This window comes from Archocentrus centrarchus, unplaced genomic scaffold, assembly GCF_007364275.1.
Source record: "Archocentrus centrarchus isolate MPI-CPG fArcCen1 unplaced genomic scaffold, fArcCen1 scaffold_32_ctg1, whole genome shotgun sequence".
Classification (NCBI taxonomy): Eukaryota; Metazoa; Chordata; class Actinopteri; order Cichliformes; family Cichlidae; genus Archocentrus; species Archocentrus centrarchus.
In genome coordinates, this window is record NW_022060260.1 from 2691431 (window position 1) to 2752378 (window position 60948).

Genomic DNA, 60948 nt, shown 5'->3' on the forward strand with positions numbered 1-60948 from the left:
ATAATAGTTTTGGATTTTACATTATAGTTTAGTTTTAGTTAGTTTTTACTTTTTTTTCTTTAATTCAGTTAGTTTTAATTAGTTTTCAGAGTGGATTTTCTCGTTTTTATTAGTTTTTATTTTTGGTTTCATGCTTAGTTTTAGTTAGTTTCAGTTAGTTTCAGTATTAGTTTTAGTATTTTCATACCTAATCAGGTGCAAGATTCAAGGCGCAAAAGTGACTGTTGTGTAATGAAAACTTGACAAAAGATACAGTTTAAAGAAATATATTCAACAACCAACTGTTCACAAGACATGCTAAATGTGTGTAATATTAAGGACACACATGAACATCAACAGGGAGAAACAAAGAAAAACATGAACTCCCAAACTCAATAAACTCTACAATAAACTCCACAATAAAGTTCAGCATCAGTGCAGCAGATTAACAACAGCAACATGTGGTGTTTGACAAAAACAAACTCTTTGAAGGAGCCAAAGCTCAAATCCAGCTGCATCCTGATGTTCTCACCACCTGAAGCTGCTTCTGTTTTGGAGCTAGCTTGGTTAGATGCTCGCTAATTAAACCTGCAGGGTCTTTGCAGCCTCTGTACACAACCTACAGAAGTTGCCGACCTCATGTCTGCATTTATGCTTGTGTAGCTGGATTGTGTGTGTTAATTACCTTGTGGTCATGTGCAGGTGTTTGTACTCAAAGAACCTCCATACGGGACTCTGCCGCTTTCTCGGCAGACCGCAGCCATTACTTTGCGGACCAGCGCGGTGAGCGCACGCACATGCGCACTCACACAGTTGTCCTGGGGCGCTCCCAGCTTAAACTCGGAGAGCGGAAAAAATGATTTCATATCAATCCACAAGGCTTAAAAAAAAAACAAAACAAGTAAATGAAAGTCAGCTTATCGATAATTTCAGTTAGTTTTAGTTAGTTTTGTAAACTCACAATTCAGTTTTAATTAGTTATCGTTTTTTCCTTTTAATTATAGTTTTTATTTATTTCAGTTAACGACAATGTTTTTTCAATTTCAGTTTTCGTTATTTCGTTCGTTTTCGTTAACTATAATAACCCTGCTCCCAACTTAAGCCTGTTGCCACCAGTCCTTTGTGCCCTCCAGCTGCCTCACCTCCTCCTGCCCGTTTTCTCGATGGCCAGCGGATCTACACCGTCCGTCGCATTATGGACGCCCGCCGTCGGGGGCGGGGTTATCAGTTCTTGGTGGACTGGGAGGGCTACGGTCCCGAAGAGCGATCCTGGGTGTCCCGAGCTAACATTCTGGATGCGGCCATGGTGCGGGAGTTCCGGCGGCGCCATCCCGAGAAGTTTCGGTCGCCAGGAGGCTCCCGTTGAGGAGGGGGTACTGTCATAACCTAGGGGGAGGGTCTGCGTGTGTGTGTGTCTGTATACATGTGTGTTTGTCCTGCGGGCCACAGCGGAGGTTCCGGTGTCTCCGCCTCCCTAGGGCGGAGATCACCACACCTGCTACGGATCAAGCCATCAGGCAGGGTCTTTTTAAGCTGCCAGCAGACCATCACTCTTCGCTGGATCATTGACTACTTCTCAGTTAGTACCGGCTCTCTTGTGTGACTCTCGCTTTCGTGGATTTATATTACTTACCTGCTCTTCGTGTTCGCTCCTTTTTCAGATCCCCGTGTCAGTTCCTGCTCGTCCTTTCGGAACCCCGGCTTTTCGTCAACCCGCCGTTCCACGCCGTACCACAGCTGGCTCCTCACCACCTGGGAATTCCTTCAGCCTCTCGACCCGCTTCAGCCGCCTCCCCCCTCGCCTCCCTGGACCCCCTTGTCTTTGCACCTTTATCGATCACTGTAAATAAACTTGCACCTTGCTTTCATCAGCCACCGCCTGTGTGTCCTCTTCCTCCTCGAGTCCTGACAGTCTGTTTGTTCTGGCTTTGATGCACCTGTAGCGCCTGCCAGAGGGCAGCAGGTCAAACAGGTCAAAGCCAGGGTGTGAGCTGTCCTTGATGATGTTCCTGGCTCTGCTGATGCAGCGGGAGGTGTAGATGTCCATCAGGGAGGGGAGAGGGCAGCCAACGATTCTTTGTGCTGTCTTGACTACCCTCTGAAGCCTGACCCTGTCTGCCTCAGTGCACCTGCCGTACCATACTGTCACCATCCACCTGTAATCAAACTTTAAGCCTTAATATAATTTAAACAGGTGAGTTATTAAAAAAAAAATCATCACCCATACAGTTATGATGCAACAGTTTTTTTGTATCATGTAAGCATGTTTATTTCTCCTGTAAAGTTGGACATTGTAACATGGATTTCTATGGGGACTGACTCACTGCGGGAGTCCTGAGTACTCCAAAGCAGTGCAGTACATAATGAAAATACTTTTTAACACAGCGTGCAACCCTCAGTAGGAAGATTTCACAAGTATTGCCCCTTGATCTTTAACTCTAAAAATATTTCTTTCCATGACCTTGAAATACTACTGGGAGCTAAAGCAGCTAGAAGCTCCACATTCCACGCTGGAAGGAAAGGAATGATGAGCTCCTTTCACCGTCAATATCCAGAAAGCCGTTTCACAACCTCACTGTGTGCAACCACAGCTTGTTTTAAAACATGCTGCATTCACTCTGCTCAGAAATGATATGACACACAAGGTGTTCAGCTCTCATTTAGACCAATCACAGCCTCTCAAAGAAATGGAAATATTTTCCTCCTATTTTCTTCTTCATTCATGGATGTGACATCAACACACCAGGAGGCTGTACCTTTACTGATGCAGAAAAAAAACACAGTTCAATAACCTGAGGGAGCAGAATGCAGCATGTCTCAGTGAGAGCAACCCCACAGGTGACTGCTATTTTCTCCAGGGTGATCAGGTAGGAGATGAGTGTCTGGCTGTGCAAACATGCACTGCTGCTCTCGCTCTCTCGCACATACACAGCTGTATGTGCATACACATAAAAATATATGGTGAAAAGAACAAAGAAACAATGTGTTTCAGTTCTCTGGTCTGGATGACATCCTCAGGCAGCAGCAGCCCATTAATAGAATAAGGTAACCTTTTGGACTGAATAAGCTGCCGAGTGGTGTGAAAAGATGAAATGAAATGTGTTGAGTGCAGAGTTAGAGTGAGGCGCAGACCTCCTTGCATTTATCTATCAGTGTGCTGGAGCGTGACCGCCCGCAGTAACCCCTTATCTCCCCTCCTGTCTAACAGCTAACTGCTGGAAAGTGCAGAAAGCACTTTGACACACACTCACACACTGAAGCTGTCGCTGGGGAAAAATGCAGTATTTGATCTGTTATAATGGCAATGGTGGAATTCAAAAATCAGGTATTTTGATCATGTTTGTTTAACTAAAATGCTGCATACTTGTTCAACCAGGTGCACCAGCAATCCTCTGTTTGTCCACACCTGCTGGCAAAGTGCGGAGTATGACTGCGTGTGGACATACTGTACCTGTCTGAGCACTGACATAAACATGCAGCTGCAGCATCTCTGCCACTGCCGTGTTGCACTGAGGATCTGCTTTTTGTGCTGCTTGTTGACATTTAAACTAAACTAACTAATATTCCACAGCTGAGAAGATCTTTTAAGACATTTACTGTTACAAATATTTCAAATCTGATAAATGACAATCAGTAATCCGTCTCCTGACGGTCTTGCAGCTCAGGCGCCCCCCCAAGGTTGCAAGTTCTTTCACGACAACCTCTTTACTTGCTCTCCATGATGAAATGACAAAAATACAGACATTCTGGAACAATCATAGGGGGGAGGAGACATCGTATAAGTAAAATTATCTGTATAATGTCCCATACTAGCCACAGAACGACTTCATGAAGTTGCCCCGGGGATCCTCTGAAGCTCTGACACAAGGAGAGGAATTGCTGGTTCATTGGAAAAACAATAATGTGGTCCCAGCAGTAACCAACATGGAGGAGAAATGCAGTGAGATCACCCCCAAACCATGCTTTTGCATACAGAGATCTCTGGACCAGCTTTGGATGGAGATCCCTCTTCTACTGTTGAAGATCAGACAAAGCACCTCAACATGATGCTTCAATCATGGCGACGATGATTCAAATGGACCAAAGAAGCATCTACATGTCTAACCCCTCCACTTCCTTCTTTACAGTAAACCAGCTTGTTAGTTGTGGGTCATTTACACTGATATCAGAAATAGGTTTGTATTAGTCATATAGCCTGCACGCCTCACTCCTATGAGCCCACCACCTGCAGGAGGAATCCTGTTGTTTTAGGAATCATGTGACAGTCACAGGTAGAAATCTTGGCAGTCTCATCTCCAACTAACCAAACTGGCTATAAGGACATGATAGCAGGCTTTAAACACTCTTATCAGAGAAACTCCTGGTTTTACATCATCTTATTGATCTCATGTTCCTTTGCTTACATTAACTCCTTGTCTACATTTGTTGTGTTTTCTTGCCTGTTATCTCATAAAGTCAGTGTTATACTCAATTTTCTGACCTTTGTGTTTTTGTTGCTTGTGTGCCTTGTAATTCAAGTTTGAAAAGTGCTCTATAAAGATATTATAATGATGGTGTTATTAAACTGCTAAACCTCTGTTTGTTCTCATGAGAAAATACACAGGAGCTAATGTTAGCAAACTACAGTCAGGTCAGTAGCTTTATGATTCCTCTCTACATGTTGCCCTTTGAGCTTTTACCAGCATAGTTGCCACTTTTGGCTCTTGTGGCCAGCAGTAATGGCCTGGGCTCCCTTTAATCTCCAAAGTAAGGAGTAACCATAATGCACACAGCTGCCAGCTGTGTTTTGTTCACTGAAAACCTTTTAGGAGCAAAGCATGTGTCCTTCAGTGGCCACTTTGGTTGTAGCCGAGCTGTTTTGCTGTTTGTTTCAGTTTTCTACAGGCATGCAAGTTTGGATCTCCTTTAGATGTGGTAATCACTGCACTGTTTGGGACTGTGTCATCCACTGTGTGGGAAACCCAAGAGATCCCACAGAGAAGCTGTAATGTAGTCGGTTAACCAGACTGTTAGTAGCAGTTACAGCAGCAGCTTCGAGGCCTCAGAGAGAGGCGTGTTTCTGATCCCAATGGATGACAAAGGTGCAGCTACAAGCAACATTCTTGGTTATTTTAGCACCCAACAAAGTTCAAATGGTGCAATGATTTGGGACAACCCCACACACAAGGTTTGTCTCAATGCATGAAAAAGTTGCTGAGATAACCTCACTTACATTGACATAACTAAAGAATATTTCAGGGTCACCTGATCCAGCCCTAACTATAAGCTCAATCCAAGCTGGGAGCTGGTTCCACAGAAGAGGGGCCTGAAAGCTGAAGGCTCTGCCTCCCATTCTACTCTTAAGTATCCTAGGAACCACAAGTAAGCCAGCAGTCTGAGAGTGAAGTGCTCTGTTGGGGTGATATGGGACTATGAGGTCTTTGAGATAAGATGGTGCCTGATTATTCAGACCTTGTAGGTGAGGAGAAGGATTTTAAATTCTATTCTGGATTTAACAGGAAGCCACTAGTTTCAGGATTCACTGAATGCAACATGCTGCTCTTTTGTTGAAATTTGGGGTAAAACAGGTAACAAAGCAGGGTGTGGTTTTTGTGTCATATCTTGTTCTCATCTTTTGTTTGTGGCGTCTAGTTTTAAAAAAGTAAGATGTTGCTTCAGAGCAGAACTTCACTAACCAATGGGTGACATCACAGTGGCTACAGCCATTGCAGTCTGTTTTTGTTTTGGATGCCTTTAGAGAAAAGAATTTGAGGAGCAGGAATCTGATGCACTGTGTCAGCAGCATGTTAATATTAGTGCCATCTTTAATACATATCTCTAGTTTGCAGGATTATGTTAGATGCACATCACTGTGGTTCATGAGTGGTTTTCCAGAGCTTCCATGGCTCTACTTCACAGATGTTATGCACAGCAGCAGGTCCAAACCTGCTGATGTGAAACGTAACCAGCCACCTTGAAATGGCTTCAAATTTGGTGGTCCTAAACGTGGGTGGAGCAGCTGCCCTTCAGCTTTGGCCTGGTGGGCCCTGTTTTTCACAGTCTACAGACTGAGCTGTGACAAGATCACACACTGCTTCCGGCAAATACAGCAGCAGGTAACTGGCATCGCACACATGCTGGTTATTATCACACAATACACCTATTGGGAGTTTCTCGTCAACTTCTGAATTCAGTCCTGATTTGGAGCTCTGGTTTTCCGGCGGCAGGTGTAAACTGGAGTCTCAGACTGCGTTATGTATTCATTACTGCAGCTGATGCTTGGAGTGGTTGCTCTGTCACACATACAGCAGAAGAAGAAACACTCCTGTATCTATTCACAGCACAGCCAAACAAACTGTTGGCCGCGAGTCTCGTCTGTGGAATAAATCCAGAAAGACAGCGAGAAACAAACTGCTTGTTTGTCACTCAATCAGGAAGGATGAGAAACACTGGCTGTAATTCCTGAACAGCTAATGCAATACTTTGTTAAATCTCTCCAATTAAAGCAGAAAGTTTGCAGTTCAGTTACATCTTGATTGTTTGATTTAAAAATTTTAAAATTACAAAAAAAAGGTGAGTTTTCAAAAACTCATGAACCTAACTGTATTTGGCTTCCTCTCTGAAAGTGAATTTTCTCTCCAGCGCGACGTTGTTATATTTTACCTGCTTGTTAATTTCCTCAGTAATCTGAGTACTAAATATGGCTCAGGGTCTTTTTAAATATTGTATACTAATGTACTATTTAAGTCCATATCTACTGCCACACACTTCAATGTCTACACAGAGGACAGTGCTGTCATTAATAAATCAGCCATGACTTAAGAGCTGCACTCATAAACATCCCTGCTGGGTATCATCATCAAACCTGTGGATGGATTAATAACGTGTCTGGCCCGCTGCCTCTGAAATCAGGAAAGACTGACTGTCATTCACCCAACAGCATCATCCCTCCACCATCTGTTCACGTAGGCTGCTTCTAGCAGGACTGCTGGCAGCCCATTCATATGCATGTCTCCAGTAGATAATGAGCACACAGCTCAAGGAGGCACTCTCTTCATATGAAATGGTTTGTTAGAAAGAGTTTCTGTTAATGTACTGTGGCTCTAATGAAGGAAAAAACCCTCTCAAAGATCACCATCATCAAAAACAGGCACAGCATTTTATGGTTAGTATGCACAGAATATAATATTAAACTAAAGATTAGATGACCAACTAATTTGAAAACACAGCTGCCACCAACCTAACTAAAGGAGAATTTACTTTAGTTATTACTGCAGTCTTCATCATCATCATCATCATCGTCATCGTCATCATCATCATCATCATCATCATCATCATCATCATCATCATCAGGTCCAAGAGTAGAAAAAACAGTGATAAACTGAGTGTTTAGAGCAGTCTGCACTCACATGGATTACTGCACATACACTGACCTCATTATTTAACTCTGGCCATGTTCAATATGAACATCCACCACTGGAACAGGAGCGATGACAGGAAATAAGGGAAACCAGAATTTTCACCCAGGTATAAACTTTCCCACATAATACAACTCTGCTACTCTTAACAAATGCACACACAGAAACACACACACACACATACAGACACACACACACACCGAGGCCCCAGACTGTATGCAAAAGATGAACACAACTACTGTAACATCATCCACTGGCTTTAGTCTGGGCTTTGGAAGCCTCGGTGTTTTTGAATGCAGCTATGTTGGGTTTTTCTCCAGGATCCAGGAGTGACCATATTTGGACATTAGGGCGGAGCACTAAGTTATCAGCTAATGCTAGCTAATGCTAATTTGGTTATCCAGCTGCATCCACAGACTGTATGGGAGCATCACACAGACACAGATACCTGCTATTTACTGCTCAGCAACATCCAAATAAAACCCTAAAATCTCACTCACCAAAAGTGGAGCTCAGACTTTGAGTTCAGACTGGACCTTCGAGGTTAGGTGTTTGAGGCAAGAGAACCTGGGGCAGGCCCAAGACGTGCTGGTGAGATTATATCTCTGGGCAGGTCTGGGAACGTCTCGGTGGCCCACCAGAAGAGTTGGAGGAGGTGGCTGGGGCGATGGAGGTCTGGGCATCTCCTTGATTAGACTGCTGCCCCCCATCCCAGACCCTGATAAAGGGCAAAAAAATGGATGGCTGTACTGATGGATGCTCCAAAAGGAGAAGACTACAGTTAGCTGAACTGAAGCCCAGCAGACAGCTAGCAGCAGTCACCATCCACCTGTCAGTCCAAGCACGTGTTTATTTCTGATGTAAAGTTTTAACATAGAAGTCTATGGGGACTGACTCAGTGCTGGAGCCTCTGCTGGACTGCAGAAGAACTGCAGGTTTTAGGGCTTTCATTGAAGCCTGACCCCAAGGAGCATGAACTTGCTTATATTTTGTATGCACCTATTTAACCCGGACGTCTCGTGTTCTCAGCACCATCAGATTTTTCCTCAACAGGGCTGAAGCTGAAGATTGATGGTGTCTCTGCTGAGCTCACAATGAGACCTTTGAGAGGAGATCTGCTGGGTCAGGGCACAGAGGAGGTAGGGGCAGAGAGTCCTCCACCTCTGGTGACTCTCTGTCCCCACCTCCCCACCTCATGACCCCCTGCTCCTCTGAATTGCCACTGCTTTGTGCTTGACTGCACACTGACTGAACGGCACAGCGGTGGCTGTGAGAAGGGGCTTTTCAGGACAGGGTGTGTTATTGTGTTTTCTTTGTGTTCCTGCACTGACATCTCTATGAAAATCCTCAATTCATAATCAATAGTGACGCCTGAGATAAATCTGAATGAAGGAACGAAGTGTGAGTGTGCGGCTGGGATGTGTTGCGTTGTTGAATGAGTGGAGGATCTGGGAGTTTGGCTGCAGTAATGAGTGTGACGGAGGCTGTGTTTTTTTTAAGCGATGGAATTAATTGCTGGCAGAGCGTCAGAACATCAGCTCAGAACGAGTTTCCTTAAAGTGTTTGCTTTCTCTCAGGGCTTCACTTCTTTCTTGGAAGAAATTCTCCTTTTGTCAGCTCAAATACACTTCCACATTTCCTTTCTCTTTTACTTTTTCCTTCTTTCTTCATTTTTCCTTCTGACTTTCTTTTTTTTTGTTAGTGTTTTCTTCTTTGTGCCAATCTTTCCTTCATCTTCCCTCTCTTCTTTGTTCACCTTGTTTCTTTTCTTTCTTTCTTTTGATCCTTCACTATTTCCATCATCCATCCTTCCTTTCCTCTCCCTCCATTTATCTTTCCTTCATCCTTCCCCCTTTCGTGTTTCCTTTATTTTATTCATGCTTGTTTCTTTCCTTGTTCCTTTATTTCATACATCTTTCCATCTTTTTTCCTTATTCTTTCCCTTCTTTCCTTCATCCTTATTACTTCCTTGCTTTCTTTCAGTCTTCCTGGTTGGCTGTGGCTCAGGAGGTCATCAACTAATTGGAGGGTTGGTGGTTCGATTCCTGGCTGCTCTAGTCAGCACTGAGTGTGTGAATGAGACATGTTGTATAAAGCACTTTGAGTGCTCATGTAGAGTAGAGTCCATTTACCATTTCCTTCATCCTTCCTTTTCCTTCTTCTGTTCCTTAATTCTTCTTCCTTTCCTCCATCCCTGTCTTCCTTCCTTCTTCCACTATCCTTCCTTTTTCTTCATTCATCCTTTCCCTCACTCATACTCTCCATAAATTCCTTCCTCGTTCCTTTCCTTTACTCTTTGTTCTTTATATCATCCTTATATTTTCCTCCCTTCCCATCTTCCTTCATTGCCATCTTTACTTCTTGCTTCCTTTTCTCCCACCTGAGCACACCTTTCCTCAGTTAGAAATCAAACAACAAATCGGTGAATCCTGCAGCCCATCATGGAGTTACTGTAGTTGTGAGGTTGCGTTACTGTGATGAGACAGATGAGAAAGATGGGGATGAAGTAACAGTGAGGATCACCTTCCTCACTTTACAGTATCAGGAAATGTAAACCTAATCTGCCAGCTGTGTGCACACATTTATCTATGTGTGTGTGTGTGGGGGGGGGGGGGGGGGGGGGGGGGGGGCATATCCCGGGGGCTACAGCACTCAATGTAATTCGATGAAATGACCGGTGATAAGTCCGACGCGCTGCCTCGTCTCTCCTCTCGTAGCTGAAATTCAGGTCAGTTTCCTAACAGAGAGCCTGGCAGTGGGCTGACTGAGTCACCGCTGACAAACAGAAAGCCGTTTCATTCACATCCACAAATGGAAACATGAGATGCGTATGAAAGCGACAGCACGCAGAATGTGTTTAAGCTGCAATATCTGAAAGGAGAAATGAATGTCTTATCGGGATGAAACAGCAGAGTCCTGTCTCCACCAGCTGAGACAGTCAGGAGATCCCTCACAGAGAGAGGATACAGCGTTACGGAAACATCACACAATTTCTGTCGTTCACTCCAAAGTGTTCGTCTCACAAACTCTTTTATGATAAGTGATGAAGTGACAGATAAACCAAGAGGTGCTCTGTTCAAATTTCCCTCCTTCAGTAGATTTCACTGCTTCAAACATTTTCTCCTCCTCTCGCCTCTCCTGTCTCTGAAAGACAGCCTTCGCTCACCTGGAGCAGGTGATTCCTTTCTTTGGCTTTTTGTCGCTTTCTGTCCTTCATTTCTCCCTTCATACTTCCTTTCTCTATCGTGTATTCCTTCCTTCTTCCTTTCTTTCTCAACCCTTCCTTATTTGGGACAATCATTTCCAAAATGAGCACCATGTTGTTTTCAGTAACACCTAAAAAGGTGACTGAGACCATCAGGAAAGTGTTCACTGAGGTGTCGCCCCCTGTTGGCCGTTAAAAAGGATGCAGGTTAAACTTCTGCACTGGCTTCACTTTTCAAAACTGGAAGGAATGCCCATCTTTTATGTACAGTCTGTTGATTCGTAGGGATGTTCCTGGTGACCGTTTGTTGTGTGAAAGTGTCCCATAAGGCAGTGTGGGTGAGGTACATTCTAGCTGAGGGCTGAGACTGAATTATCAAACAAATCGATATGTCAGGTGACATTATGTTTTGCAGATATCAGCACAGATGTGTCTTTTATAATATCATCATGGTGTGATCATGTTGGTTTTTTGGGGTCTCGGGCACTCACACTGAACTGTTCCCAAACACATAGAATATCCGGTCCAAAGGCAGAAAAATTAAAGGGATTATTAATAGAAACTTACTGAAAATGATGGTATACCACCAGTAATCAGTTTCAGGGGATTCCCTGCTGGATTTGCGACTACATAACCATTTCCAGCTGAGCAACTAACAAACATGAAGGGGCCCCAAAGCCCAGGTGGCCCTGCAACTACCACAACACAAATATAAGAGACACCAACACGCTGCTGGATTTTACATTTCAGGAATTTACCATCCGCATCGGGAACGTTCAGAGTAGAGCTGCTGTACTTCCACACTGACGGGGCCAGGTGAGGTGGTTCAGTATCTGACTAGGATGCCTCCTGGGTGAGGCGTTTCAGTTCCAACTTTGAAGGAAACCCCAGCGCAGACCCAGAACCTGATGGAGAGATTATGCTTCTTGGCTGCTTCGAGGACGCCTCTGTGTTCCACCAGAAGAGCTGGAGAGGACGGTCTGGTCATTGCCACTAGAAACGAATACCAGCTCCACACTCTGCTTCACTCCCTGATGAGCCTTGTATGCTGAAAGACTTCAAGCTTTTAGGTTAAATATATAATAATAAGGTTAGGAATTAACCTAAAAATAATAAATAAAGGCATTTAAACTGTTGGTAAAAAAAAAAAAAGGAAGTGATTCAGAGTCTGCGTGCATCCAAAGAGCAGCTTAAGGTCAGTGTAAATCCAGGAAACCTCCTACTAATATGTTTACTCTTCCATAGCTGTCAGCTTTCAGATGTGTTGTATGATTAGTTGGCGTCTTTTGTGGGTCAGTATGCAGCACATTGCTGTCCCAAGTAACTGACAGATGCAAGAATGGATCCAACATAAATGGTTTTTGATGCATGTCATGAAAAATGTTTAGCTTTTTATTGCCAAGACTGTAGCACATTTTCAGTAACCAAACATGAAATATTCTGACAGCGTCGAGTTAAGGTTGGACGTGCTTATACCTCACTGGGTTAACATTTAAACAGCAGCCCTGAAGGACTCATTAATCTCTTCAAGAGTCTCACTCATGGCGGGCTGTTAATAACTAAACTGTTCTCAGCCACACAAACAGTGAAACCACATCACACATCCACACCAATCAGTGCTACACACAACACGACTCAAATAACGATCACAGGATCTGAAGTTAAACACTAACAGATCCACGAGTCTTTGTGTTTTCCACTGGAGTTTGTTAGAAAAATCAAGTCAATTTTAAATAAGTATGTACAAATGTAGTCCTCAGTGTGTTAACATAGGAACCCCCCAGCAGCCTAGGCCTATAGCAGCATAACTAAGGGGTGTTTCAGGGTCACCTGATCCAGCCCTAACTATAAGCTTGATCATAAAGGAAAGTTTTAGCCTAATCTTAAAAATAGAGAGGGTGGGCGCCTGGGTGGCATAGTGGTGAAGCCGGCGACCACATACACATGCCACGTTGCGGTGCCGGCAGCATGGGTTTGCATCCCGGCCCGTCGCCAATTTGCCCGCGTGTCTTCCCCAGTGTCTATCCCCCATTTCCTGTCTCTCTCTACTGTCACAAAAAGCCACCAAAAATGCAAAAAAAAAAAAAAAAAAAAAAACAGAGAGGGTGTCTGTCTCCTGAATCCAAGCTGGGAGCTGGTTCCACAGAAGAGGGGCCTGAAAGCTGAAGGCTCTGCCTCCCATTCTACTCTTAAGTATCCTAGGAACCACAAGTAAGCCAGCAGTCTGAGAGTGAAGTGCTCTGTTGGGGTGATATGGTACTATGAGGTCTTTGAGATAAGATGGGGCCTGATTATTCAAGACCTTGTAGGTGAGGAGAAGGATTTTAAATTCTATTCTAGATTTAACAGGGAGCCAATGAAGAGAAGCCAATATGGGAGAAATCTGCTCTCTCTTTCTAGTCCCTGTCAGTACTCTAGCTGCAGCATTTTGGATCAGCTGAAGGCTTTTCAGGGAGCTTTTAGGACAGCCTGATAATAATGAATTACAATAGTCCAGCCTGTTGTTTCAAACAGGAAGTTTCTAATTTTGATGATATTCCTGTAATAGAACGAGCAGCTGAGGCAAGCACCACCTCAGAAACCGACTACTAAAACTGTGTCGCTCTTACTCTTCATCAGGTGACTGAAGCTGCCTGACCTACTGTTGTTATTTGGAGACACGCTGCCACAATAAGAGCCTCACCTCAGCCTTCACAAATAGAATTGTATTTACCAGAATAACACAAACAGGAAACATCCATTTACATGGCAGCTACCTCCAGCTAATCCATGACTCCTTCCTTTTTTATGCTCCATCTGGATATGATTTGGGTGTCGAGAGGAGGGAGACATGCTGCCCTTAGCATGCTGAGCCAAGAAATACTTTTCCTATTCGCTTTACTTCCTTGGGCAAATATTGAGAGCCTTTAAGTTTGGGGGGCAGTAAAGGAGGGACATAACACTAGAAAGTGTTAAAAAGCTGGATTTTATACATTCAGAATGTTAAAATGGAGAAGCTGAAATGAATAAAATATCTGAGCATTAGACATTGAACTGCTCTTAAAATACAGGATAAGCAATGCCTGTAAGCTTTTCTAGGAGAAAGGTGAGAAAAGCAAAGGACAAGAATGGAAAAAATAAGAGGAAAAGCAGAAATTTGGAAGCAAAGAGAAGCATGTGGTTGTGATTTGCATGGAGAGGTATCTCCTCTGCTTCCCTCCCACGGTATTGAGCTTTTTCTCTGACAGACCAAAAGAGCTGCAGGAGGTGAGTGCTGCCAGGAAAAATAAAAGTACAGGCGGGAGGAGGACGAGGAGGAGGAGGAGGAGAGGGTTAGGGTTGGGGGTGATCGTGGTGGTGGTGGGTTACTGTGAACAAAGGAAGTCAGTCAGGCCAGATGCAGAGGGCTAGAGTAACATATAGGGTGAACAGGCCTTAAAATAAACACAGGATCCAGAGATGGATGTCTGGCTGGCGCGCTCTCTGGGACCCACATCTGGAGGTCTAACTAGTTTCTATCATTAGACATCATTACTGCTGCTCCTCCTTTAGCTCTGCACGCCGAAGCCTCCACGGTCGGGGACAGCAACATCAAATTGAGTCTCCGTCTGTGTTTCAGGCTGTTCCTTTCTGATGATATTTTTTGCTTGTTAGTGACATGTTTTAGCCCTGCTCATTAGCCACAGACAAGCCCCGGCATTTGGGAGTGAATCCAGAGACTGTCGGACCAGTTTCCTACCCAGGCCAATTTGTATTCTGTTTACCTCCACTGCTTTTGCATCCAGATACAAGCGTTATTCATGTCATCATTAGCCAGAGACTCACAACAGGAGACTTTGGCTTTTTTTTAATGATCTTTAAAAGTGATATGAGGTAACTGCTGTGTTATTGAAGCCCTAAATTATGCCTAAAATATCCAGAGTAATGTAACTTATGCACAGTAATGTGCTAAAGGTTTGAGGCTGACTCAAACTGCACTTCATTTCTGCTGCTCGCTGCTTCATGCATCCTTTGTGTAACGTGTAATATTCCCTGGATGGAGCGTGCTGCAAATCCTGGAAGGATCTGTCAGCAGTCAACATACTGCAGACAGATCCTCTTAGCTAGTGCTGTAGTGCTGTTGCCCAAGCAGTGCTGGAAACCCAATTTACTGGATATGTGCAAAAAAAACCTTTCTTCTTTTTGCACGTACAATAAAACTGCATTGAAAACAATTTACAACAGATTTAAGATTTATATTAAATCTTATTTTTGGTTTTAATAGTCATGAAATACCTGGCTACAACCACTGGTTTTAGACTCACAAACACGGTCAAGAGGTCCAGTTCAAGGACTCCAGTTAGCTGAGGTGAAGCCAAGCAACAGCTAGCAGCTACAGCCGCCTGTGTCTCCATCCACCTGTCAGTCAAAGAGGCCACGCCCCTAATAATGCAGACTTTAAGCCTTAATCCAATTTAAACAGGTGGGTCATAAAAACATCCTCCCCCGCACAGCTGTTATAAATGAGGAAATGATCCACAGAGACCAAAGCAGTTTCTCTATCAGGCTGTAAACATGTTTATTTCTGCTGGAAAGCTTTAATATGGGAGTCTATGGGGACTGACTCACTGTGGCGCCTCCGCTGGACTGCAGAGGAACTGCAGCTGGAGGTTGGCATTTCAGCGCAGTTAAAAATTAAAAGTGTGCAGGAACTGAACCACAGCAAATGATAAGAAAATGCAGAACAATGACATGTTGGTCCAAAAAGACAAAACCAAAGCAAAGAAATCCAAAACACAGTGAACCAACAGGAAGAACCAGGACAACTTAGGAACAACAGGAAGCTGAAACATAATGAACCGACATGGACTGAGAGAGAAAACACAGACTAATCACACACCTGAGAGAGGAGATAATTATGCCCTGGTGCACTCAGTCAAGACAAAAAAAAGGGTTGGAGAAAAAAGGGAGAAGTCAAAATACAGAAAACATGGTGAAGAAATCTTCAAAATAAAGCAGGAAGTAAACTGAAAGAGGGACCAAGGATGAACTTACACAGACAACAGGAAGAAGGAGACAAAGAGGAAGGAATCACATGACAAAGAAAACACAGGAACAAACAGGAACTGAAGATTAAAACCAAAATCCACAAAAATATGGTGTATAACAGAAAGCAGAGATAATTACAAAGACCCTGACAGTGATAATTTTGCTCTCAGCAGGAAAAAGTCGTACATGTACGGTATGATGTCCCCAGGACACGAATATTATCCACGTTTCTCGACTTCCTCCTTCCCTTCATCTGTCTCTCCACTCAGCCGTTAAATAGTGAAAGGATGTATTTAACAGACAAGGTTCTTACAGGCACACAATAATAAAAGAAACAGGCTTTCTCTCCTGCTGACATGTGTGGCAGCTTCAAGCATTCACAGCTCATAATACAGCGGACATATTTCAACTGCAGGGGAAAATCTGAGCGTCACAGCCCACAGCTCTTCTGCTCAGGATGACATTTTTCAAGAGTGTCAGCACGATGAGTTCTAACAGCTAAACTGCAAACTGCCCTCTGGGTGTTAGGTAATCCACTTGCACTGGTGCTCTGTTATGGTTTTCCTTATTTCCTCCTTCCGCCTGGAATTTTATATTGAACATGGCCAAACTTTAACATAAGGAGGTCATTGGATGTACAGGTAATCCCTGTGAGCCAAATGCTACACCAGTTTATTTCTATTTTTGGATCTGTACGATGCCAAAGAGAGGGGATACCCCTAATATGGTCATCGCAGATGCCCCACCCACCTCCTGATCAAACTTTCTGTTTAAGAGAGGCAGCCAATCAGAAGAAAGTTGGTTTATAGGAAGGGTGGTATTAGAAGATTATTTTGAACTGTGAATCGTGCAAAGCTACTCTGAGTGTTAAAGAATTCCTAAAACTGGAGCTGGAAATGAGGACCTCCACTTTAAACATCCACGCACATGTATCTGTGTCTGCATGCAGCCGCATGCTTGTTGATGACGGCAATGTTAAATCCTGAAGCTCCTGAAGGGCACGTGGCCTTGTTTTTATGTGTAACTTTGATTATACGAGTGGATTTATCCTGTTAGTTTCACGCAGGCAATGAAAAACCAAGCTGAGACAACACGAACAAAAAGCTGCTCCTGTTTGTTAATCTCTCCCAAGCTGGCCTGCTGGGTGAATATGAATAATGGAAATGAAGAATAGCTGTGCAGTGTTTACTGTCCTTTTTAATTACTGAACGAGTATGAAGAAAAATGAGAAAGAGGACGTGTTGTATGGTGTTTCGAGGAAAGCTTGTATAAATTGATGTCAAAGGTGATGACACAAAAACATGAGTGATGAGCAAAAGTCTCCATCAGTCTACTAAAGCTGAATTCTTGCTCTGTTTTAGTTTGCCAGAGGTGCTATGAAAGATTTTCTAAACAAGGCAGCTAGCCAAAGCAGCCGCCATCTGCGCTCACTCATTTGTTTACCAGTGCGTGGCTGAAGGCTGCAACTGATTACTTCATTACAAATCCTGCAATTATTTCAGTATCTATGAGATGAACAGTTACAGGCTTCTGCAGTCCCTCCCGTGCTTCAGGTCCTCCTCTCATCCTCCCTGCCTCTCAGCTTCCAGCAGCCTTGTCTCACCTGTCAAGCCAAGTGTCTCAGTCTGACTCTCCGCTCTACTACTCCCACCTGCCTCTTTCATTCACCCACCCAGCCGTGCTTCCATCACCTTTCAGCCTGCTCAGCCTTCTCCGTTATTCCTACAATGAAATCTTGTTCAGCTTGTAAGCTTTGGGATTTTATTTTTACATAGGTGTAACTCATTATTTGAAATTTTGGCCATGAACATCTGATGCCTAAAAATTTTACACAGGGGGTGTAAAATGTTACAATATTACAAAGACTGTATATAAACAATGGACTCAGCAATCGTGACCTCACTGATTGGTTTCTGGACTCTGCATTTTGAAACCTCAGTGTTTTTGACTGCCACCATGATGGCAAGCTTCATCCATAAACAATCACATCTACTAATTAGTGCCGAGTAATGGACTAATTCCAGATGTTCACTCACCAAACAGGCTCACATACATCCTGGATGGTCCCCATAACAGTAGGCTATATTATTTGTCAGATAAAGCTGATAATAACTAACAAATATAACTTGCAGTCATCAGGGCATATACCTACAAAACCAGAATCTAGCAAAGCACAAAGGACTCAGGAGGATGGGACAGGATGGAGGCAAACACAAGGAAAACAGATGAACTACAGGAGGGACAATGCGACACAAAGGGCTGATAATGAACAGGCATTCACAAAAGATGGGAAAAAAGATGCAGGTGGAATCAGAGGTGTGATAACAAAGACAGGAAATAAAGACATAAGGACAACCCTAGAAAAATAAATACAAAAATAAAACAGGGAGTGGAAACAAAGAAGACAAGGAACTAAGGCAGAGAGGGTAGTTTCAGTTTATGTTTCACTAATGTGACACATAAACACATAAACCTCGCAGGCCAAACATTGGGCATTTTGGCACATGCGCCTTTGGGGATTGACTCACTTTTAGAGCCAGCCTCTAGTGGCCCTGCAGAGAAACTGCAGTTTCCTTCACTTTAAAATTAAACTAAGCTGTAAACATACCACAATTCTAGCCTTCCAGCTTTTCAGTTTTGTCAGTGTGCTCCTTTACCTTTCAGTGATTGTGATAATTTAGAGGCTTGAGCTGCTGGTTGGACAAAGCAGCATTGTGATGGTGTCACTTTGAGCTGTGAGAATATTTTCTGAATCTTAAGCATTCCTGTTAGATTGGCTGGAGCTGAAAGATTCACGCTTTCAGTTAAACTGCAGCTGAGAGGTTTTTCAGTTGTATTTAGGCTACCTGTCAGCAGCTTGAAAAGCAGCTTGAAGAAACATTTAAAAAGAAACTTATCCCACAACTGAGACATTTAGCATCTGAACAGCTTTGTCCAGCGAGCATCATCATGCGTCACTGAGGAACATGAAATGATTAGTTTTCACAGACTAAGAAAGCAGCTAAAATTTGACTAAACCTGAAAGACTAAATCAACATGATGTGCTGAAATGAACCGTGTGGTGAATGTAGGGATAACAACAGGAGGGAAGAAGGTCAGAATACAGATTTCTGTCTTCTTGAGAAGGTTTTGGCACGGCTGTGCATCCTGTTCTGCTGTCAGACATTGTGAAGCATTTATGGAGTGTGAAATATCCAGCTGAATATTTTGCTGTTGTTTATGTGGTGGTTTAAGTGGTGGTAATATTTTGAAGTGCAGGTATACAGATTCATGTAAAACTGACAGTGTTTATAGTCAGGGCATTTGGGGAAAGGTTCTGGATGCCACTGCCCAAAGCAGTCGTTACTTGTGTGTGTCTAAGGCTGTATTTTCTCAGGGCAAATCACATTTCCCTGTTTTTGACTTTTAAATAAAAGGAAAAGAGAAATGCACGTATGACCTGTAACTAATACATGTGTGCGTTTCGAAACGTGGCGGGTGAAGTCCAGCCAGCGACTTCCAGCACATAAACAGACTACGGAAAAATTAAACCAGAGTTTACTGATCATAAATGAAGCTTTGCATGGCTGAAGGCAGAAAGTATGAGTCATGCACATTAGCCGATAGTCAGTTGACAGGAACAAAGACCAGCCAGGTTGGCCACATCCAGCCGGGTGGTCCATTCAAGCTTTCAGCTCTTTATCCATCCCCCATTGGTTTGTACCTGCCACATGTGGCTGCCAGCTCTGCTCGCTGCCTTTGTCACTTAAGATTTTGCCTAAAAGCAGGATTGTTCCTAATAAATTTACCATGTGTGTATTAAGACATAATTAAGTTGTCATCAAGATTAAATGACTCATAGTGTCCAAATTTCACAATACCTGACAATGTTATTCAAGCAACAAATAGGTTGTTAGGTGCTGCAGTTGGACCGCTGTGGTTCAGTCATTTCACTCTTTCAGAAAAAGCGGTGCACCTCTTTATTTGCCACCACAATAGTTAAGATTTAATCAGGGTGGAAAACCCCAGGGCTGAAGAAATGAAGCCAGCATGGCAGTGCCAAAAGCTGCAGTTCCTCTGCAGTCCAGCAGAGGCTCCACCGTGAACTCCCATGTGAAAACTTTCCAGCAGAAATAAACAGGTTTACAGCCTGATACATGCTTTGGTCTCTGTAGCTTCATAACAGCTGTATGGGGGATGGTTTGACCAAAAACAGTACCTCATACATGGAGATCAGATATATAGTTTCAACTTTAAATAAACATAACAGCTGCACTCAAGATGGTAATGGGCATAAACATAGATGACATCAAGGGCCCTTTTATCATTTACCTGCTGGTTCTTCCCTCCATCATCAATACTCCAAGCAGCCTTAATCACCGACTGATCTCATTAACTGTCAGAGACGATCTCACAGGTTTCCTGTGCTGTCCCAAGGGTTTTAATAGTTCCTACGAAAAAAGCTCAGGGAAGGTGAAGTGAAGTGAAACAGTTAACTAGATGGACTTTCGCTGAAACCTCCAGTTAGTTTTCAGTCTCAAGTGTTTATGTTTTCATTTACATCCAAGTGTATGTTTAGGGGTCATTCACAATTAGCAACATTTTCCAAAGCGTACAAAGAGTACTCTTTTTCAGACCCCCCCATCCCCCCTCCCCAAAAGTATACAAAGAAAATGTTGATCTTTTTTCATGACATTTAATTTCACCTGGTTCTTTGGTCTTTTAATGTAATAGGAAGCATTAAAAACATCCTGGTGTTGAAAAATGCTGGAAATCTTGGTATCAAATATACTCTTTCCTTTCTTTTAAAACATTGTATTGTTCCACTAATAATCAGATATACCTATATGTTAAAATTTATAGGGTGCAACAAACTGATTTGAATGTGAATGTGTACTGCACTGCATATACACAAAATGTACATGCTGCCACACCGTACACAGTGGCAGTGAAGCAATTTGTCATCTGAATAGCTGGTCTTGTGCCAAAAAGTCTGCCAAAAAATGATTTTCAGGATTTGCCAAAAAAATTATTGCTGATATTTATATTGTTGTAAATGACTTGTTAACCTATAATCTGTCAAGCATATTTCAAACATTATGTCTCATGAATGATATCAATTCATTTTGAGTCATAAAGAACATTCCTGTCACGTGGTAGAAGCTATCAGTTTTTGGTAACACCTGCCTGTTTTAGAGAATTCAATGAGGCCTTTGAATTGATCCACCAGACCAGGCCATATCGCTGCAGACCACGCAGTAGTGCAGTGGTGTACAAATGAACGAGAGTGGATGCCTCAGGCTCAAATTACATAGTTCTGACCAACATTTTCTAACTAAGCGTATGTTGGGTGTTAATCCTCTCCCCCAGGCATACAGTTTGTATGCTTTGGAAAATGTCTATAATTGTGAATGATCCCTTGGACCAGTTTCCCATTCCTGGAAAAACGCAAAGTTCCCGGATGGAGCACCCTCGAGCACCCCACCCAGCGACTCCAAGAAAGGTGGGTACTTGCATAAGCGCAAGCAACAGTCAGGACCTGTTCCCCAGCCCAAAGGTGCAGGGAAGCCACCCTCTCGTCAACCGGTGAAAACTCCAACATACAGGCAGCAAGCCAAGGGGATACAGGACTACCCATCCCAGCTCGCCACCTCTCACCGAGGGCAACTCCAGACTGGAACAGAGTTTCCAGATCCCAGGACACACATTGAGGAGAGCCCGACTATATCTAGCTGGTATCTCTCAACCTCACGCACTAGCTCAGGCTCCTTCCCCACCAGAGAGGTGACATTCCATGTCCCAGTAGCCAGCTTCGATAGCCGGGGATCAGTCTGCTAGGGCCTCTGCCTTGCACACGTTGCACGACGCCTCCTGCAGGTAGTTGAGCCTACAGGAGTGCAGGCCCATGTCTCCTCTTCGGGCTGCACCTGATCGGGCACCATGCCATGAGCTAATGCCCGGCCACCATATGCTCTCCCTCGAGTTCCCTCCCAGGCTTGGCTCCCGGGTGGGACCCCGGTAACCCTATTCCACGCAGGGTGAACAGTTCCCTTGGTGACTGTTCCATAGGGGTCATAGGAATCACTCTTGTCTGGCCCCTCACACAGGACCAATTTGCCATGGGAGACCCCACCAGGGGGACAAGCCCCCGAACAACATAGGAGGATCACTGGGACACACTAACCCCTCCACCACAATAAGGTGGCGCTTCACGGACGAGCACAGTGATGTTGAGTAATGTGTACTGTCCCTGAAAAAAAAAAGAAAAAGCCTTTTGGACATGCTGGAGAAGTCGTATCTTTTGCTCCTTTGTATCCTCTAGACGAGCTGGAGGAGGTGTCGATGTCATAGATCTGTGTGTTGTAGTTGTGGTTTCCTCTCTTTTTCCTTCTCTCTTGTTATAGGAGGCTGGTGGGCTGGTTTCTCCTCCTCTGTAGGGTGAAGATGGAGGCTGATTCGCTAAAGCCCTGCACACCTGTGGTGCATTTCTCACTTATTACTCCTCCATTTAAGGACCAGCTCTAGCCTCCTGTCTTCACCAGAGTGTCTGCTAACGTTTGTGGTAAAACAACCTCCAGCCTTCTTGAGCTACTGACACTAATGTGAAGGGCACCCAGGTACACAGGGCAGGTGTGACTCCAGAGCAGTGGTAGACGTGTGTAAAATGTCATGTAGGTGGGGGTCACTTGGTTTCGATCTCAAGCAGTTCCTGTTTTAATTTCAGAACATAGACAATGTTCGGATCTCTGGAAACTTGATTTTATCCACCTGCCAGTGTTGTGCCAAAAAGTGATTTCAGAAAAACAAAATGACCTGTTTTGCAAGTATCTTTATGACTGTATGACTGTATGTACTGTATCTACATTATAATCAATCCAGTCCTTTTTTGGCCACTTCAACTATCTTTATAGAGCTGTGATGTTATATTTGTTGCAACTTCAGGGTAAAAACTCCCATTTGAGTTTTTACCCTGATAAATAAAAAAAATATAAAAGTCACTTTGTCAAAATGTGATTGCAGCTTCTACCTGTGACAGGAGAGTTCTTTCCCACTCAAAACGGACTAGCTTATATATAGTGCTTTTCTACTCAGTCAGAGCACTCAAAGCGCTTACACAACACGTTTTACATTTACCCATGCACTCACATTCATACAAGCACTTCCATGTTTCTACTAAGCTAAGGGCTTTTAATTAACTAACATTCACACACATTTATACTCCAACAGGACGGTCGGAGAGCAACTTGGGGTTAAGTATCTTGCCCAAGGATACGTTGGCATGTAGCCTGGAGTAGCCAGGAATCGAACCGCTGACCTTCCGATCAGTAGGTGACCTGCTCTACCTACTGAGCTATGAAATGAATTAATATCATTCATGAGAGATATGTTTGACAGATTATAGGCCAAAAAGTCATTTACACCAATTTAAATACAGCAAATCATTTTTATTTATTTATTTATTTTATTTATTTTGGCAAATACCAAAAATCCCTTTTTGGCATGGCACCGGTAAAATGGCGAGGGAGAGCTGCTGTTTCAGCTGTCACGCTGAAACTCAGTCAGCTCTAGCTGCAGGTGAGATGGAGCATCATTCAATAGCGGCAAAATCCCCAAAACGGTTGTTGAACCCACCAGCGCTAACTGCTGCATACCGCTTTGTTTGCACACCCGTGCTGAAAACCATGGCCTCCACAGAGCTGGAAGAGTGTGGTGCAGGGCTCCTTGTGTGACAAGTGTCTCTGGAAAAGTTGCAGCTGTGTTTGCTGCGAGGTGCCGGGGGGGATGTCCCCTCTGCGCTGAAGTCTGGACGTATGAAGGGAGCGCTATATGTACACAGAACGGGACGTCGGTGGAGGATTTCAGCTTTCCAGGCTCTCAAAGAGGCTCCAAAAGTTGCTGAACTCATCAGAAAAAGTTGCTAAATTTCTCACTAGTCGCTTTTTGGGGGGAAAGAAAAAAATCACTAGTGGTTCTGAAAAGTTGCTAAGTTGGCAACACTGTGTGAACTATTACGCCCACCCAAGGCGCACAGTAACACACAGCATGGGCTGTGATTGGTTAATCATTCGATCTTCTTCTTTTTTAGGTTTTGAAGCAGTTGGCAGACATCTGTTATTCGATTCAATTCAATTTTATTTATATAGCCCCAAATCACAACAATCGCCTCAAGGCGCTTTATATTGTAAGATAAAGACCCTACAATACCCTACAACACTGCCTCCATGAGTTAAAAAAAGCAACTGCATGCTGAGTTGTATTCATTGTTTGGGCCGGTGGGCCAAAAATTACACATGTACGCGGCCCAAATAAAATCCGAGCTTGGGCCAAGTTTGGCCCACGCGCTGTAGTTTGGACACCCCTGGCCTAGACCGACTCCTCCATTCATGATCTGCACCCTTTCAGTGTCTGCGAGGATTTGGGCTGTGTCTCCTGAAGAACCCCCTGGAAGCCCATTTTCTAACAGAATAAGGTTCCTCTCCAATAACTGTTTCTAATAAACTGTCTAACTGTTTTAAGTGCTGCCCTTTTCCGTGTCTGCGTTTGGGTCCACCTTGATCCTTGGCCACTGGCCTTGATAGGCACGCTAATATGATATGTGATAGGAAACAGATAAACGGATGGATCAGAACTATTTCAAAACAACATTAATGATGAAAACCACATGGTTGGTTTGTCAAATGAACACCTGCTTGAAATCCCTGCTTCTGTTCCCACAGGTCAAGTAAGACAAAATGAGAGAATGGCGGATTGGTGCAGGTTAAGGGATGCAGGTGTTACCAGACTGTAGTGGCTGAATCGTGGAGTTCTGACAGTTTTATAGCTGAGAAAGCAGAGTTTTGCAGAATAATCCAGTGCTCTGTTTGGCGAGTCAGAGACAGTTTCCCCACTGCCAGGCAGCTGCTGTCAGGTAGACTTCATCGGAGACTACACAGACAGGAAGGGCATTTATCACAGCCCTGCGGCTCAGCTGGGCCATTAATCAAATGCATATTATTCTAATCTGCCTGAAGACAGTTTGATTTCATCTTGTTTATTAATCCTCTAAGAAGGCAGAGTTCTGTTTTCTCCCTTGAGCTGTTTTTGGGTCAGTGGTGGGCATCTCTGTAGGAACACACCACACTAACAGCAGCACAGCGCTGTCAAGTTGGGGCTCTGCCAGCCTCATTAACCACCAGACAAGACAGCAGCACATGAAGAGGCATCAATACAGCTATCTGTCACACTCTACATATCCACTGGGACCTCTCTTCTGGCTGCACAGTGAAGGTGAATAACCAGAGATAATACCTGGGCAGTACAATACAGACCACAGATCGAGCCATTCGAGTAGTATCCAGTCTAAAACTGGAGTTTAAATTTATATTAGTACAAGTACTCACCAAACCATTCAAATAATCACAAGTTTCTAAGCTAATGCAATTTGTTTCAAGAGCTTTCTTCATTGCTGTGGTCTCCTGATACTGGTGGAGAAGCCTGTCAAAGCATTTAATTAAATATCCAGAAAGCAGGAGACAGCAGAACACTCGTAAACAAGGACTTTGACTTGACTTTCACCCAAAATCATTTACACGTGCAGAGCTCACAGCTGAAAAGAAGTTTTTCTCAGTGTTTGATTTATAGTCACAAGAACAAAAACCAATGGATAGGTCATGCAGCAAGGACGCACTGACTTTTGGTAGACTACAGCATGTAGTCTATGACTCTTTCTCCACACACCACATGAGATTTGACTTCATGCTATGGCAGTGCTGAGAACTGCCCTCAAACATATGGGACAGATGTGGTCATCCGGGATGGGGGCGGTAAGTTTGGTCTATACAGAGCATGGTTAGGTTAGGGGCTGAGTGAGGTCCCTCAGGTTTAACCCTGTGTTTTCAGTGTTATGAATCTGGTTCACCTCTTACTGTGGTACATCGTTATGCTGCAGACCGAAGCTGCACCTGAGCAGGTAATGCCTGAAAAAAGAGATCATTTCGCATCACCCCTGTTAAATCTAGAATAGAATTTAAAATCCTTCTCCTCACCTACAAGGTCTTGAATAATCAGGCCCCATCTTATCTCAAAGACCTCATAGTACCATATCACACCAACAGATCACTTCGCTCTCAGACTGCTTGCTTACTTGTGGTTCCTAGGATACTTAAGAGTAGAATGGGAGGCAGAGCCTTCAGCTTTCAGGCCCCTCTTCTGTGGAACCAGCTCCCAGCTTGGATTCAGGAGACAGACACCCTCTCTATTTTTAAGATTAGGCTTAAAACTTTCCTTTTTGATCAAGCTTATAGTTAGGGCTGGATCAGGGGACCCTGAACCCTCCCTTAGTTATGCTGCTATAGGACTAGGCTGCTGGGGGGTTCCCATAATGAACTGGTTCTTTTCATTCACCTCTTTTACTCTGTTTATACTCCACTCTGTATTTAATCATTAGTTATTATTAATCTCTGTCTCTCTCCCCTCAGCAGATGACCCCCCCTCCCTGAGCCTGGTTCTGATGGAGGTTTCTTGCTGTTAAAAGGGAGTTTTTCCTTCCCACCGTCACCAAGTGCTGCTCATAGGTGGTCGTTTGGACTGTTGGGTTTTCTCTGTTTTATTGTAGGGTCTTTACCTACAATATAAAACACCTTGACGTGACTGTTTGTTGTGATTTGGCGCTATATAAATAAAATTGAATTGAATTGAATTCTCAGGAACTTAGCTTCATCATTCCTGGAAGATCCTGTGAGCAGGTAATTAGGAAGTCTGTGTATCTGTGAGGCATTCATTATCAGGATCAACTTTACTCCTGCTTTTTATCCCCTGTTTGGCTGCAAGTAAGTTTTTAAACAATTGTATTGTTAGTCTTAATATAGTGACTGAACTCACTGACTTTATTCAAATTTACTCAACAGTCTCAATTGTCTTTTTATTTTGCTAACTTGCTTCATAATACAGGTTCCTGGTCTCATTCAAAGTCAACTCGAATAAACTAAAACTGAAAATTTTTTAAATATTTCGTTATTTAATATGCCACATTGCAGAAATTTACTTGAAGTGCTAATGAAGCTCCTAAAACTCATAAACTCAAACACATTTTCTTATCTTCTTCACAGTAAAACGTCCTCCCCAGCGGAGACCCTGAAGTATAAAGCAGCAGCAGGAAAGGTTCAGCCTACATCAGCACTTATTGACACAGATGAAAAAGCTCTGAATGAGCCAACAGGCACACAGGTGTGGGGGTAAACACCGGACTGCAGAGATTCAGGTAGCAGGAAGTGGAACGCTGTTTTGCCTGTGGGCTTCGGGGAAGGTTGAATGACGGAGGAAGAGAGCGGCACGCGGTGGCCTCGGTTCTGTCTCAGCTCGGCGGTGACACTGCAGTGGAAACGCTTTACATTAGTGGCCAAAGTGGGCCAAAGCCTGTGGGAAAACCCAGTGTGATTCAGTTAATACCACATTAATAGATAATGTGTGTTTCCTAGATAGAAATTATATATTTTATTCTGTACTTTCAGAGGTGGATTTCTGGTGGCATTTAGCAACAAATCAGACAAATATGTCTCAAAATGAACTAATAATTTGTCTCATGGCCTCAAAGGTTTAAAAGAGGAGGGCCCATCTCTCATGATCATCCACAGATGTTGGTTTTATTGGATGTCTGTTCTGAAATTTCGGGATACACAAACTCAGAGTTCTCCGTTTGACCTTTACATCCTGTGAAGGGATGTAAAGCAGTTTGTGGATTTTTGTCACTCTTTGTACTGCATCTCCTACCAGACCAGATGGAGCTGTAATTGTTAGCAATAGATGTGCAGTTGGAAAAATTGCACATTTGCAGTCAGGTTACATGAAACTGTCAGTGGATTAGGCTCAGTTGAACTTAAGAGTATATCCACTTTCCTTCTTCCAGCCCCAGGAGGCCGCCTCGCTGGCCAGTGCCAGACCCGGTCCTGCTGGCTCTCCCAGTTAGCGGTTCCTGTGTCTTAGATCAAGCCCAGACCCCACCACTCCCACCTCAGCCCCTGCATGAGTTCACTGTTCTGACTGAGGCTGGAATCCAGGTCAGACCAGGTTCCACTTTCAAAGTTAAAGACAGGGTGCCGTTCCTGATAATTTGCCAACATCCAGCCTGTGTTGCTTTTTGTGTCTGTGTGTGTGTGTGTGCATGAGTGTGTGTGCGCACACGTTCAGGTTTTAATTTGCTGTGTCAGGACTACAGGATGCAGGGCACAAAGACTGGTTTGTGTTCCTATGGACGGTGTGGGGAGAACATGCTTACATAAAGCCAGCCTGGGGCAGACTGGCCCGATGAATAGTGCATTCTGTAGTTGACATGTAGACAGGTCAAAGATTTCAAACTAAAAGCTGCAGTGAAGAGTTTTATCCAGTAGGGAGCAGGAGCAGCAGACTGCATGTATTAATGTAATGTAACTTGAAACCCACAGAGTTCACGAGGCTTTAGAATAATTCAGATCATTTATGACTCGGTGTGGACAGTTTAAGAAACAAAACTTGTTACAGAAAGTGTTGCATTAATCAGGAAATGTGGGCCATGCATGAAGAAGTTACTGTTCTCCTTGAAACATGCAGCACCCCACACCCCACATCTGTTAGTGTGGGGTGATAGTTAGTCCCCGCTCACAGTCCTACCAGTGTACCTGCTAACCTGGGTCACATTGGAGCTGAATCCTTTTTGCCTACCAAACGTTGGAGGGGATACAAATTTTATCAGGCTGCATGTCTCCATCTGCCAAAAAGTGTCCTACCATTACAGGTTTTATTTGCTAAGTAAAACAGTATGCATTATAGAAGTGCATTATAGAAGGGGGCACACATGTTGGCAGACAGGAGACATGCAGCCTGATGAAATATGTAGCGTACAAGCCTTCCACACAGCACACTGCAATGTCATGAAACTGGCATTAAAATTCATTCTCTTTACTTGGAAATAATACAATAACCATGTTTTTCAACATTTTCGGTTTAATGCAACAAATGCAGATGAGGAACAAGTAGCTTACAGGGGAGTGCAGGTATTTGCTTTGAGAGAGGAAGCATGTATTTTTGTGCAGAACACAATCCAGTGAAGCAAAGAAGCAAGGCCTCCTCCTCTGCACGCTCTCGAGGACGAGTATAAACTCTCTGCCGGGCGTACCTCTGCATTATTATTTTGGTCCATAAACAGCTGCAGGTACAGTGTGGAGACATCATGCAGCTGTCACGTTTTGTTTTATTCTACTGTTATTCTACCTTATTTAAGGTCCTTTTCTGCAGCCTGTTATTAATATTCTGGCTGCTGTAACATCAGAATTTCCCAAAAGCTGGGAAATTCTGATGTTGGCCTTCTTATTTTATTTAACTTCAGTACAAACATATCAACTGTAGACAACTCCAACTTAAGCTTTTATTTAGCAGCACAGTGGTTAATACTGTTGCCTCACAGCAAGAAGGTCTGGGGTTCAAACCCACCATCTGGCCTTTCTGTGTGGAGTTTTCATGTTCTCCCTGTGCTTGTGTGTTTTCCCCAGGTACAGTCCAAAGACCTGCAGGTAGCGGTGTTGGGTTAACTGGTGACTCTAAATTGTCTGTAGTTGTGAATGATTGTCTGTCCCTCTGTGTTAGGCTGGTGACCTGTCCAGGGTGTACCCTGCCTCTTGTCCTATGACAGCTGGGTTAGCACCCCCCACCACCAGGTAGGAAAGTCTGCTGTTGAAAGTTTAACTTAATGAGTTGATTGAGTAACTCAGCTGTGTAACGACCAGTTTCCAATTAATAAAATGTCAGTAACTTTTGAATAATGAAATCCACTTGGATGAAGTACTTTGTTCTGCCTGCTGTTCATCCTGTGAGAGTGACAGAGACAGAATGTCTGCGATGCTGATGTTTAATCAATGCTGAGTAATTAAGACATCCAGCTGTTGCTGCGCCTTTACATCTTCAACAGGCTTCTAGTTTCCAATTAAGCTAATTCACGTCAGCTACAACAAACAAGCCAGACAGCTGAAGCTGGAAGGAGGCACGCCCTATCAGCACGCCGCCGGCTCCTCTTTGCTCAGAGTCGAACATGTTAATCAGAGGCTGCTTTGAGTCTTGTCCTGTTTGGGGTTTTTGGTTTTTGTATCTGTTAATGTACATCTCTGCCACGTTGACTTTCCAGCTGTGATGTAATCTGTTCACAAAGAATGCAAAGATGGAGAAAAGCAACAAGTGCACTCAGGACCTCCACCTAAATCCAGCAAAGTCATTTATGTGTGTGTGTGGATGCATCTGCAGAACTTACTGTGGGTCAAATGCCAAAAAGTTGTTTGTTGAGTTAACAAGAGTCCATGTATTAAAATTGGGGTAAATAGATAAATGTTGACCTCACTTTCTGTTTCCCTGCTGTCGTTGATAAACACTTTCAAAAGTTATCATGCAGACAATTTTTTTGAACGTCTGAAGATCATTTCTGCCAGTTTTAGTGAGGCTTTAGTCAAAATTTGTGCTCTGAGGAAAATGTACTTTTTTCGTAAAATGCGACATTGTGGAAACAAAATCTCTGCAGTTCCTCTGCAGTCCAGCAGGGGCGCCACAGTGATTGAGTCCCCATAGACTTCCATGTTAAAGCCTTCCAGCAGAAATAAACATGTTTACAGCCTGATGCAGAAACTGCTTTGGTCTCTGTGGGTAATTTCTCCCTTCATAACAGCTGTACGGGGGGATGGTTTGACCAAAGGAGTCCAACAGTACCTCATACGTGGAAATCAGATACTTTCAGATCAGAATCAAAATCAGATCAAATCAGAAACTTTAAATAAAGCACATTTCCAACTTAACACTGCAGTACTCATTGTTGCTCCCCACATTATCTCCAGACCTCATCGTGGGGACGTAACATGCAGACATCAACATTTACTGACCTTCCGAACATGATCCACCAACATGACTACAACTTTTTCACTGAACTGCTCTGAGCTGTTTTGCCTTTACATAGCCCCATGTAAAGGCAAAGACAGAGCAAAGCTAGCAGTGATTTCATTTTGCATTCTAGTGTTTGGAGTCTTAATTCTGACTCACTTCACTGGGACTTCAAATACATGACCCCTGAGCAGACCCACGACACTTGGTGTTCCCCAGGAAGAGCTGGAGGAGGAGGCTGGGGAGAGAGTGCAACTACACCCAGATGGATGGAAATGCAAAATCAAAAATCTTTTTCTCCTTGTCTAGATCCGGATTTTCCCTTTTCATTAGTTAATCATGTTAGCCAACCATCTTCAACAAGACAGGAAGTTGTTCTGGTGGAGGTAGCTGGCAGTCAATAACCTGAACTATCAACTTCTTTGCTGTCTCTCCCCCTCCCTCTCATTCCAAGGAGTCCCATGGGTACCTTTACCCATTTCCCCATTCTATGTGGGCCAGTGGGTCCAGACTATTCACCACTGAAGTTACTGTGGCAAATGTAGGAAGATAATGAGCAGCAATTAGCGGAGCTGTCGAATCAGCTCCGTGCTAATAGATCTGCTCTCTAACCCGCCCCGACAGAGCGGGCCCTGGGGTGCTGCAGTGTTTACCTACACTGCTCTGTCTTCCTCCACCTCTTCCTCATTCAGCACTCTCATGTGTGAATGGCTGTGCGTGTTGTCAGTGATGCACTGCACAATGCAGCAACATGCATTGTGCAGCCAGAAAAAGCAGGAGGTTTAAACTGAGGTCAGAGTGATGATAGGGGAGTGCACCATCAGGATGATTTGAATAAACGCTGCCGGGGGGAAAAATACTTTTGTCAGTGTTTAAGGATTCAAGTCCTGCATGTGTGAACCCCACCTGTCTGGCTCTGTTCCTCCTCTCTGGGATGTGCTTCATTCCTGCTCTGTAGAGCTGCACCTCTGTGTGTGTCTGTGTGTGTCTTTCATTCATGATCAGCATCAGATATCGGTTTAATCTCGCTGCCAGAGAGCAATCAGACGAGCCAGACATGACATAAATAATAATAACACTACTTTGAGTTGGACTCAGATGATCCTGTGAACGCATCTCAGAGCTGCTCATTGTGTGATATTCTGTTGAGTGTATCTGCTTCTCATTCATGATTTACATCTATAAACTGCAGCGTGAGTGTATATGAATGCATGTCCTGCAACACACGGGATTTCCCATCAAGTCAATAAATGTCATGATAATAAAAGAAGTGAGAGACAAAACAGAGAGGAAGAGAGACCCCGCCCCAGAAAGTCTACAGCACAGGACTGCTGCAGTAAGACAAAAAACACACAAACATGCACACGCACACACACACACACACACAGGAGACACGGAGCAGTGAGAGGGTCCCCACCCCTGTCTGTCTTCATTGCAGCAGTGCTGCAGTCAGACAAAGGGGAACAAAGGTTTCATAACAGGGCGGAAGCCGGTGTTACAGCCCCCCCTAGTGTTCAAGCATCAGACAAGTGGTTCAGAACACCAATGAAAGCCATGAACAGATTATCGTCACCACAGCCTGGATGCAAATCTGCACACTACCAACTCAAGCAGAGAGTACACACTGCATGTACACAACCACTGCAGGTACTACTGTACCCTCTTACATGTCATTTTAAATTACTGCTATTCTTTACATTCTATACATGCCATGTGCAGTACAACACCCTCATCCTCAGCAGTCAAGCACACACGTTCACACAGATTAAAATGTTCTTTGGAGAAAAATCATTGATCACGCTGTTAAAAGGCAAACTCAGAGATTACATGGCTCCTAGGGTGAGCAAATGTCCATCTTTATATGGGACTGCACAGCAGTTTTATTCTTTGTACCCCTGTTCCACATTTTGACTCACACTTTTCTGCCTTTTACTCCGTGTACATGAAGTGAAGGCTTTTAATTATAGTCAGAGGACGGTTAGTCTGTCCAGTGCCTGACTCATCGGGGAAAGTCACCAAAAAGTCAGCAGCTGTTGTTGACTATGATGGAAACGACCACAGAGAAAATCAAATGGTACCATATTTGGTTTTGTCTTTGTTGTTAGAGTTTGTTTCTAATTTTGCTCGGGGGGGGGGGGGGGGGGGGGGGGGGGAGATATGGTGTGAAGTGACTCAGTATATGTGTGTCATTGGATCACAGTTGCCAAAATAGTCAGATATGGCTCAAAGAAAGTACGCCAATCAATGAATACATCCAAACTGAAACCTAAGAACTGTTACCAGGCAGGAGAGCAGCTGAAATATCAGTGGAAGAGGAGACTGTACCGACCAAAGAAGAACAAACTACAGGTTGGAATAAAAAAAGCTTAATTCAGTTAGTAATAGAGCTGGAAATATATGTTTGGCCTGTACACGATAAAGGAAAATCTGGTAAATTTATTGTATTTTTATTTATGAGTTGGCTATGAACATTTCAGACTCCCTCTCAGCGTTGTTGATGAGTCCCACTTTGTCGCACACACACACAAACACAGTATTTGCACCACATTCAGTGTGTTGGGACCTGGTCGCCCTGCGAGGCGTCTCTGTTTTCATTTCTAACATCATGAACATCACAGACAGGAAGCATCAGACGTCCCAACTGTACCCACAGGAACTCTGATCCACCTTTGTGCACAGACAAAAAGGCTCTGCTCTAAAAATGCTGTACATTGACATATATGCATGTCATTCTCCTCAAAAGGAGTTTATTATTAATCGTTTCATTAACTGTAAAATGATATTTGTCATCTATAATATAAAAAATATATATAATTTGTGGTCAGTAAATGCAGCAAAGAATGGCTGAAACAACTTTGCCCCTAATGTAGGTCATACACCGAGTTCCCACGGAGCAACAGGCTGTGGAATTACTAACCCAGACTTTTAAATCACTTATGCATAAAACTGATGAATTCTTCTTTTAATTAATGTTGTATCAGGGATCATTATTTCACTGTGTAGATTTATAACTTTGGTTAAAGTTGCTGTTTGGTCATCCAGCATCGCCTAATTAATTTTTCCTGAATATGCAGGAATATTCTCAACAGCCGCTTCTAATTTTGGTAAGAATCATGGGACGCATGATGAGCGATGTGATGCCTAACTTTTCTTTGGCAGCTGTTATAAACTAATTGTATGCTGCTAGATAACACACACACACACACACACACACATGCACACAGACACACAAATCAGAGAGATGACTATCAGCAAATGGTTCAAATTAGTCAAATCACTGGGGAGTCTGATTCAAACACATGGGATTCTTTATGCCTTCTTATGTTTGTGTGTTTAAGTGTCTGTGTGTTGAAGACCCAAAATCATCTGGTGAGGGGGAGGAGTGAAGAATAACAAAGACTGATGAGCCCTATTATCCTGATGTGGGTAACAGGGTCAAGTGTCTGACTAAGAGTGGAGAGGATCGGGAGGCGGTGGGAAGGAGCGCTGACCGGGATCTAAAGCTGACCGTGGTTCAATGAGACTTTGAAGGAGAAGCTGAATGCACATGAGGGCAGGAGGGGGCAGCGTCACTGCTGGAGGGTCACTCGAGCGCTGCATCCATCTGAAAACCAACAGAAACAGGCAGAAATCATCACTGCTGAACATCAGCAGAAGTGTTTTAAAGAAAAAAGGAGACTTTTTTGATTTCCAAAATCACAACAATAGTGAGCTGACAGTTTCGTACGCACGGTAAATACAATCTGTTCATGAATCTCCACCTCAAGATGGGTGTAGCCACTGTGACATCACCCAGAAGCCAAAGGGACACAGCTAATCAGTAACATCCAATTAAATCCCAGAGTGTCACTCAGCAAACTGGAGCTCCGCCTTCTTGGACAGTCTGTTAGTCCAATGAAGCCACAGCAGCCATATTATTGGTCACATAATTACATTAAAAATGCTCCAAAAGGCTCCAACAGCACAAACACAGTCCAGAGGTCCAGTTCAGGGACTCCAGTGAAGCCTAGCAGACAGCTAGCAGCTACAGCCGCCTGTGTCACCATCCACCTGTCAGTCAGAGAGGCCACGCCCCTAATAATGCAAACTTTAAGCCTTAATCCAATTTAAACAGGTGAGTTATAAAAACAAAAGAAGCCAGCTGAGATGGTTCTGGTTATCTGACTAAGATGCCTCCTAGGTGAGGTGTTCCAGGCATGTCCTACCAGGACGAGGCCCCGGGACAGGCACAGGACACACTGCTGAAGGGATCATATTTGTGCTAGCATGGGAAGACCTCCGTGTTTCCCCAGATAAACTGGAGGGGGTCGGGGCTGGAAAGAGGGAGGTCTGGGTTTCTCTGCTTAGACTGCTGCCCCTGTGACCCGGCCCTGGATAAATGGAGGAAAACGAAAGGGTGAAGTTATAGTAACATTTTCTCCCCGTACAGCTGTTATGAAGGGGGAAATTATCCACAGAGACCAAAGCAGCTTCTGTATCAGCTGTAAACATGTTTATTTCTGCTGGAAAGGTTTAACATGGGAGCCTATGGGGAATGACTCACTGTGGCACCCCTGCTGGACTGCAGAGGAACTGCAGCTTTTGGCATCAGTCCTAAATGTTGATGCAACAAAGACAAAAGTGCGCAGCAGCCTTGTTACAAGGCATTGCTGTGTGAGGCACTTAGTGTGTAGTGTGTTAGTATTTGCAGCAGTGTGTCTACTGCTGCAAATAATTTAAAATTTTAAATGACCAATAATCTCTTCCATAGACGTTAGCATCAAGTTATTGATTTGTAGATTACTGCAATCACAAAACTGAATCAAATGTTTTCATGCCAGACTTGCAGAATAAACCAGATTGTGTATAATAATGCACTCCATTATGAATTGAGTTTTGCTGGATATTTGGGGAAAAGAAAGATATAAACAGTGCTGCAAGAGGATTGTGTTTCTGTGGATCAGCTGAAAACAAATGCCACCCTTCCCTTTCATCAGATGCTGCTACATACACAGCAAAAAGAAAAAGAAACACAAATGTGCTGGGAATTGATAATATTCAGTGTTGGCTTTAAGGTGTTTAATGAGATTAGGTGGCATTAATCACTGAGCCGGCACCTCTCTCATCACCCTAATTTAGGAAGATCGGCGGTTTGAAAGGATGAACCTTCTGCTCAAACAGATATAGTTTGGCTGCAGGGCTTTGACTTTAAGCTCGTCATGCTGGAACAGCAGGGCCTTGGCGAGTGGCACACACTCTTTCAGGCCCTTAATCCACATTACAGTTGGCTGCCACTCTCCTTCCCACCCCACATCTTCTGCTCTATGATCAGACTGCGTGACAGACAGAAACACAGAGCCAGGGTAAGCCTTCCTTCCTTCCTCCATATGTTAGTCTGTGTGTTGGGCGGCAGGAAGAAAGCGGTGCAGTGGTGTTAGTTTGAAAAAGAAACCGGAGGCTCCTGCTTCTGCTTCAAAAATATTCCATCCATTAATGCAGCTTTATTTAAAAGTATAGATACCGTTAATTACATTTTTGGAACAAAAACACACCCATGATGACAGAAGCAGTCTTACAGTGACGGGTTTACCCCCTTTGCTGAGATATGAACTATATGTGTGTGTGTGTGTGTGTGTGTGTGTGTGTGTGTGTGTGTGTGTGTGTGTGTGTGTGTGTGTGTGTGTGGATGAGAGCTGCGATCGCAGCTTGAGTGTGCCGTCACCGCTGTTGACAGAGCTGATGGCAGCCATTGCAGACAGCCTTTTTACATTACAAACGCTGCTGCTGGCTCGAGCAGCACTACTGTTGGCAGAACATTTACTGAATTCCTCACTGAGAACTCTGACTGGCATAAAAAAAGAGGAAATCATGCTTTTCAGTATTTATAGAAAATGTGTTTTATGTTTGTGCTGCACAAAGAGAACATAATCATTCCTACTTCCTAAATGTGCAAGTGAACAGCTCTGAAACACAATTATAATTAATATATAATACATTATATTATAGGGCAGCACAGTGGTTAGCACTGCTGCCTCACAGTCAGAACATCATCTGGAAGCCCTGGGTTTGATTCCACCTTGGCCCAGGTGTGGAGTTTGCATGTTCTCCCCGTGCTTGTGTGGGTTTCCTCCAAAGACAGGCACTTACTGGGGTTCAGGTTAATTGGCCATAGGTGTGAATGTTTGTCCGTCTCTCTGTGTTGGCCCTGTTACAGGCTGGCGACCTGTTCAGGGTGTACCCTGCCTCTCACCCCATGACAGCTGGGATAGGCTCCAGCCCCCCCCCCCCCCCCCCCCCCCCCCCCCCCCCCCCCCCCGCGACCCTGAACAGGATAAGCAGAAGCGGATGGATGGATATTATAATATAATTATTAATTATTTTAATAGACCATCATCATCAGCAGTCAGCAATGAGAGCTGAGAGATTGTTTTTAAAAAGGCTATCTTCACAGGATTTAATAAACTGTGTCAGCTGGCATGAACACTATTATCCAACATCTGAAACATACGAGGCAGAAGAACCGACATCGGTGAGGCCTTAGTGCTGTCTTTCACATCTGGAGTCCTGCTCTGTGAATATATTTAAAGATATTTTGCAAACTTTATCAAAGCTGTGTTTGATTTAGAGGCATCACAGGTTGCGAACAGCAGCCATGGCCGAATCAAACTGCAGATCCTTCACCCAGACTCTTGGCTTGATGTAGACTTTTGTCTCAACTCAGTTTCTGATATCTGGAGATATGAAACACTTCTCATTGCAAATGTCTGAGCTGACTATAGTATAACAAAGGAGACCTCCCCTCCTCTCTGCAGTTCACTTTATGTCACGTGTTACGCAGATCTCCTTTAACTGTGATTTGTTCTTATATTCAGTCTCCCTGTGTAAGTTAAAGCTGGGACACAGGCGGCTGCAGACACCACAGATGAGTCACTGCTGTTGTAGTTCTTTGAAGTCCGCCTGAAGGGCTTATGCATAATCGGTGTGTTGTAATGTGATGTTTCTGCAGACCATGGGCAGTGTAAAAGGTGGGTGTAGCGTCTAGGATCTAAAATGCCAGTGCAGAAATACCTTAAGTCTGCATTCCTTTGAATGACCACCGGGGCGCGATAGCTGCGGTTGTAAAAAGACTTGTCATCATACAGAAGTCTGTGGGGAAATGGCCCCTGGCCCTGACAAACACTCTCCTGATGAGTTTGTGGGCTCGGTCATTGATTTTTGGTCACACTGAAGCATGAAAAACATGAATTCCATTTTAAAAAGGAGGATCATCTAGTATTTAGTCACTGGCTAACAACTTGTCAATCACAAGTCTTTAGCACAGAGCCACCCCTTCATGATCGCAGCTGTGAAAATGTTCATCTAAAGCAGCCATTCCCAAAGTCAGGAGTGCTAATAATAATAATAATAACCACCCCCAGCCTGTGAATTTTTCCACATCCACGCAGTCGCTCACCATCTGATGACTGCAGCACACCCATAAGGCTGCTCTTCTCTCCTGGATCTCATCATAATTTGGACTTCTGATCTTTAATGTTCCACCTGTTAAATCACCAGAAAAGAAACACAGCCCCTCATTTTCTGTGATGGAGATGAATCAATGAGCTACAGTGTAAAGAGATGAAATGTGTGTTCCTCAGACCTCCTCCTCCTCCTCCCTCTGAGCTCAGTCGTTCCTTCAGAAGGTGGTGGAAAGACGAGAGTTCACATCGAGTTCATCGGCGCTCGCCTCCGACTCCCTCGGCTCTCTTTCATGTCTCCACAGTGAGGCGGCTGCAGTAAATGCAGTCTGTTTGAATCTGTCGGGCCCTTCTGTCTGCATAACGAGCTTCTCTCAAATAAATATTAAATTACATTCAGCTGAGCACATATCAACCTGTCCTTCCATCTCTTATCCAGCTGCTGACAGCTCAGTAGTGCCCCAAACATTTTTCTTAATTCCCTATTAAATGTGAATTTATTTAGAAGATTTACTCAAAATGATGTGCATGTGTAGAGAATGTATACATGGGATACATGTGGATCTAAGAAAAGCAGTGAGAACGGCACACAGGGCTGAGGATGAGCCACCAGAAGCTCTCTGCTGCCACTCAGGGGTGCTGATGAAGGTAAAGCTTGAAAGAGGAAGGAGGTACAGTGATGGTCAAAAATACTCTGGTACAAGCTGAGGTACTGATACAACGTCTTTACTTTAGTAAAAGTGAAAAAGTACAGGCTCTAAAAAGTGTCTCTATGAGCATTTTTCTGCAGAGCTAGCTGAACGTGCACCTGCCGTATTAACAGAAAAATAAAACATTATTGATTTAAGGGAATTCACATTTTATTTCAGCTTAAATTCTGCTTCTAATGGATTCAAACATCAAAATACAAGCAGAGAAAAACTCTGCCTCCACACTAAACAGGAGCACGACTACAGGGCAGGAAACCTAAGACTGGCTGCAGTGGTGCAGCATGGGGGAAATAATACGTCACAGTAAGATTTTGTGTGCAGGTTGTGTTCAGCAGACCTGCTGCTGCTCTTTGTGGATTTGACCAGCTGAATTCAACATAAGCAGATATTACAGGAAGTATCACATCCAGAACAACATAGAGCTGGTATAGAGTTAGAATTCAGCCTTAAATGTAATTTTATATCGACTGTCCTTAATGTAACCCAACCCTGACCATGAACACCACAGCTGCTCCGAGCCACTCCAACACAGAGCATCAGTGCAGTCGTTACCTTTAAACTGAACCTCTCTCCTTCCTCTTTCTTACATCTTTCCATCTCTGAGTGAACGTCTCTCTCTCACTCTGGGAAATACAGCAGCTGGACCTTCAGCTCGCAGACACACTGTGTGACAAACTGCACACACACAGTTTGTGTGTTTGCTGATATTTGTTGAGCTGATAGAAACGCTGCATTTTAAATTACCTGCCACATAAAAAAAAAAATCCTTGCTCCCTTTATGCTCGCTGCTCTTCTGTAGCACTAACGTCATGCTGAAGTACTGCAGCTTATGGACATCTGCACCAAAACCACTTCAGCCCCTATAAATGATGCATAAATTGTATATTTTTTGCCTTTTTCATTTCATCTTGTTGTGTGAGCCGGTGACGTCTACACTGAGGATTGTGTTTCATGTGTTAGTGTTACACTCAGATCAGTTTGAATGTTCCCTTCTTAACAGGTTTCTATTGTAGTGAAATGTGTTTTGTTTCTTTCTTTACGGCATCCTCCGTTTTGATTTGGGGCATGAAGCGAGCAGCACCTCCTGACAGCATCACATCCAGCTGCTTCTTCTGCACAGGTGGAGGTTTCTGCTGGGCTTTAACGTCTGCAGGAGCCATCGAGGGAGGACGTTCTGTCTTAGTGCATTAAGCAGCCAATCAGAGCGCACAAGCCGGATGCACGTGTTTTATGATCAGAATCAGCTTCAACGTGAGAGAAACTAAAGCACAGAAGAGTTGTTCTGTTTCAGTCCATGCTGGATTTGTAGGAACTAGAATAAAATGTTTTTGTCTAGAAGCAGCTGGAAATCATAATTTTACCCATTCAGCTTCATCCTTTGTTTTTCACTGACTCTCTTTCAAGCACTCATAAACTGAGGCCCTGCAGTGGGCCTAACGGGACGTGGAGTAGCTCACCCAGTGGCGGTCCTAGCCTGTTTGGCGCCCTGGGCGAGCATCCCTGCCGGCGCCCTCCCACCCCTACCCCAACCCCCCATAGCAATCGTGCAGCAGCGCCTACCGCACTACTCCACTTGGGGGTTAATGAGCACCTGCTGTGTGGTGCATGTAGCTTTCTGCCATGGTCTGACAGACAGCTTTTAACTGAAGGTCTCCCCACCATCACAGGCACACTCAGAATTTCTTTTAAATTTTATTTGAAAAAACATGGAAGAAACTGAAATATTACACAGCTTCTGCTTACCTTCATCTTTGCTTATTTCTCCTGTTGTTCTTTTCTCTTTTTCCTAAACTGCACAGCTGATGGCTTTGACCTTTTCCTTTCCATCTGCCGTAATTTGCACTGAAGCTGAATAGGTTATAACCACCGCCCATCCACAGGGTTGTCAGATCTGACTGACAGTTGCCAGCCCAACACAACAAAACCTCCATTGAAACTCATGTTAAAAGCACCAGGTGTGATATATATTTAACTAGAAGCACTCAGAGAGCGCAAACCTCCGCCAAGGCCATAGGGTCACTGACGCTGTAATACGTGTATCTAAATACTTTGAAATAATCTTTCATCTTTCCCAGACAACAATAACCCCCTATCCCGCAATAGTGTGTTACCTCGACCAGATCGCGGCTCCTAACCGTAGTAGGGAGACCTCTGGTCTCTACTTCGCTTGGCTCGTGGCTGGTAACTAACTTGCTCATCCATGTGGGTCACCTTTAGCAAGGCGGAGAAATGCAGCAAGTCGAAGGATTTTAGCAACAGAACTTTTATTCCTTTTTCCACCGCCACCGAACACACTTTTTCCCTCGCGCTCGTCTCCCACGCTAGCCCGCATACACACACACGGGGCAGAGAAAAGTGGGTGGTGTCTCTTAAAGGGGAAGGCTCTGCCTGTATCCCGCAATACTGAAGAATCCTTAAAAAAATTCCTGGATCCAGATCGTGATTTGGATCGCCACCAAAATTTAATCACTTCTTCCTCTTGTCATTTCCAACCGCTCCACAAAATTTCAGTGACATCCGTTCAAAACTTTTGGAGTAATTCTGCTGCCAAACAGACAGACAGACAGACAACGCGACCGAAAACATAACCTCCTTGGCGGAGGTAAATATACAGAGCTTTGGGTGAGTTGCCTTTATTTATAATTCAGCAGTTACTGTTGGCTGTAACCAGGCCACAACTGTACAGGCATGAATGAATGAACCCGGCTGACTGTCTCACTCTCACGCCATCACTGCTTCACTTGACTCGCAGGAGAAGGGGGCGGGGCAGCGCTGTGTGTGTGTGTGACGATCTAGTGAAGCAGTGACAGCGAGACAGAGAATCCCCCGCCTGCCCCTTTCCTTCTGTTACAACCTGTCTGACCATTGCAGAAAGCTACATGCAATACACAGCAAGCAGAGGGCGCCCATTACCCCACAAGTGGAGTAGTGCGGTAGGCGCTGCTGCGGCGATCGCAATGCATTGGGGGAAGGGGGGCGGTCATGCCGCCCTGGGCGGCTGCCCATGTCGCCCATATCAGAAACCGCCACTGAGCTCACCCTAACCCCAGATTTGGGTCTAAGTCTTCCTGTAGTTCCTGAACCAACAGCCACGCCCACCTCTTTATAGAGTCCATGGAAGAGACTCTCAGACGCGATACTGTGTGTAAATGTAAGTTTGTGTTTTGCTTCTCCAACAGGTGTGTAATAAATTGCTCTGTTACAAACTGCATGGTCGCCACATGCCATAAAATATCCCTTCAAGTCCATTTCTTCCCCTGAGCTGTGTGTGTTTGCAGGAACAGAGAGGATAATTGCCGTGTTTTGACTCTTAAAGTGTTGCACTCACTCGGTTTTGATATATTTGTGACAGCAGCAAAAACAGACCACCCGTCCACACAGACACATCACAGTTATTAGTCATGCAGGAAGCTCTCAGCGCTGTCAGACCGGCTGGGACTGCAGAGCCGAGTCTAGACTCAGTTGTACTTTCCTGCTGTTCTGTCTTCACTGTTTGCTTAAATCTTTTACAACCAATTTACCTTCATTTGAGCGGGCCTACAGCACAGGCCGCCGCCTCGGGGTCTGCATAATTGGACTGCAGCCTTTATAATGAAGCTCTCCCAACAGGAGAGCAGCAGGAGCCAGACTTCACTCACTGCACTCTCCTGAGCTCAGTGTCTGCTATCACACAAAGCTGTCTATAATGCAGCACAAGCCGAGCTCGCAGCTCAAAGTATCCAGATTTGAGTTTCACTTATTTATTGAGGTAGCATTATGAGGTCAACTGAGATGTTTTAATAGCAGATAAAAATGCAAAGATTATGGCACTATTCAGATTTACTGCGCCTACATCCATCCATAACACCACAGCTCATCCACCTTCTCACTGCTGGTATCCAGGCCTTTCTCAGGTTTAATGGTAGGTGTGTTCGTCATTATGGACATAAGTGCATACTTTTTTCTTCTTCTCTTACCAGGCCTGCCAAACCTTTAGCCTGCTGATCTGCACGCAGAGATGAATTCAAGCTTTTATGTGGTGCAAAAACGTTTAACAGTTTTAGACACTGAAAACAGACCAAACTTCAGCCAAGAGAGCAGCTCCACATCACAAAGTCAGTCATTTAATGCGTTGCTGTGTGGTTTGGATCGTTGACTATGAGAGTCCTGATCCTGAGCTTCGTGTCCTCACTGAGAGGGCCTGAGCGAGAGCCTCTTCTGAAGCACGGCCATGACTCCGTGGGTCCGTGGGCTGAAGAGCTTAACGCACTGCAGTGCTGAAAAAAAGCTGGAGAGGCCGACACAAACATCAGGACAATGAAGGAGACAAAGAACTGAGAGCCTCATCCAACACTTGGACCAGAAAACGGGGGGGGGGGGGGGGGGGGGGGGGGGGTCATTATTTAATGGAAAATAGAGCAAATGTTTCAGATGATGAAACTGACATTTTCCTGAGGAACTAAAATCATCAGGTTCATTAGTATTTTTAGTACATTTTTGGGTTTAGTTTTCCTCTCAAACTGATGCAAGTCCTGTTAAACAGCACGTGTTAAAGGATTTCCTGCCAAATGTCATTTATTCAGTGTCAAACTGGATGTCTTGGTAAATTTCAGTATCCTGTTGCTCCTTTCTTTCCAATTATGCCTCATGTTGAACTGCTTTATGCCAATGACACCACTTGGGGGCGCCAAACTAATAAAATACTCAGATTCTTGCAGGCAGGCGTGCTCAGGCTGTTCACAGCTTTATTCACCAGCCACAGCCCGATCTAAGAGCTATTATGGGCGGTTTCAACATGCGCCATAAAATCCTTCATATGACTGCTATTACATGTCACTGCTGAGGTTCTCTGCTCAGGCTGCTGAAGGCATTTATTAAGCATAATAGCACCAATGAGCACTTCCACAATAATCAGAATTATATTGCATCATTACTCATAGTGCGGTATCCTCACACCTGATGCCACAGGACACCTTTGGAGGTCTGGAGTCCACCTACACATTAGGTTTTAATGTTCCAGCTCATCAAACACGATAAAGCTGCTTCTAGCTGCTCATTTACCAGCAGCCCCACAGCAACAGCGGCTCTGTCTCACACTTTTGAAAATTATCCAGAACAAATTATTTTCTCAAAATTGCCTTAACTCACAATTTTGGGTAATGAATGGCAATTAAAGCCACAGGGAGCTTCATGAAGCCTGTTTTAGACTTCCAGTGAAAGCCTGCGGTCCTTTTAGAGATGCTGGTCCTGTAACTCATTACACATTATTTAAACAGGAGGGGAAAAAAAAAAAAAAGTCCAGCTGCTCATTTTTTTTTTTTTTTAAACAATATTTATTTTAGAACATCATCCTGTTCATTCAGCTGGGCACTCAACTTTGCCGCTGTTGATGTCATCGATGACATCGTGGGGATGACGGCCATCGATGGTGCATCCCACAGACTGAGCGGTGCCCAGGATCTCCTTGATGGTTCCTGATGAGGGGGAATAAAAGTCATGAGCCAAAGCAGAAACACATTAAAATCTAAAAGCAGACACATCCACTCCCCCCCAGTGTTCCCAGAGTCTTTGATCTGAGCCTGAAAACTACTTTGAACCAGTGTGAGATTAACGTCAGCCATCTTTAAGTTTGTGTTCCAGACTTTTCGGCACAGAGCGGCCCATTGGTTCTGGACCGCCCTGTTTCCTAAAGCCGGGTCAATCTGAGCCTCCACTGGATTACACTCAGTCACTGGGACAGACGGGCATAGTGGCGGGAGGCTGATCGGAAAGAACAGTGGTTCTGCTCTGACCGCTCTGAAGCAGCCAATTAAAAATAAATCCAGAAGTTCCTCAGAGCTTACCAGAGAGTTCCCGGGCGATGGAGCGAGGCCTCATGACGCGAGCGATGCCCACAATCTCATCGAAGGTCACGCTGCCGCTGTGCTTAACTGAAAGATGAGAAAAGTGACGTAAAGCAGCCGAACCACCTGAGCGCTCACCGTGTTCAGGTTTGTACGTTAGAGACACTCACTGTTCTTGACCTTCTTCCTGTCACGGGGAGGCTCCTTCAGAGCTTTGATGATCAGAGCGGACGCAGACGGAACCACCTCGATCTGTTCGACACAAACAGCAAATTTTAATCAACACAATGTCTCGCCTACAGGAGCACGTACACACATTCACATGCAATCCAGCTGTGATGATGAAGTGGCACAGTGTTACTGAGGTTATCTCCTGGGGTCAGCACTTAGAGCCCACCCACCCACATAGATAACAATTCAGACAGCTAAAAGCAGCTTGTGCATCTGTAGGTGGCGTCAGTGTTCATACCGCTGCCTGCCTGTTCTGGATGGTCAGCTTCACGGTGATCCTCAGGCCCTTCCAGTCACCGGTGGCCTTGGCGATGTCGTCACCCACTTTCTTGGGAGACTGAAAAGAGACGAGAGGAACTTTCAATCACTGAGGGGTGTGACTGCAGGGCTTTCCTGCCTTAAAGAGGCCCTTTGTGGGAGGCCAATACAAATGTCAGCACAATTTGTCTGCACAGCTTTAAAGCAATGAGTTTTTTCTCTTCTGGAAACTGATCAATGTATTTTACCATTAAAAAAAAAAAAAAAAAAAAAATTTTTTAAATCGTATCTACATTATGGTGACTTTCCTTTGGTGGAAAAATGAAATGAAACACCAAAACTTTTGATTAAAACAGACCCTGAAACCAATAAAACCTAAAGTGAGACAAGCAAACACACTGAAAGCTTAAAAAGACAAACTAATCTGATGGGACCGGAGCAAAGTCTCTGTGTTCCAGACTTTTCGGCACAGAGTGGCCCATCGGTTCTGGACCGCCCTGTTTCCTAAAGCTGGGTCAATCTGAGCCTCCACTGGATTACACTCAGTCACTGGGACAGACGGGCATAGTGGCGGGAGGCTGCAAACAAACATTTAGTGGTACTCACCAGACCCAGAGGTCCAATTTTGGGGGCCAGGGCTGAGGTGGCTCCAACTTCTCCTCCTGTGCACCTCATGTACACTGAAAGAAACATCCACAGACATGAGTCATTTCTGAAGGAACAGAATAAAGAGGACCTACAAAAACTACACAGAAAAACAATTTTCATTGATTTAATGAAGCTGAACTTCTGCTTGTCCAAAAATGTTAAGGAGTCACTTCATCCTTATTGCGCTCTAACGTGGTGCTCCATCATGGTGGAAAATGCACACTGTTCATGGATCTCTGGAAGAAGCTGTTCTTAGTATGGTTCAGTCCTTTAACCCCTGTACGACAGAAGCCCTGAAAATGATCAGCTTGAAGCAATGAGGAGGCAGAAACAGATCCCTCAGGAATCAGCACAGAAGCAGAGATCCAGAGAATTCAAGTTATGGGAAAGAAAAAAAGGCCAATTTAGTTGCCAACAAATGTCTAAGACTCATAGTTAAATTAAAACATAAGTGACAGAACGCCACAGCTTTCAGTCACGACTTAATTCCTGGAGTTCTGTTCTGATTAAACCTACTTGAAATTCTCAGCCACAGACCCCAGGCTTAGTGCCTTATTAAAGCTTCCTGTGTTGGTTCAAAACCCGGAGGGATCGGGCTTCTCAGGCACCGGCACCAAGGTTGTCGAAGTCTCTCTGTACAGACTCCACTGACATGTTCAATAAAAAAAATGTTAATTGTGAAGCACTTCATTTTTATCTGTAAAAAGTGCTATAATTAAATTGACTTGGCAGATGAACAGCAGTGACAGATGTAGACAAACTAAACAATATTTTTAAACATTTTAACAGTGCCTCAAACCTTCACCTGGTATGCGCAGGTGTATAAAAATAAACACCTGGGCAGTGATCACTATCCACAGCAACTCGAAGTTGCAGTTGATAATTACCGTCATCATCTTTGTCCCTATAGCTCCTCTGAGACCTTAGATGGATCTCCATATTGGGCCAAGCTGATCACTACATTACCCCAATATGAACGTCATCTATACTGTTGCTAAATAAATGCCAGTAATTTAACTGTCCAAATAACAATGCCTCAGCCTCATGCTAACGTTAGCACGAGCTGCTACGTTAGCATGAGCAGCACGTGGGCTTAGCATGATACCGACGTATGTCCATGTCCCCGTTACACCTGCCTCTGATCGGTCACATTTCATCCAGTGAACACCATTAAGACTACAAACACCACTGAGAGCGACCTAAACTGCGTTTCGTGCCCCATCTTTACCATTCTGTGAGCGCCTGCGGGCCGCCCGGCCGGCGGAGGCAGACGGCGGAGAGCGACTCCATCCCGGCTGTGAAAAAGCGTCTGCTTTTATTACATTCAAAACATACCAATTTTAATCTCGTTGGGGTCGAATTTGGGCGGCATTTTGCTGCTATGGAGGTTGAGCTCAGTTCAGCTTGGTTGGTGAGGGTGTCGGATGAACCCGGCTTCGGGACGACCGAAAACTGTTGCACCTTCACCGCTAAAAGGCGGAAAAAGAAAGGAAGCGCTGAGGCCGTGGAGGGATTTATACTGCAGCCAAGTCCCGCGAGAACACGGGTCTGAGCTAGCGTTGGGACGTACAACGAAACGCTAGATGGGCGTGGTTTACTTTAGCCAATAAATTGATAAATGAAATTATTTTCAAAACTTCGGTGGATTTATTTTAACAATGAATGAATAAAATTACATCTGCATGGATGGATCTAATCCAAGAAATCTTAAATAATAAATCTCCATCAATGCATATGGTACATTTATCTTCATTCATGATATAGATTCTATATGAAAAAGGAAAAAAAATAAAAAATAAACACCACGACATAAAAATCACACGGTTAAACAATTTTTTAAAATGCCATGTATTAATTTTAAACCATAAAATAAAATAAATCAAGTCACTACAGATGGTTGTGAAACATTCATGATCTTGTTTTTTTATCCAATGAATGAAAAAGAAAAAACAAAAACAACAACAAAAACAAACAACTAGAACAAAAAAATACAGTTTTTACACAATTCCTAAAAAAAAAAAATGATTGTGACATCCATTTATTATTAAACTATCTTCAATTTTAATTTAGCAAGTAAATAAATAAACAATCACTGTTAACATAAAACGTTAACAGTCAGGGTGTACCCCGCCTGGCAGCCGGGATAGGCTAAATGGATGGATGTTTCTCCCAGTCTCAAAGTGAGGCTCTTTCAGATGTAAAGCTACATTTTAAACCACTGCATCATGGAGCCACTGAAATCCACAGTGTCTGTTATGTTAAATTTTAGCCTATAAATACATTTTAAAAATTAAAGACTCAAAGAAACCCTCTAGTGTAGTTTGTGTGAGCTATAAAATGCAGACACCAGCAGAAAGGCTTGAGATATTGTTATGAATGGTCAGTAAAACATGAAAAGATTTGTGTATTAAAGTTATGGATTAATGAACCTTGAGGAGGCAGGAGGTTGTTGCAGATTGTTTTCTCTATGCCAGGTTCATTATTTTTATGCACAGCCAGAGACAAACCAGCACCGTAGAGCTGCAGCAATTAGACACCTCACAAACTGTCCAAGGCATCGCAGCCTCTTAGAAACTAAAGCCAGCATCATTTGTATTTTATTTTTTTTAACTATTAAATGTTGACAGAGGTCAGTGATGGCTGTTGGCTGCAGCTTGCTTTGATGGAAATGGTTACAAAACTAGATTCTGACACCTGAATGTAGTGACAATGTTGCAATATTTGGAAAAACTTGCTTTTAATCAAACTATGTTGATCCAATCTGCTTTTTAAAGTATAAGCATATACTAAATGTGCAGTATAGCCAACACACATTATACAGTAATAATGCAAAGCTATGAGCAACAGATATAAAAAAGGGTTTGGTAAGTACCTTTGATAGAAGCACTACAATGCAGAGTGTTGTGTTTGATGGATTCTGAGGTGCTGAGAGTTTAGTCGGTGGTGGGAAGTTATTTTCTGACCTGTTTGTGAACTCAGACGAGGCCAAAGTGCTGCATGTGGGTGCCGAGTGGACGAGCATCCTTTGTAGCAGGATAAAGGGCCCGCGTGTGGCTGCAGCATGAAAGCATTGTGTCGGTGCTGCAGGTCTCTGCTGTGTTCTCCAGGTTGCTGCCGACTGTTTCATCACGACACGAGTTGCATGTAGAAACCGTGATTTTCCTGTTTGATTCCTGCAGGACTTTTTGACTCAGAGCTGCTCTACAGGAATAGCAACAGAACACAAGAGGGAGTAAGTGGGTGAGAAGCAGAGATCATCACTGTTGGGCTGTTTAATATGCATCATGAAAATCTGTGAGAAGAGTCAGAAATTCACAAGTCACATCATAAAAGGAGTGTTTTCAGAACTCCTCAACAGTTTTAGCAAATGTTACATTTAAATAATCTTTCTGATGTTTTTGAGCTCCAGCAGAAAGCTTCATTTTTAGGGCTGAGTGACCTTTTATATATCAGCTACATGAATTATACTGATAATTCCACTTCAACAATTGATTGTAAGGTGTGATAAATGAGAATGATGATAAACAGGGAGAAAGAGGGTCTCTAATGATGTATGTTTGGCGTGGTTATCCTAAAGTCTGAAAATAATTGATCAAAATAAGAATAGGCCTGAAGCTGACTGATAGTAGATCGTAACGCTGGTCGTTTTTACCGTGTCTCCATATGTAAACACGTCCAGCCCAGTAATCTAACATTACACCAGCATGAAGGGGTCCAATTTCACTGCTGCAGGCGAGACGGCAGCTATTTTTCCATCCTCTTGTTTCTCTGTGTGTTTTACTTGTACTGTGGGGACATAAATCTGTCACACTGTGGAGACTCTCCTCTCCTTTAGATGCACAAAAAAGTCCCCACAGACAAAAGCAGCAAATGTTGGAGTGAAGACTGGGTTTAAGGTCTGCAGGAAATGAATGCAAATGTAATGCAATGTCCTCTGAAGTGATGAAAACAAGCCTGTGTGTGTGAGAGCACAGACACACGACAGCATGGAGGCGAAGTGCCAGCTGTTTTTTCTGCACAAACAAACTGTGGCGCTTCATGAGCGCAACAAATACTGGCCTTTTTTACAGTTCTGAGGATGCTCAGTGACATAACATGTTCCTTCCCAGGTGAAAAAAGCACACTTCATGTATGCACATTTAGTAGCTTAGCCAACCTAGTTAAGGTGGTATTCCAGGTCATGTTCTGCGCCCACCAGCTTGCAGGAGTTTTAGCTGACATTTTCAATATCTGTTCCAAAACAACAGGATCTGACCAGTTTTAATGGCTGGGGACCCATAGCGCTTACCCCCACAGTCAGCAAATGTTTTGAGGGGCTTCTTGAATCCATAATCTGCTCCATGCTCCCTCCTGCACAACAGAGGCACTGATGGTACCCACAAGCTATACACTGCTCTCTCCCACCTGGAAGGGAGGGGCACCTATATGAGGATGCTTTTTGTGGACAAGACTCTGGCATTCAGTACCATAGTGCTCTCTAGTCTGGTCAGTAAACTCAGGGATCTTGGTCTAAACACCGCCTTGTGCAGCCAGATCCTTGACTTTTTGACGGGCTGTCTCTAGGAGGTAAGCGTGGACAGCCATTCGTCTTCTTCACTGAACGTCAGCATGGGTGTGCCACAGGGCTCTGTTCTCGGCCCCCTCCTGCATTCACTCTATACCCATGGTTGCATGGTGAAGAAGTCACTAACATCACTGCGAAGTTTGCAGATGGCCCAGCACTTGTGGGACTGATTTCACAAGGAGATGAGACAGCCTACAGGGAAGAGGTGACTGGCCTGGAAAAGTGGTGTGAAGACAGCCATCTATGCCTGAATGTTAGCAAGACAAAGGTGATAATTGTGTGTGTGTGTGTGGGGGGGGGGGGGGGGGGGGGGCTTTTTCCACAAGCCATAAATCTATTAAATACATGACAAATATGCACAGCACATCAGTAATACATACTGCACTCTCTGTCCATTCCCTTTTTAATGTAAGCTGCATTGTCTTTTACATTATTTTTATACTATTTATTATCCTTATTTTAAACTGTTTAAACTACAGTTTTTACTAATTAAAGCTGTGACGATAAACAAATGCACTGACTAATAAGTGCTGAGTAACAGACTAATACTAGGCATTCACTCACCAAATTAGGATCTCAGAAAATAATTGCATTAAATAGACAATTGTATTAAAAAATGCTCCAAAAGGCTCCAACAGCACAAACATGGTCCAGAAGTCCAGGTCAGGGACTCCAGTTAGCTGAGGTGAAGCCTAGCAGACAGCTAGCAGCTACAGCCACCTGTCACCATCCACCTGTCAGTCAGAGGGCCACGCCCCCAATAATGCAAACTTTAAGCCTTGATTCAATTTAAACAGGTGAGTTATAGAAACGTACAGCTGTTATGAAAGGGGAAATTATCCACAGAGACCAAAGCAGTTTCTGTATCAGCTGTAAACATGTTTATTTCTGCTGGAAAGTTTTAACATGGGAGTCTATGGGGACTGACTCACTGCTGCCTCTGCTGGACTGCAGAGGCAGTCCACTTAATCTTTTGAGCATCTGTGGAGCTGCAAACCAAATTTCATTTCATTTCGTAATAAATGTATGGCAATGACCTATTCTATTCTATTCTATTCTGTTCTATTCTATTCAAGCCAGAGATTAGATGGACTGGTGAACAATGTGAGGTGGGGCCAGGTGGGCTGTTTTTTGTGAACATCTGATTTTTTTTCATCTGTGGGCTAAATTATGGTAAAACGTATTTAAAAACAGATTTAACGAAGTGTTGCTGCTGTCAGATCGTGAGGACACTGATGGGAACAATGTTAAGGGTTTAATAAAGGCTCATTTTAGTGTGATGGGCATAGAAGAGTGAAATATTATACACTGAACTACTGGGAGTCGTGAACTAAGAAAGGAGAGAGTGGCTTTGAACACAGCAATTAAAAACCTGTAAGACTTTAATCACGACTATATTGTGCACTGAATGAAGTGAAGATTAAAGTTCTTCCAAACTCGATCAGTCTGAAAGAAGGTCGTATTCGTGCGGCGAATGAGCTCGTGAACTGAAACGAGTGAGGAGCCTAAAGACAATTTCTTCTCCTCGTTTGAGTTCAGTTAAAAGAGACAGACCGTGTACTTTGCCCCGACTCCCTCGACTGTGGCTGCCCTCGAAAAAAAATCAATGGAGGAAATTGTAAAGCAGAGAAAATTAGACTGAAGACGAGAGGAGGAGGAGAAGAGCTGCTGATTGGAAAACACAAGGAAAAGGTCGAGTAGGAGATGGAGGAGAGGAAATCAGATCATTCCCCCAGAGTTTAACAAATGAGCTGTCCAGTGGTGTGTGCGCTTGTATGTCTGTCTTTGTGAGGACCATGAGGGTGGAAAGCAGGGACGTCGTATTTGGTCATTACCTTTGGGGAGGACTTTCACAGAGCTGTTTAAGATTCAGGTCAGAGTCAGGTTTAGGTTTGAGGGAGGTCAGGATAGGTACAAATTAACTTTAGGATGCAAAAAGTGGCCAAACAATATCACTACAACTTCCACATATAGCCCCAAAAGCACTTTTCCCATCACACATTCACTGGAAAACAGTGAATGCATTTTTATGAGCATCTTTAAGGTGAAGCTATTCTGTTCATATCAGCTCCAGATTTTAAGACTATAGCACATTTGCATGATTCACAGTTCAAAATAATCCTTCTCTATCTTAGACAGGGCTTCAGGGCAGCCCCTCAGTCCATGCTCTGTGTGAAACAAGCCACCCTATCTCCGTCCCCACAACTTTCTTCTAATTGGCCTCCCCTCACAAACCAAAGGTTCGAAAGGTGGGTGGGTGGTGCTTCTGTGCCAATATGTTACCATAATAAAACACTGTTTTAACATAACTGAACTCAGATGCTGCCTGCATCTCAGCAGTCTGAGTTTATGAACATCCACTGCTGGAACATGAGCTATATGACCGCAAATACGAACAGCAGAGCAGCTCCCCTTCAGAGTGCAGAAAATCCATACGTTATTATGATTATTAAGCTGGGACAAAAACAGAAAAGGACAAACGACCAGCAAACATTAGTTGTAAAGCAAATGGGGTCAAGTTTAAAAGGATGGATGTTAGTCAGTGGTGTTTATGTGGATGTGTGGGTGTACTGAGGTGTAGGTGCTGTGGAGCGCAAACAAAAAAAAAAAGTACGGCTGCTGTCAGAGAGAGAAAAGAAGGAAGCCGCAGCCCAAACACTGGGCCCAGGTGCTGCAGGTTCAGCTCCTCCTGCACCTCAAAGACAGGTAGACACAGAACCATCTCACACACACACACACACACACACACACACACACACACACACACACACACACACACACACACACACACACACACACATACAAGAGCAGTGGGAGGCGTCACAATGTGAGCTTCACATCGACCTGTGTACTCAGCAGGGAGAACAGAGAGCATTAATGTAAAACGGTGCTACACTGCAGCATGTTACCAGCTGCATGTGTGACCACATGAATCTGCTGGAGCTGCTCGGGTTTGTGGTATCAGCACGTCAGCTCTTGTGGATAAACAGCGTGAGCTCTATGCACCGATTCCTCTGCTACATTTTTTAGTAGAAGCTTTCATTAAAAACATGGTCACATATTTGGGAATCTGCACACTGAGGTTAAAATTCATGGAAACAAAAGAACACTAACAGAACAGAAATTGGCCGTCTCACATATTCATAAAGGAACACTGAAGAACAGAAGCATAAAAATATATTTAGAGAAATGTCTCCCACTGGATTGTTACCTTTTTAAAAATTGCTTTTAATTTTTTGGAAAAATGGCAGCAAGGTGGCGCTGTGGTTAATACTGCTGGGTTTGACTCCACCATCTGTGTGGAGTTTGCATGTTCTCCCCGTGGGTTCTCTCCAGGTACTCCGGCTTCCTCCCACAGTCCAAACACATGCGGTTAGTGGGGTTAACTGGTGACTCTAAACTGCCCACAGGTGTGAATGGTTTTCTGTGTCTGCGTCAGCCCTGCGACCTGTCCAGGGTGTACGCTACACCCCGATCTTAAGCTGAATAAGGGGTTAAGGAAATGAATGGAAGGGTCTGATGATGGCGACACAACTCCCACCCCCCCACCCCCCCTTGACAAAGAGCTCTCAGTGAAACAAACACCTCGAGCCAGAGACCTTCAGTGCTGACCTTTGTGGCTGTTGGACACTAAACCAGCCACATACCAGTAACACCTGTGGGAGAACGGATACATTGTATACAATGATTCTGATGCTTTTTTTTGTCATATTTGGAATATCGTAAACAATATTCCAAAACACTTCAACTTTCCTTTTTTATGGCATTGTAAATGTTATAGTACAAAATTAGCTGTACTTCACTAGAGCTCTTTCTGAAAAATGAGCCCACAGTGAATAAAAATGTTTGAGGAATAAAACCGGCACAGGAGCTGACTGGGTTCAGAGGGTTAATTAAAAAGTTTCACGTTCTTATTAAATAACAGTTATTAAAAAACGTAGCCAAAAAATAAAGTTGTCATTTGAGGACAATCACGTCTGCAAACCCCACAACACAGTTTCACCCTAAATTACTCATTAATTATTTCCAGCCTGAATCTGCTGTTGAAAAAATATTTTTATTAGTTCATTTATGATATCAGAACACTGAAAATTTGTTCTGTATCTGTAATTTAAAAATACAGTCTGTTTTAAAGAGAGGCGGCTGGCACTTTAACCTTTGAGTCTAATATGTGTGTGTATGAGTTTTACTTTAACTACAGGTTAGATGCTTCATTTAATGCTCATGGAAGCAGCATTAATAAATTCATTCAACATCAGAAAAACTGAATCATCCATTAACTTCATCTAACCCTTTATGTGTGTCCTCCTGATCTACTCACTGCCCCCTGAGATTCTGTGAAGCGTGGCTGGAGACCTCTATTATTACGATCACCACAAAACTTTCCATCTTATTACTGTCAAAAGAGCTTTTCACTCATTATATATTTATTGCATTTAGCTTTTCAAAACCACCTTAAATTGATCTTCCTCTGCTGTCTCCTATGTAGCCTTTCCTCTTTTAAGACAGCCTGTGAGGATTTGCCATCAGTGTCCATTCTGACAGTGGTTGCTGTGCAACAAATGATTTAACACTAACACACATGGCTGCAATGTAATAATCAGAAACTGATGCTCCCCGGTGGTTTGGAGACTTCTGCTCTGAAGCCTCGAGTTGATCACATTGTAGTTTAGCCATGCCCAAAATCCAGCCCTGCTTTATTGCTCCATATGGAACAACAATTCACAAAGTAGAAATAGTTCTGTAATAAATTAGCCTTGAAATGATGCTTACTGTGGACATTAGTCAAGTGAAAAGCAGAGTCATTGTTTCATACTCTTCTGTAAGTAGTATTTAGTAAAGAATGCAGGTTTAAGGCACTTTAATGAAGGTCTTCTTCATTACGTGACTAACAGCAGAACACACAGATCATTCAAACCTGTGTAAAAACGCACTCACATCAAAATATCTGACATGTTTTATTTGGTTTGTAGGTTTCTGTTGGCAGTGTCCCAGCTGGCAGTGTTGAAGCTCCGCCCGGTAACAGATGATGATTACTGTGGCAGGTTTGGTTAAGTTAACAGGAAATTACAGCTTAACATTTACTGAATGTGTATTTCAATGGTCAGGAGGGCAGACTTTGAATAAGCAACCATTTGGATTGAAAGACATTCTCACCTGCACTTTTTCTCAAAGGGGTGTTCCAGCTAAAAGAGTCCCCCTGAGGGCCTTTTAAAGGTGCCAGGTTGCACCAGGTAACTGGGGCGGGGGCGGGGGGTGTTGAATAGCGATTATCAGTTTTATTGTAGATTCTGGGTGGTAGGCCTAATGGGGAAATATTTTATTTAATAGTTGTTGTTTTTGTAGTATTGCTCTAATGTTAATAAAGTTGATAAGATAAGTTGTGTGTTTGGTTCATTAGTTACATTTTTTTGTGTTACCCCAGAGAATGGTTTGGCCTGGGGTAAATTAGCAGCAGTCTATAAAGGGCTGCCAGTTAACACCACAGACTGTCACTGGAACCCTGCTCCATCACTGGGCTGTTTTAATTTTAATTTAATTTAATTTTAATTTTGTTGTGTTTGTGTTTATCACGGTGAATACACACTTGTTGGGTCAACGCTTCATCTCCACCTCAAAGCCTCCTGTTTTAATTCAGCCACTACAGGCCATCCTAACAGGCACATACTGTAGTTCTGGTCTATCTACGCACAGTTACAATGAGGAGTTACACAAATACAAAAAGTGTGCACAGGTAATTATCTTTAACGTGAATGTGTGTTGCTCACCCCAGTACTGGTCTGAAATCCCTGCTGTGTACCCCGGTTTTCCACCTTTCTTGATTCTTCTGTTATTTTAAACCTTTTTTATGGTTGTCAGTCAGCTGGGAGTCAAACTGGTGGCTCTGCATTTTGGGTCTCGTAGTATGAGCCCTAACTCGGCCATGAGATGCCTCGAGTGGTCTCTTCATCAGCAGCGGTTGTCTGGAGCTGTAGTGGCAATCTTGGCCTCTGATGGTAAAGTGGATGGGGGTTGGGGGTGTATGTGGGTGTATGCCCTGCATGTGTGAGATCAAGTGAATGATAATTGGTTGATTTCATCTGAAGGAGCCTATATTCTGTGATTACAGCATCAGACGGAGCCCTGATTTTTGTCACAGCAGACTGAACCTGAATACCTGCGATGAAAATTTCAGCTGAGAAAAAGTGACTTTTATGACTCCACAGAACCTTTAAGGTGTTAAACTGAGTATGCTGTCTGCTGCCACATCATGAGGTTTGGAAATTTTCCACGGTACAAAAAAAGTGTGGGAATGTACTGTGACTAAAATAACACGAACACCTTTCTCCTCCAAACATTCAGAGCTGCGGGTCATGGCTGTGTGTTTACGACCAGCCAACAGTTCCTGCTGATTTGTGTTTGCTCAGGTAGAAAAAGCAACAGGATGTCACTGCAGGGCCCAGGGCCACGAAGCAGGTTCAACAAACTGAGTTTAAAAACAGACTCTGAGTTGATCAACTCTGAGTTTCGGTGCGTGAGTAAGGAAAGAAAGCCATCACCAATGGAGCGCCAACACCAGGATTCACCATGGCAACGGGTAAATAAAGAGCGGAGCCTCCATTTTAATCCGATGATGGAGGGTCGCACGTGTCAGTGTGGAGCATCACTTTAATCAGCCTGAGCCACTCTGACATCATCATAGACAGAATGAAAGTTTGTTATAAAGTATATCATTTCATAATATCTGCTGTCATCATTTACACAACTTGAATCTCCATCAGATGAAGCTGAATCCTAATTTTACATTTAATTTATAAAATCTAATTATTAAACTGCAGCCTGACGGACAAACTGCAGGAGACAGAAAGTGAAGATAAAACTGTGGAGAAACAGCTCAGACTGAGTTTACTGACCGACCTGTTAGAGACTGAGACAGCAGCAGAGCTGACCTCAGGTCAGTTTGTTACTTAATAAAAGCTGTTTTTGTGGCAGTTTATGACAGTTCGGTTTATGATTATTTAATTGTTTAAATAATTATACAATAAAAATGGAATTTATTGATGGAATAGCAACCTCACTTTATTCATTTATTTAAATTAAGAATTTCATTATTTCTGCCATTACTGGACAAAAATGAGATTTACAGAAAAACAGCTTTAATGTTTCCAGTTTAACCGTTTCTAATCTGATCTGAGATCAGCCCACTGATAGATGGCAGCTCTCTCACAGCGACACAGAGTTACTGTTACTGTTAAAGGTCAGAGGTCAGTCATAGTTTCATGTTATCAGAAATGTCTCAGGTTTATAGGTTTTAAATTTTTCAGTTTGGGAGGATGAGACATTTTAATTAAAGAATGCAGATCGTGTTGGGAAAATGAATCCATTATGAACGGAGCCAGACTGGATGAGCTGGGAAATGACTGGAGTCTGAACTGGATCTGGACCTTATCCGGTCTGAATCCGGGATCCTGATCCGTTTGGATCCTCCTGCTGTGCAGGTGGACTCGGACACGGTTTGCTGATCCGTTATAGAGCCTATGATCACAGATTTTGGTGATTTTCAGTGGAAAATATGTCAAGATTCATACTCTGAATTTCAGACACCATAACTTTCAAAATAAAAAAACAACATTTAAGTCACTTGATGATACTCAGCTCTACCTATCATTCCCACCGGATGACTCTACAATCTCAGCACGGATATCTCATTGTCTCTCAGATATATCCTCATGGATGAAGTCACACCATCTTCAACTTAATCTTTCTAAGACTGAACTACTGGTGTTTCCTGCAAAACAGTCGGTCCAACGCAATTTCACCTTAACAATCGATTCTCTCTCACTTTCTCCGGTGAAGGTTGCCAGGAATCTGGGAGTCATGTTTGACGACCAATTATCATTTACACACCAAGTGGCCTCTGTTGCTCGATCCTGTCACTTTGCGCTATATAACATCAGACAAATTAGACTGTTTCTAACGCAACATGCTGCTCAGCTCCTGGTGCAGGCTGTGGTCATCTCGCGCCTTGATTATTGTAATGCAGTGCTAACGGGCCTTCCAGCCTGTGCTATTAAGCCATTACAGATGATCCAGAAAGCAGCAGCACGTCTGGTCTTCAATCTTCCAAAACGGGCACATGTCACCCCACTGCTCATTGAGCTTCATTGATTCCGGTTGCTGCTCGCATCAAATATAAAGCCTGCACGATTGCCTATAAGGTGATGACAGAACAGGCGCCCTACTACTTGCACTTGCTTCTCTCAGCCTTTGCGCTCCTCCACTGAATGTCGCCTTGCTTTACCCAGCATCCACCCAAAGCAATCCAGACTGTTCTGCTCCATAGTTCCCAGGTGGTGGAACAAGCTGCCTACCTCCACCAGAGCAGCTGAGTCCCTCACCGTTTTTAAAAAACTCCTAAAAACTGAGCTTTTTGGAGAATACCTGCACTAACTAAGAAAATTACTTTTGATGTGTATAGACATACATTTTTAATGTGCCATTGTTTTTTAATGTTTAACTCTTTTAATGTTTTATTTTGTTTTGGCTTTTTGTATTATTGTGTCATCATTGTAAGTCGCTTTGGATAAAGGCGTCTGCTAAATGTAATAAAGTAAAGTCACTTTAAATCCATTTAGTTCAGTTTTGAAGTCTTCAGATCAGCCTCATCTTCACTCAAACATTCCCATCATCTCCAGGATCAGACATTTTTCCATCACTGAGCTTTTCTAACATGACCAGTGATCGATCATTGATCAGTGATCAGTGTGTTCTGTGTCTAAAGCTTCATACAGATCAGTGTGATGTAACAGTGATGCTACAGTAACTACAGTAAATGCCTTAATATTAGCATTCTGGCTGAAACCATGTTGGTTTTTGGAGACAGACGTGACCACGTTTGGATGAGAAGGTGGGATGTTAAGTTATCAGCTAATGCTACCTAGCTTGGTTATAAAGCTGCATCCACAGACTGTACAGGAGCGTCCCACACACACACACACACACACACACACACACACACACACACACACACACACACACACACAGACACCTGCTAATCAGTAACAGCCAAATAAAGTCCTCGAATTTCACTCAGCAAAACTGGAGCTCCACCTGCTTGGACGGCCTGTTACAATTAAATTTTTACAAGTGTGTGATCAGATGAATTTCCCCCTGTACAGCTGTTATGAAAGGGGAAATTATCCACAGAGACCACAGCAGTTTCTGTATCAGCTGTAAACATGTTTCTTTCTGCTGGAAAGTCAGACATTTTAGCATGGGAGACTATGGGGACTCTGCCGGATGTTAGAAGAACTGCAGCTGTTGGCAGCGTCACACTGACTTCACTTTTAAGAAGCAGAAGCGACATCAATGTTTTATACAGTCTGTATAAATAGGAGCAAATATTCAAGAAATACTGACCCATTTCTTGACTTGTCCTGGTTCCAAATCAGTGAAATATGAAGAACTCCTGTAGTGCATCTATAACTGAGCTCCCATCTGTTTTTGTGGATTTCATGTTTATTAAATCACTAAAACTGGAAGCTGTAGTAAACCTGTTGTAAAAATATGTGTTTTTTACTCTGGTACCCAAATATTGGAAAACCATCATGTTGTCGGTGTGCAGTGAAAGTGGGCGAGGGGGGAATGTAAACAGAGTTCAGACTTTAAATGAGCCCCATTATTCTTTAAAACATTCTGTCCTTGTTCCGGTGTTCCTCCGAGCGTGACTCCGCTCCATTTATCTCTGACAGCTCTGGGCAATTTCAAATCGCTGCTGTCCCAGAAGATCACCTTTATCCCGCCATGCATCTCATCCCAAAAGATAACAATACTGTCCAGTATGGGGCTTCTTAAGAGAAACGCTCTAATGGCACACTGATGCTATGATTCTGCTCATGCATGCAAATGATGGTTTATGAATGTGTGCTTTCTGCCAGTGACACACAGCACTGTTATCTGTTAGGGCGAACCTATTCTTTTCATTTCCAGCTCCATATTTTTATACGTGGACACCACTAGAGAAGCTTTTGCCTTATTCATGATTTTTAATAATCCTTCTCTACATTATACAGAACCCGAGTTCATCCTCTGTGTGAAATAAGCTGTTTTAGCTCCTCCCCTTTAAGGTAACTTTCTTCTGATTGGCTGCCCCTTATAAGGAAACAATTTGAACAGCAGGTGAGAGGGACATCTGTGATGACATATAAATATATCCCCTGTCTATGACATGATAAAGATCCAAAAACAAACAAACAAACAAACAGGTCACCACTGGAGGAGGAGAGATTTGAGAGGAAAAGCAGAATCAGATAAGGAAATTTGCTGTGAGGTTTAAAAAGAGTCCAGGTCTCCTCAGTATACCTGTGCTAAATGTTCAGAGGCTGGTAGGAGGTTCACTGAATTGTGGTCATCTAACTTCATGATGCTGAGATCTGCTTTAAGACCTGCATTTAAACTGGATCTGCTCTCTGGCAGGAGTGGTTTAAGTTTTGGTTTCTGACTTAATTTTGGTCCAAGTGGAAACAGACTGTGTGTAAAGTAGCGTAACCATGTGAAGGAGCGAGGACAGGACTGTCCACCACCTGAGACACAGCAGGCCCTGATTATCACTGAGATGATCCGAATAATGCAGAGTACAGCTGAGAGGTCCACGTCCCTCTCTGACCTGTAGAAAGAGCAGAAAGCAGCGTAAAATACTCATGTACAAGCAAAGCCCTTCTACACGATAAATCTTATACTAGCTGTTTGATTTTGAGTGTGCAGTTTTTGAGGACAAGTAAACTTAAGATTTACCAAAGTATGAGCTCCATTTAATTTTAAGTTAAAGAATCGTCACAGATTTATGATAATAGTAATAACAG

The 60948-nt window shown here is 43.5% G+C and overlaps 1 protein-coding gene and 2 non-coding genes across 4 annotated transcripts; all 3 read right to left on the bottom strand.

The window, feature by feature from the left end:
- Positions 1 to 43872: 43872 nt before the first annotated feature.
- rpl12 (ribosomal protein L12) lies at positions 43873 to 47047 on the bottom strand. 2 transcript variants are annotated; one of them, XM_030724157.1, is made up of 6 exons: positions 46879 to 47047; positions 45502 to 45575; positions 44876 to 44974; positions 44577 to 44658; positions 44407 to 44493; positions 43873 to 44037 (listed from the first exon to the last, which is right to left on the bottom strand). In XM_030724157.1, exons 1-6 carry the CDS (start codon positions 46913 to 46915, stop codon positions 43919 to 43921), a joined length of 498 nt encoding a protein of 165 aa, XP_030580017.1. In that variant the 5' UTR covers positions 46916 to 47047; the 3' UTR covers positions 43873 to 43918. The 2 variants fall into 2 exon arrangements, with proteins under 2 accessions (XP_030580017.1, XP_030580018.1); XM_030724158.1 differs by having other exon boundaries at positions 46772 to 46889.
- Positions 44193 to 44320, bottom strand: LOC115776495 (small nucleolar RNA SNORA65). The gene has a single exon (XR_004019466.1). It is a non-coding gene; the product is annotated as a small nucleolar RNA SNORA65 (small nucleolar RNA).
- On the bottom strand, positions 45343 to 45470 carry LOC115776496 (small nucleolar RNA SNORA65). The gene has a single exon (XR_004019467.1). It is a non-coding gene; the product is annotated as a small nucleolar RNA SNORA65 (small nucleolar RNA).
- Positions 47048 to 60948: the final 13901 nt, after the last annotated feature.

What these genes read in the sequence shown, in the direction of transcription:
- rpl12 (XM_030724157.1), bottom strand. Translation starts at nt 46,915, where the DNA reads ATGCCGCCCAAATTCGACCCCAACGAGATTAAAATTG. An exon ending in CCCCAACGAGATTAAAATTG is followed by an intron (nt 45,576 to 46,878) that starts GTATGTTTTGAA and finishes TGTTTCTTTCAG; the next exon opens with TGTACATGAGGTGCACAGGA. An exon ending in AAATTGGACCTCTGGGTCTG is followed by an intron (nt 44,975 to 45,501) that starts GTGAGTACCACT and finishes GTCTCTTTTCAG; the next exon opens with TCTCCCAAGAAAGTGGGTGA.